Raw genomic sequence first — 72,089 nt, 5'->3', positions numbered from 1 at the left:
TAAACATTAAAGAGTGGCAACAAAATTGCAATCAGTAAGTCAAGATGTTAAACACACAATGCGCAAACTCATTCCCAATGGTCTCTTTCAGCACACTGATCATTTGACATCTGTTGGAATGACATTAAGTTTATATTAAACATAATTAAACAGCTTTGTTAAAAGAAAAAACAAATGTTGGGCAAACAATTTTTCCACAATATGTAACAGTTGAAAATTCTTGTGTAGCTCCAAAGCAAAGATCATTGTTCTTGGACAAGTTTACGGCTGTTGTAATCAGTTCTTTGGGTGAGAGTCTGTTCTGGAAATTAAATTTTGATTTGGTTTTGTTTATTCACAAGCCTGATTAAAGTGGAAGGCCTAGAGATAAAGGCTCTAAAGGGTGAAAAATGTAAGCAGCATTAGCCAAACCTTGGAAGAATGGGGTCTTGACAAGGTTCTTTGTTTCTCTCAAGAATGGGGAGGTGAAGAGGTAGCCGGGTAACAATCCAACGTGAATCTTTTATTTGTACACACAAATGCTAGGGTTTATAGCAGAACACTCTTCAACACACACTCGGTTGAATAATTAGGCACAAATCTCTAATTATAGTCAGCCAGCCCCAGGATCTGTGTCACCTCCTTTTTGGTCTTAGGTCTCGGGCAGGCTGCAAGTACAGCGGTCTTATCAATTACTGCGTATTGTGCATCCACTTGCACACTTGTTGGGGTATTCCGTGAGTCCCGCATGTCTAAATTACTTAAGGACAGCCCTCAGATGTTGCAGGTGCTGCTGCCAATCATTACTGTAAATAATGATGTCATCCAGATAGACAGCAGCGTAAGCGGCGTACGGTCTGAGGATCCTGTCCATGAGCCACTGAAACAAACCGAAAAGAAGGGTGACAAATTAGTGTAACCCAAACAGTGTGGAAAATAAAAAAATTTCACGGAACATGGGAGTTAAGCGTATCTTGCAATATCCTTTTTTAAATCCAGTGTTGAATAAAAGTGAGTCACGCCTAACGCAGTTCATCAATCTAAGGCATCGGGTATGCATCAAACTTAGACACCGCATTGTCTTTTCTATAATACACACAGAATACGCTTCGGAACCAACACCACTTGCCTGGCCTAGTCACTGTGGGATTCTTCTATTACCCCCATATCCAGCATATCTTTTAATTCTTCCCACACCACTTTTTTTGTGTTTGGGTAATCAGTTGGGACAACTATGTACCACTACCCCTGGGGTCATCTCGATATGGTGCTCAATGAAATTCATACGTCAGAGAATTCTCCTTGCAACTTGGCAACCTACGTGACTTGTGACAGTGAGAATTGTTCTCCTCAAGTGACCGGGGTGAAATGATCGGTGGCTTTTAAGTTCACCTCCGGTCCGAGCTCCTCCATCTCCGGAACCACTGTCTCCAAAATCACAGGGACCACCTCTCTCCATGGTTTTAGGAGATTGAGGTGGTAAATCTGATATGCTCCACCTCTATCCGTTAGTTTAACCTCATAATCCATTTCCCCAACTCGCCGTGTGACCTCAAAGGGCCCTTGCCACTTTGCAAGCAATTTAGAGCTCGATGTGGGTCTTCATGCACAAACTTACAAATCATAATTTTTAATGACTTATTAAATAGTTGTTAATAATTTTTAACTAATTAAAAATGCTGGTCAGAATCGATTTAATCCCCAATAATTCATACAGTTAGTGTAGTGTGTTATAAACATTGTGCCTTGATCAGTGAGGATTTCTTTCAGAATTCTATCTGGGAGATTACTCTGAAGAGTGCCTCTGCAACACTATGTGCTAAGATGTTACACAGAGGCACTGCTTCCAGATATCGCATTGCAGATGGTTGGTTCTGCATAGTCCACCAGAACAACACAAAATGATGCCTGCATGTGGTCTGCTCTAATTGCCCGATGAGGTCCATACCAATTAGTTCAAAGGGGGCCTTGATCAATGGAAGGGGATACAATGGCCCTCCTGGGGTGGCCGGTGGATTCACCAGCTGACATTTATGGCATGCCGCACACAATCTGCGAACCTCCCCATGAATGCCCAGCCAATAGAATGCCTGGCCATTGGATGGTTCAGTGTTATTTCCTGCCCTAAGTGACCCGCCATCTTTAGAGCGGAATGCCCTCCAACACATACTCTCGCTGGAAGCTCAGCTTTCTCCCTCCTCTGGCGGTCTGGATCGCCATTTAAACCATCCTCCGCTCTCAATGCAAACACAAAACAGCTATTAGAGGTGATTTCCCACAGGTGCTAGCCCTTACCGTACTCACTCTCTTGGCCTCGCTCTCCACAGACGTTGCTTGGCCACGCCCCCATTACCATTGGGGCCTTTTTTTCTATCTACAATCTGGGGCTGAAACTCTGTTATTTAATTTGCAATCTATCCTACTGACAATTGAAAACTATGTGTAATTTGATTTTATATAAGGATTATAGTTTGACATCACTGATTAACAGGGAGGATATGTTACACTTGCAGGGATTTAGGGCAGCTTCTGTAAAAGTATGTAAATATGACCACAGTGAATGCTACACATCTTGTGGTGCTTGACCAAGCCAACTCTGTGCCTTTCTCTTTAGTCAATTGAGTTTATAATCTCGAGTCTGAATCAGCTTCTTCAAAATCTAATTCACATTATTATCATATCAGCCTACTTATTATGCTTTTTAGTGGAGATACTACTTTGCATGGAAGCCAGTTTCTGCCACAGTTTCAAAAAATATGTATTCTGTAAGTCATAATAATGAGATATTAAATCATTATAATAAGTTTGTATCTCATTATAATGAGACAATTTCTCATGATAATGACTTAGTATTTCATAATTGTGACATAGTATATCAGAATAATGACAGTATCTCATAATAATGAAAAACTTTCTCATAATAATGACTTAGTATCTCAGAATAGTGACTTAGTATTTCAGAGTAATGACTTTTTTCATTATTATGACTTAGTTCCCCTTCTGTCAATCACTCGACGTTGTGTCGAATGTAGTGACACAAGGGTCTTTCTTGAGTGCCTTGCGATCCACCTGTCCCCGAGAACGCCGCCACCTGGTGGGATCGCCCTGTACTCCCCTCCAAGGCCTGTAGGATGACGTTGACGTTAACTTCGAAAGCCTAGCGCACCACCGGACAGGCCGTCTTCGCCCTGCATGCCATGGCTCTCCTGCAGGTCCACCAAACCAAGGCACTCAAAGAACTGCACCTGGGTAGTCCCAACCCCGATGTGCTACAAGAACTGCACTCTGCCACCGACCTCGCTCTCAGAGTCACGAAGGTCACAGCGCGGACACTTGGGCTGGTGATGGCCACCCTTGTGGTCCAGGAACCTCACCTCTGGCTGAACATGGTTGAGCTGCACGACGTTGACAAGGCACGCTTTCTCAACGCCCCCGTCTCCCAGCTCGGCCTCTTCAGCGACACCGTCGTCGACTTCAACCAGCAGTTTTCGGCAGTGAAAAAGCAGATGGAGGCCATTTCTCACATCATGCTGCGGAGACACCCCAGCGCACCCCGCACTCCATCTGCCCGCCGAGGGAGTCCCACTGCGGCCAAACCACAGGCAGCTCCCCCTCAACCCAGGCCCAGCTCTCAGTCCCAGCGTCGAGCGCCTCGCAGGCAGCGTACGGACCCCATCCCCACGACCACTTCCAGGACCTGAGATGGAAGACCCAGGCAGTCAGATGTTCGCTCCGGAGCTGGTACCAAGACCACTCTGTCCCCCGGTGGAGGGCCAGGAGGAAAATCCTTTTTTCCTTATTTTACTTTGCCGCACCCACTTTGGGCTTCGGTACCCAAACTTTCAATAAAAGAGTGATTTTCTCACTCCCTGGGTCACCCAGCCGGTGCGCGCAGTTCTCACGGCACCCCCGCTCCATAATCCTACAGTGCTGGTACCCCGGATGCAGTCACCTCGCCTCCGGACCCGTAACTGCCCAGCCCCGGCAGGCCAGCACAGAGCAAGGTAAGTGCTTTGGGTCTTTTCTCAGCACCAAAGCCTTGGGATGCGCATTTGTCTCCAGATGCTGCTCACCCCCGCCGAGAAGCCCCACCCGGTACATCAAAAACGATCGTCCCACTAGTGCCCATCGCACGGAGTCTGGACGCATGGGTTTTGCTGTCCAACCTGTCGAGCTGGTTGGCCAGGACCATCCGACTCGGCTATGTGATTCAATTCGCCAGGCTCCCGCCTCGTTTCAGCGGTATTCGCTCCACCTCGATCCGCTGCGAGAACACCAGCGCCTTACGAGCAGAGATTACAACCCTGCTACTCAAGGATGCGATAGAGCCCGTCCCTCCAGCCGAGATGAAGAAGGGTTTCTACAGCCCTTACTTAATCGTACCCAAAAAAGCTGGTGGGTTGTGGACAATCTTGGAGTTCTCAACCTGGCTTTACACAAACTCCTGTTCAAAATGCTCATGCAGAAACAGATTCTGACCTGCATTCGGCATCAAGATTGGTTCGCATCGGTAGACCTGAAGGATGCTTACTTCCACATCTCCATCTTGCCTCAACACCGACCCTTCCTATGGTTTGCATTCTATGGCCAGGTGTAACAGTACAAGGTCCTCCCCTTTGGCCTGTCTTCACATCTTCACGAAGGTCGCAGAGGCAGCCCTTGCCCCGCTACTGGAAGTGGGCATCTGCATACTCAACTAGCTCGACCACTGGCTCATCCTAGCTCACTCCCGATAGTTACTATGTGCGTACAGTGACCAGGTGCTCCGGCATCTCAGCCATCTGGGGCTTCTGGAAAAAGAGCAAGCTCGTCCCGGTTCAGAGCATCTCTTGAATTGGCATGGAGTTAGACTCAGTCTCAATGACAGCACGCCTCATGAAACGAGAGCGCAGTCAGTGCTCAGGTGCCTCGCTCACTTCGAGCCCGGCACAGCGGTTCTTCTAAAACAATTCCAGAGGCTCCTGGCACATATGGCATAACTCGGCTGCAGTTGCACCGCTCGGGTTGATACATATGAAACTGCTTCAGCACTGGCTTCAGTATCAAGTCCCGAGATGGGCATGGTGCCACGGCAAGGTCAGGGAGGATGAGGAACAAGTCACCTTAGTTGTTTCTTACTGGCCCACTCGGACTTGGTTCTCAGATTTCATGCTCCTCTCGACAGCACCTCCCTGGCAAATTCCACTGAGGAAGGGATGGGGCACACTGGCATCTGTGCCCAGACCTCTGGAACCTCCACGTCTGGCCACTGGACATGATCAACCAAGCCAGAGATCCCTCTACCAGGCAGCTTTACGCCCTAAAATGGCGCTTGTTCGCAAATTGGTATTCTTCCTGGGCTGAAGACCCACAGTTATGCACAGTTTGATCAGTGCATTCATTCCTTCAAGAGAGGGTGGAGGGGAGGCTGTCCCCCTCCACCTTGAATGTGCACGTAGCCACTATGGCAGCCCACCATGACGCAGTGGACAGCTTAGAGGCACCCAGAGGCTGAACCCTCCCCGGCCAAGCTTGTTCCCCTCCTGGAATCTCTCATTGGTCCTCTCAGGCCTTTAGAGACCCCCTTTCGAGATGACAGTTTGAGAGAGAGAGAATTATGGGAAGCTGCCCTGTATGTGTTTGTGTGTGTGTCTTTTTATTTTATTTAATATTATTTATATTGCTAAGCCGGTTCTCGCCTTGTCCTTTCCCTTTAACCCCCTTACAACCACATATACCAGTTTACATAGACACACTCCTGATTCTCATGCTAGAGCTGGTGTACAGCTGGGAAAACTAAGAAACAATCTCAACTCAGGGTCCAACCGTTTTTCCTCTGACTTAAGAACTGAATGATGATCTAACTGACCACGTAACTACATAACCAGCCCACAAATAAACAAAGCACAAGCAACACTTGTGACAAGGCTGTAGCCAATTAATGAGAAACAAGCAGGTAAAAAATCATAATAAATCAATGTTTTGAAAGTGTATAAAGAGTAATGAACACTTGCTCATGCTGCTTTAAACATTTGAATAAACTCCAGCAACTTTCCTTGCATCCACCTCCCGTTTGCGTATTCTATTCAGAAGTGATCATCCCTATGCCCTTTTCCCTAAAGCATAGTGACTTGCCTCAATCTGGATGGTGGAGTATGAATCTCAGTTGGCTCTGCATCTGAGACCATCAATCCAGGCATCTTATCACATGCATTCACATGGGAAACAAACACTCCACATTACTGCAGAGATGTAGCGCATGTGGAGGCTTCACACTTTCTCCACGCACAACTCAACATGTGCAACACAAGAGCAAGAAACACATTATAGCAACCAAGAGGAGGTTACCCCAATGTGACTCTTCCCACCCTAGCAACTGGCCATTGGTTGCTTAGGAAGCCTGACTGGAGTCACTCAGCCTGTCCTGGATTCGAAGTCTTTACTCTCTGAGCTTAAAGAAAATGTAAAAAAAATTGTAATGATATATGTGTGAAATGATACGGTGTGTGAAAAAAGCTTGGAGGATCATCAGAGACTCCAGCCACCCGAGTCATGGGCTGCTCTCACTGCTTCCATCAGGCAGGCTGCACCAGCCGACTACATGATAGCTTCTTCCCCCAAGCAATCAGACTTTTGAACACTTGATCTCTCACGATCAACAATCAGCACTGCACTTTATTAATCATCATCGTATATCACACAGCTTATATATATATATATATATATATATATATATATATATATATATATATATATATATATATGTATATATATTTTATATACCCTTACCCTTATTTTTTATTTTTATTATATGTGTATTCTATATTGTGTGTATTGTTTACTGTATATTGTGTTGTGTAAGTATGTGTACATTTGTTATGTAAATTGTGTTGTGTAAATATGTTGTTTATTGTAATTGGTACTGCTATGTTATTTGGAACTGTTGCACTTGTGTACACAGTAGTGTGACAATAAAGTGATTTGATTTGATTGATTTGATTATGAAAAATTCTGAGACTCTCAGCCAAGAAACTGCTGAAAAATCACATAAAATGACATTTAGTTTTTTCTCTCTAATATGATTGTTTTGTGTTGATTCAACAAAGCAATCAAAAGTTATAGCATTAAAAAATAATATATCCTATAAAACATAATAATTGTACATACATACTAATAACACAAACAACAAACAAATACAAAAAACAACAATGACTAAAGGTTTGCAGAGCATGCAGACATGATTTTGAGTCATTATTGACTGTTGTGTACTTGGAGCCATCTCCTGGTGACCATATGTAACAGTCACAATCACATGTCTCTTTGCCCAAATATGGATGACTTTTGCACTGATCTGAACCCAGTCTGTTTGGTTTAGTGTTCCATGATGCAAAATCATTTCCAATGATGACATCTGATCCAAGAAAGCTGACATGTTTTCAGGCAGATTGCAAGATGTAATATATCTGTAATATTCATGTCAATTATCTAATGACTTATGCATCCGATTACCTTGTGTGTGGGCTCGTTTGACAGATAACTACCTCCTCTAAGTAATGGTATGTGATATTTATGTTCTGTTTATTTTATTTATTTTTTAAGTTATAAGCAAAATTTTATACACTTAAACACTTTTATATTTTTGTCTTTGAGTTAAACAAATAGGATGGTTGTATTGTACTCTTTGAGAACTTTCCAACAACATATGACACTTGGCTATTTGATGAGTTTGATGTTTTAACTGATTTAAATAATATGTAGAGTGCAACATTTTGCATAAATTATCAAAATGGAACATTCATTTGTCTGCAAATTTCAAAGCAGTTGTTCAGTTTTGGTCATAATGCCTACATGCATTATAAAGCAGAGCTTCAAAGCTTTCAAATGATACCTATTTTTTGTTGGTCAAAACTGAATTTATAAAGATTTTGACAAATGTTTTTGTTCTTGCGGGCCCAATTTAAGAAATTTAAATAGCAGAAGGAGAAAAAAAGGATGATAGATGAGAGAGAGAGAGAGAGAGAGAGAGAGAGAGAGAGAGAGAGAGAGAGAGAGACAGAATGGGAATTTACAGTTAATTTCACAAACTTTATATACAGTTCAAAGTCTACAGTAAGAAACAACAAAATAGACAATTGAACACATGGCAAACAATTTTCTTTCTGTTATATGATTTCTATTCTAACCTATCAGACTGAATAATGTGATTTTAGAACTGTTAGAACCAAATTCAGATGGTTGTGAACGGTAAACAAATGCATCTGCATTGCTGTCAGGTGTAATGTAGTAAAAAAATAGGTCAATGTAAAATGTAAAAGTAAAATATTTTTTTTAATTACATTTGAAAATAAATGCAAAGAAAAAGACACCAATATTGAGAAATTTACATGGCTGGTAATTCTTTTCACTGACAAAAAGGTGTAATGTACAGTATCTGATCTTGTGATAATATAGACTTTTATCTGAGATGTACTAGCTGCAGTCCCACTTGCTGCTCACAGCGGGATTGAAGAAAAAACACAGGTGTCCTAGTACAGCAACCAGAAAACTGTCTGTAAAGATGAGGGAAACAGAGAGGAAAGCAGAATGGGGTGAAGAGTATACGAGGAAAGAGTAGGAAAAATGGAAGAACGTTCAAGTGTGTGCGGGTTTGTAGCAGGACGTGCTGTCTTGTGCCAGCAGACAGATGCTCCCAGACAGAGGAGGAGGAGGATAGACAGAGATGACGGAACGTTCAGTGCAATGAGGAAGGGGCTCCCTTGAGGATCCTCAAGCCAGGGACGTTGAGAATCAGTCAAGCTCTAGTCCTTGGCGTGATGCAGAGCAGTCATAACTCATCCTGCGCGCAGACTCCTACCAACAGTCTGCAAGCCATTCTGGCCCTTCTCGAAGAAAACAACATGAGTTTGTGTGTGTGTTCGGCTATGTTCAAATTGGAAAAGTAGCTTACTAACTGAATACTGCACAGTATGTACAGTCTATTTTTTTAGAAAGTAGTGTGATGCAAAGTTTTTAAACAGTGATATGATAGAATGATGTACAGCAGTGTGTTCTGACCTGTACTTCACAGTTTGGCAAATACTGTAGTAGGTCATCTAGATATTCCAGGCATACAAAAGATTGTCTGGAATATTTATTTAACGTTTGGTGTCCAAGGAGTGGAAGAGGAAGAGAGGAGACACAGGAGTAGAATCCTTTAAATCCTTTAATTATATAAACTGGAGTGGAACAAACACTGGAGTTGAACAAACAAAAGGCCCAACAATAGTAATCGCTGGAGTGGAATAAACACTGGAACAAACACTAAATATATACATCAAAGCTTAGCACAATAGTAACATTTCAAACATTACTTTTCAGACATTACACTTCAAGAAATGACAAAAAACGAACAAAACTAGAGGGTATATATAAACGATTGGCATACAGGTGGGGATAACTATGAAGTGATTAGGGCAGTGGATTCTGGGAAACGTAGCACAGGAGAAAACTTCAAAATAAGAGTCCTTGAACACAGTGGAGACAAACTGTGACTATATATATATATATATATATATATATATATATATATATATATATATATATATATATATATATATATATACTACAGAATATACTACAGAAATAGGATGAGTAGTAGGGTAGGTTATTATTTGGAATGTACTCTTTGTGTCAGTCTATTGTGGTCAACTCTCAGAGACTGAAATTAATAAATGTTCTCTACCAAAATGAACACTAGAGGGCATCTTTCTTCATTAATATAGGAATGATTACATGCATGTCTAGTATTACATTTAAGAATCTGTTGACACTGAGAAATATGTCTTTCTGTGTCAGGATCAACAGCTCAGTCCAATTACTTACTCAATATGTAACTGATCCAGTTATTATCCAGGGCCCAAATCTGGAGAGTCATATGCAATTCAAGGATTACAGATGTATGCAAAACTACTTGACACCTTAAATAATGGTCTTGCAAACTGAAAGAGTAAATTTGTTCTTTTGTATATACATATTAACATCCTGTCATCTCTTCAGAGTGTGAGGGGAGGACTACAGTATGTCCAGCTGTCCATCTTCAATGAGTATTTGTGTTTTTAGATGCCGCTAGATGAGCAGTGCTGCCAAAGATTTTCTGATTGCTGATATATTTTTATTCAAAACTGTATTTTGTGTGTGTATATATATATATATATATATATATATATATATATATATATATATATATATATATATATATATATATATAAAACATGTTTTATATGTTTAAATAGGTGAATTTTAAGACCAGATTTAAAAGTTTGAAGACTATCACTGTTTCAAATATCCAGAGGAAGGGAATTCCATAAGTGAGAGGCAGTAAACTAAAGTCTCTAGACCCCATAGTGTTCAGACGAATACGTGAAGAGTTGACCAGGAAGATAGGGGTATAGATATGAAAACGATCAGAGAGTTATGAAGGAGTATTATTATTTAAGGCATTGTAGGTAAGAAGCAAGATTTTAAAATCATTTCGGTACTTAACAGGAAGCAAATGCAAATGTTGAAGAACAGGTGAAATGTGTTCAATAGTGGGGGTTCTAGAAATGATTGGTGCAGCTGAGGTGTGGACCAGCTGAAGTTTATTGGATTAGGCTCAGTGATAATGCCACAATGCTAAATGTTAAAACTGCATGTTTGTGTGTGTGTGTGTGTGTGTGTGTGTGTGTGTGTGTGTGTGTGTGTGTGTGTGTGTGTGTGTGTGTGTGAGTAGTGTAAGATGTCTTTCTGCTCATGACCTGGTAGATTAAATCAAGCCCACTCTGTGAGCGACAGACCTGCATTAAATCACTATAACATTCGGCACAGGCCTTGCATCAGGGACTTTGTGGCCTTATTCACAAAAGAACTGTGTTCCTTCTCTCTGTATTTTTTCATGTCCTTCGTCCACTGCCTCTCTCTTCCCTAGAAGGATGTAATTGTGGGTGAAGGGAGAGTTTCAGCACTAATGACGTTTCATGGTGTCTGATTCACCTTCTCTGGTGAGTTCCTGTTTACACCACCACAGCTGGACAATGTCCAGGCTGCATATGTGTGTGTGTGTGTGTGTGTGTGTGTGAGCATGTATTTATCACTTTGTGGGGACCAAATGTCCCCATAAGGATAGTAAAACCCGAAATTTTTGACCTTGTGGGGACATTTTGTCGGTCCCCATGAGGAAAACAGCTTATAAATCATACTAAATTATGTTTTTTGAAAAGGTAAAAATGCAGAAAGTTTTCTGTGAGGGTTAGGTTTAGGGGTAGGGTTAGGTTTAGGGGCTAGAATATAAAGTTTGTACAGTATAAAAACCATTATGTCTATGGAAAGTCCCCATAAAACATGGAAACACAACATGTGTGTGTGTGTGTGTGTGTGTGTGTAGGACCGTAGTAAGGAATTATGGGCCCCCTGACTGTATATTGCATATGGGCCTCTTACCTATTCAAAAAATACAGTTTTGAATTTGTCGTGGGGCCTCCTGGACCTTTGGGCCCCTAGAATCATTACCACTTTTCACCCCACTAGCTACGGCCCTGTGTGTGTGTGTGTGTGTGTGTGTGTGTGTGTGTGTGTGTGTGTGTGTGTGTGTGTGTGTGAGATGTGGAGGACATAGTATGAGCACATTTGCTGTTCTCTCAAGGCCAATATATTTAAGCCAGTTAAACTCCATTCCCCTGAGATGGTGAGTTGTTGAGATAAAACTCATCATACTTTCAGACACCAGCATCTTTCCAAAGTTTTACAGCATGCTTAGACACACATAAACAACAGTTTCCGATTTATAATCACTCATCTACACACTATGAAATCAAATTTCTATTGATTCAGTTATCTCCAAGATAAAGAGATAAATACAAGTTAATATCACCTTGATCATATGTGTCATGCTCTATGCTTTATGTTTCACAAAACTGCTGCAGTAAAATTGCTGTTTACATACCAGTACATTAAGAGCTGAAGTTACAAATTAATAAAGTAATTTACTACAATCATTTAGATAGTGTAAAGACATGTCACGTCAGGTGTTTACTAGTAAAATATTTCTCAGTGTTTAACTGATAATTTTTTTCTAAGTTTAATAATGTCTTATTATATAATAGAGCTGTGTAACCTTAGAGTGTCTTTGTCATAATTTGTTAGCTTTTGTCTGCTTCATACTGAGTCAAGCTGATTTTATTTGCTGCAGCGTCCTCTAGTGGTAACACTATCTGCAATATTTACTGTATTTTTCAGTCTATTACACTTACATTTATGCATTTGGCAAAAACTTTTATCCAAAGTAACTTACATTGCATTACTATTATTTCTTTCTTTTTATACATTTTATCATTATATGTGTTCTGTTGAAATCAAATCCATGTCCATAGCATTGCAAGTTCCATGCTTGAGCTACAGGAACAAGTCCTGTGCATATTTATGTCAGTTAGTTTGAGGACAATGACTTCTCGTGTTTTATGCTTTCCACAATGCAACAGCTTGTCTGTTAAAGAAGTGTGTGTCTGAGTGTGCATGTATGTGTTCCCTATGCCACAGTCTGCATTCCAATCATTTGCTCTATTCTCCCAAATGATGTGCACATGCACGTTTGCAGCTGGTTATACAGGATGTTGCTTGGCTGGACACTACCATTTACGATGCTAGAGAAGGGAGACAGGTTTGGGGGCGAATAGTATGCTGAAATACAAACTGCTATTCTTCTGCACAATGAGACAACAACTCAAGAATCTCTGTCTGCTTCTATTTCCTAGAAGCTGTCTGAATCACATCAAAAACATTACACCAACACCACTTTTTTGGCCTTTGTATGCTAATTCTTGGGAATGTTATCAGAAAGCACATGATCAATTTTCATTGCTATGATGATGATGATGCACAGACCTTGTTGTATTGGACCCAGCTTTACATTTTAGGTTCATATGTAACTAAAACTGCCTACTATATCAGAAATATAGCCAAAGGATTACTGTCTAACTTGATCAGCCCAGAAGACTGATACATTCATGCGTTTCTTTGCAAGCAGATTGCTAGTGTAATGCTCTCCTGTCCGATCTTCTAAAGAAACCCACAGACAGATGAATAAAAATGCTGAAGTTTAAATTCTAAGGCCCCTTCTTAAAACTGACCCATTACCTTCTCAAATTTTGGAGTCAATTTCAAACATCTGTTACTGGTGTTTCAACACTGCAATTGACTTTATATATTTGTTGCCTTGTGACTTAAGGAAAGAGGAGGCATTATACTGCATACAGTAGGCTTCAATTTCTATTCATTTTCATCAAGCAAAAATTGTAGAGTTAATGCAGTTTAAAAAGCAGTTAAAAAGTGTCAAATACAATAAATATATTGTGTATTTTGTGTACCAAGTACAAGATGTCATCACCAGTATTGTGTGAAATCTGACAACAACGCAATTACTTTTTTACTGTAATATAATTACTTTTTGTGGTAACACTTTAACTAATGTTAAAGAATGGAACCTTATTGTAATGCATTAGGTATCATGAACAAAAAATTACAAATATATTGTTTACAGCATTTATTAATCTTTGTTAATGTTAGTTATTAAAATGCATTTGTTTATTGTTAGTTCATAGTGCATTAACTAATGTTAAAAACACAACTTTTGTTTTTAAAAATGTATTAGTACAGTATATGTTGAAATAAACATTAACTAAGATTAATGTAATAAATGCTGTAAAAGTATTGTTAGTCTGTGTTAACTAATGTTGTTAACTAATTTTAACGAATGGAACATTATTGTCTTACCCTTTTTTTTAAGTAGTGTAACACATTACATTTAATTCGTATATATTTGCGATTTACAGTATGTATAATTAATTACCCTTGCGTCGATTTTCAATTAACTTTTTTCCCCACTTTTTTCTTAAAAAATGTTCCTAATTTGCAAATTACAGGTATCAAAAGTATAGGATAGATAAAAATATATTTAGCAGTTGCATTTCTCCTAATTTGGCTTTTTCATTTATTTTGAAACAGCATGTTTATGGTATGAAGAGACAGACATTACAAAGAATGGTAAAACATAAACCAGATGGGGTGACATAAAAAAAGAGCATCTCATACATCATCATGTATTCCTAAGGCACTGTTGATTCAACTCAGATTCCCTATAGATATCCAAATCTCAGAGCAAATAACACACATCTGCACAGACTTACGTAAGATACATAGACACTTGCTTTAATTATGTTTCTTTCTGAAAAACAAAAAAAACAACAATCAGTGTTGTTTCTCAACAATGCTGCCTCTAATTGTCAAAGAATGGAGATGAACAGACAGAGCAAATCTCCAGTCTATAAGCTTAAAAAACAGCTATGTACCAAAGGACTCAATTTATTGGACGGTGCCCCCAAAAAACAAACATTTCAGCCAGAGGTCTTTTTTAATTTTTCTATTTGACAGTACTTCTGTAGCCTTAGCAAAAACCCACTGTTTTTTATTCTTTAGTAATAATACATTAAGTGGAAAACAACAGTGGTTCATTGACTATTCTCTTTTTAGAATGATCTGCGGAGGCGCAGTGTAGCTTATTGCAGTAATGAGCATGAACAATGGACATACCAAAAGAAACACAAGAATTTCTGGTCTTTTGATGAGAAAAAGAATCGGTTATATGTAAAGCTTTTCTCTTTTACTTCTTCCTCAGATATTCAGTGGAATGAAAACAAATATTACAGAAACATCCATCGCTGCCCATATCTCCAGTGTGCAAAACTAATCAGCCTTCGCTTCTTGCCCAAGGTCTCTCCATTTCTGATATTCAGCCTCACCAACTAAGGCAACATCAAAGCCTAAGCCTTGCACTCAAAAACAGCATTGGCTTTGTTTTCTATTTCAAATCCATCATTCTTAAAACTTGTTTTCAGAAAGATCAACTCCAAAGCTACATGGGAAGACATCACTACCTCTCTGCCATGAGTAATTGAACTGGCGTGAAAACCTTAAACTCTCTGTTTTGCCATAATTGCGTTGCTAATAACATTCACAAAGAGCAGCACAAAGAATATAACTACAGTGATGATATAACATGCAATACTCAGTTAAAAGAGGTAGACGAAGCCTCTGGCAGAGAAAGTTTGCAGTTTTAAAACTCCCAGAAAACACTTTTAAACAAGGAATGCAATACGATTATTGTTCATTTAATTTTTTGGTGGTAGAATATTTGGGCATTATCATAAAGTGAAAGATCTATAAATAATGAATACTGCTTTTTAAATGAGTCTATTTGATACTGTACATGGCATGTAAGACAAGAATAATTACCTGAGCTTTAATAGTATTCCTCAAAAACAAATTGTTACATCTACTGAATCATTGCTTAAACACACAAGAAAGATGAATGCCCCATTAGGCTGTAAATGTATATAATTTATTAGAATTTCAATTAATGTTGTCTGAAACCTCACTAGTCCACACATTGAGACATTCTGCCACCTTGTGGCTTGTCATCTTCTGCAAAGATTAGCCTTCAGCCTGGATCCATATTAATTTAAATTAGTTTTTCCATCAAACTGAAATTTCAGTTTGATTAAAAAACAAATATAAATGAATATGTATAAAACAGTTTTGACATAGAACATATTGTCTATACTGTATATCTATATCTATATTAATAAACTGCATATACACATACTGTATTCACATCCATTCATTCCAAATGATATAGGCCTAAATATTTCAAAGCTTCTAAATTAAGCTCTATACAGTCATAAGATAGTATTAAACAATATGCCCCCACAAAGCAATATTTAAAATCCAAGGGTTATTCTGTTTTAGAACAGCAGGTACACAAGATCTCTTGTTTGGCAGATTTTGTAAATATGGATCAGTCAAAATCCCAGTAGAATTGTAATAATGAGTGCCCATGCATTGAAATTCTCTAGAATACCCCTTAAGGTCAGATGAGCACAGAAGAGTGACCTCGAATTGATGGGCAAAGCGAGTGAAAAATGTCTTTCATTGCTGTGTTTAGGTGCCAGTGTCTCAGAGCTGTCTGTAAAGCAGGACAGATAAAATGCGGTGTGCTGTCTGCTCTGCCCTGCTTTAAAGACAAATCACCTCTGGTGAAATGATGAACTCTCTAATCCTTTGTATTCATTCTTATGCCCCCAGATTTAAACGGGCGCACTGTCTCTTTTTCTGCCTGTTAACAGGCAGTGGTATAATAATGTAGCTTCCTGTGATGTTTCGACACCATCGCTCCAGGCTCAAGCTTAGTCGGCAGCGTACAGGATCAAGAAAAGAAAAAAGTGAGCCAGTAAAAATTTATAAAAATGGCTCATTGTACCCCAAGGTAGGGAACGCTAACTACTAACGCGAGGCACAAACAGCATAATAAATTATTAGAGATTCTCTGCTCTTGTTCCAGCAGACCAAAATCAAACTTTTAAGCATATGCTTGGCAGGCCATTAAAATAATTATTTCATGATCTGAAAACAGAGGCCTATAATGTTAATTTTGATATTTCATCATATACACTACGTTCTCCAGATTCACATTCCTGTGTTTTATGTTCTCTGCACAAAAATAAGGTGCTCAGCATTTACTCCATTTGTTAAAAAACAATTAAATATATAATGTTATAATTTACTCACTCTCATGTCGTTCCACATCTGAAAGTCACACGTGGTGCCTGTTTAGTTCCACTTTCACATATGAAAGTGAATGTGGAGATTTATATTAAAAAAAGGACTTACATATTGACCTGTTTCTTACCCAATCCTATCATAGCATTTTTGAATATATGGATTTAACCACTGAAGTCTTATGTATTATTTTATGCTGCTTTTATCTGTTTTTTGGACCTTCAGATACCTGGCCACCATTCACTTGAATTGAAAAGGCCAACAGACCTGAGATATTCTTCTAAAAATCTTAGTTTGTGTTCTGCAGAATCAGTAAACAGAATCAAAGTGTTACATGATCTAAGGTATTATATAAGCGATTGAGCTCATGGCAAAAGGTGACTGACGTTCAGTGAGGTTACAGAGGATGTTCAGGGAGAGGACAAATGCATGCGTCATTTTGAATGTTAAAAAGTTGTTAAAATCTTATTGTGTGCAACAATTTAAAAATAATTTTGTAGTAATTGACAGTATGTCACAGATTCTGTTTATATAACTTAAAGGGATAGTTAACCCCAAATGAGAATTCTGTCATCATTCACTCACCCTCATGTCATTCCAAACCTGTATGACTTTCTTTTTTCCTTAAAATTAGATTTTAAAGAAGATTGTTATAGAAACATGAAAGAAGAAATGTTTCAAAGTAAATTATACTTTCAGTATAATTTAGTATTTTCAAAGTAATTTCAGTATTCAGTTCATATCATTGCTCGCTGACAAGTGGGTTGGCTAATATAGACTTTCCAAATGAACAAAACAGGATTCCAGTCACTGACAATGTAATGAAAGAAAGCATTTGGTTTCAATCAAACTCTCTACCATTTAAAGTTTAGATGTGTGATGTGTGGTATTTATACACTGAATTAATAATTAAATACAGAGTACTTATACTGTATTAACTTAATCATCAAAACAACCAACCTACTTTAAAGACACTTTATATTGTCTTCATCTTTGTACATCATGATTCGTAACACAGTTAGTAACATTAAGTTCTGATCCTCAATTATTTGATTGGAAGAGTGCCATTCCAAGAGTAATGCTGATAGGCCACAGTACAATAGCACTGGGATGCTCCACTATTTGAATCACTCTGTGACCATTTCTGGAAACTGCATATTTAGTACTTGGCGACAAATAAGCATCTTTATGTTATGAGTGAGTCATTCAATCATTGACACAACAAATTTGTTAAAAGGTGCAGTCGTTCACCACTAAACAATGGAAGTGAACAACACTGATTTGTTCACATAAAAGATTCATTCAAAAGCAATGATTCGTTCATGAACAAAAGACCACTTGTTCAAAACAGAGTAGTGTGTACTCTGAGAGCAAGTGGAGCAAGTTGTACTTGATGCTTTGGATTTTTTTTTAACTATACTCACAGGCAGAGAAGAACTGCACAAAGCAGCAGGCCAATTTTTTTGTCTGAAACATAAGTTACTGAATAAGATAATTAAATGTTTGTTGAACTGTTATACAGTATAAAAGTAATATCACATTCGCAAGTGTGTTGTTATCAGTACATCTCCGCCTGTGGCTAATATACAGAACAACAGCACTTTTGCTGGTGTGATGTTGGCTGCGTGCCTTGATACCTCAGTGCCCAGTCAATCAATGGCTTCATAGGTAGCGATTTGCATATGAAGGCATCTCGTAGGGATACTGTTTAGACAGCCTTCCAAGGCACCATAACCTCATGTCTAATGATCTTAACACAAATTAAACACATAACCACAAAAATATTTAGGAACTAAAATGCTTATTTTTGCTAGAAATTGAGTTGTACACTGAAAACAATTATAAATGGGACTTTTTTAAACTAATTACTGCTTTCACCCACTCCATCAGATGTTTTTTTTCTTTCAACCAACCAGTGCACCACATGCACATGATTGTGGGATATCAAAGGCAGCAAAGGCTGGATCTATACTGCCTTCAGAAATATGACCAGATGAAGGCTGAGTAGACATAATATTCCACAAATATTGGATTCGGAGATTGGACATGCCTCGTTGCCTTCCTACTGTACCTCCCTATACATTCTCTGAAGGCATCCATTTTCAACTTTTGGATGCAGCCATTGCTTAAAGAGTCACACCCATTTTAAACAACACCTTCTCTATTCCACCAATCCACTATTTGCATAGTTACAAAAGTACAGGAAATATGCTTTAATTAAATAAAGTGAGAACATGGATCACTAGCCAATTTAACACATTTGTAACTGATCAGTTTTTCCACTTTAAGTCTTTTCGCAAATTCCAGGGAGGACAAATGCTCATAATCACTTAAACTGTTGACCACATCGCTATATGTGTGTATGTCCACCCTCCCACCATACTGTTTTTTTTCCCTTTTTCTTCAAACGCAGTGGAACTTCACCTAGAAGAATTCGCCCTCTGTCAGTGGAATAATCCATATCCCAAGCGGGGGATTTACATCATGAGTCAACATCGCCACTCTTTATAAATACATTATGCACAATTTTTACCGTTAAATTACCCGCCCTTACAGTTCCAGTCTCTCTTTTAAGGAATATTATTTCTATTGATCTGAGTGCATAACGTGATTTGTGAACACACAGACCCGACATCCCTCCTGGAGTTATAGTTCAACCTGCAGAATTTTAGGCAAAATGGCGACAATGTAACGGATGGAGGACGAAAAAAGGACTATTAGCAAGTGCCATGACAAACTTGTCCCTTGTAGTAATTTCATACTCCGGTAAGGTAGGTTTAAAGATGACAAATGTCTCATCTCGCCGGATGTGTTTAAGTGTTTTAAGAGCTGAGCGCGCGAATGAAACAATTTAGTCCTTGGATGGGCACGATAGCTTATGATCTGTCAACACTGTGCCAGTCATGAAGGTGCCAACTAAAATCTACGTTGTCATAGGCTATTGCTCTACTGTATAGAATTGCATTGGTAAAAGTTATACGCTCTGTTGCCAGAACGCACCTGTGAGGTTTTTATTTGTTTTTTACCCCGAAACTGAAGCTTTATCTACACTCTTACAAGAGGGATGTCAGAATAGATCCAAAGTGGTGTCAGTCACCTGATGAGACGAACCGTTTTCCCGTGTCAGCGGGGTACATCGCTTTTGAGTTTGTGTCGCGATCTCTAGTCGTGTATTTGACACGTCAAGAAAGCAAACGTGTCTTGAAGGCGCTCAGCGCGCGACCTTGATTGTAGAGAAACCGTAGCATGCTTTTACCTCTCACACATTTGCAAACAAACACCTCCCAAGTCTGCTGCTTTCTCTTGCGGAAACAGTCGATCATGTATTCTTGAAGGGCGCTATAGGCCCTTTGCAAGAATCTTGCATCCAGCTTTGTAATGTTTTCTGTGACTGAACTTTTTATAGGCACACTCTGAATACACAGATTGTGGTGTTATTAAATGAAATAAAATCATTGGTGTGTGGGTGTGACCTTTAAGGATTAGTTCACCAAAAACTTCTAACTTCTCTTTTCATTTTCACACCCTCATGCCATCCCAGATGTGTATGTCTTTCTTTCTTCTGCAAAACATTAAACAAATTAAGATTTTTAGAAGAACATTTCTACTCTGTAGGTCCTCATAATGCAAATGAATGATTACCAACATTTTGAAGCTCCAAAATGACATAAATGCAGCATAAAGTAATCCATAAGACTAGAGATTTAATCTATATCTCCAGAAGTGATCAGGGCTGCATTAATGCACAGCAAAACTGTAAACCCGAGGCCCTGGATATGATAAGTGTGGGAGAGAATCAGATCAATCTGTAAGCACTTATTTACAAAAAACTCTCCTCCCTGCCCAGTAGGTGTCGATATGCATGAAGAATGCAAGTCACCAAAAACAAAAGAAGAAGAATGTGAAAGTGGATATTGATATATAAAAGGACTATATTGATCTGTTCCTCGCCCACACCTATCATATTGCCCCTGATAATATGAGTATAACCACTAGAGTCATATGGATTACTTTTATGCTGCCTTTATGTCAATTTGGAGCTTCCAAATGTTGGTACCCATTCATTTGCATGGTATGGACCAGCACAATTGAAATATACTTCTGAAAATGTTTGTTTTCTGTAGAAGAAAGAAAATCATACACATCTGAGATGGCATGAGGGTGAGCAAATGATGAAAGAATTTACATTTTTGGGCGAACTATCCCTTTAACCTCAATTGGCCCAGCTAACACACAGACTGCCTATTTAATCCATCATTATCATTAATTTGGTGGATTATACAATACAGCTGTGCTCTTCAACTTTTTTCTTGCGGGAGCCAGATTATCCAGATGAAAACTCAACAGGGGCCAAGCTTTTTTCCGTATTTATCATAGCTTACACTTTCATTGTAACATGATAACATAAAAACACTTTTAATAATATGCATTTATTTACATCAAAATCATCTAAGGTATTTCATTAATGTTTTAATTAATATTTTCAATTAATTTTCTGTCTGAAGAACAATTAGGACCTCACACCCTCAACTAACAAATAGGTTTTGATTTACTTTGAAGAATCAAACGGCATAGGGTCGAATGCAGTTTATGAAAACTGAGGAAGAACATTAAGATCGTCTCCAGTTACACATGTAACCTTGGTTCCCTAAGAGGAAGGGAACGAGACATTGCAGTGAAATGCTTTGGGGAATTCCTTTTCCATACTGTATAAGCGAGCACTCAGACACCATTTCTTCTGAATTTTCTTACGAAACTCTGAAGTACGAAGTACAAGTTTTGCAATGTCATGTTCCCTTCACTCAGGGAACCAAGTTTACACATGTAACCGGAGACATTCCCTATCAATTCAGTTCACTCGACATTGCAGTGAAACGCTTTGGGGAACGGAGTCCCATCACACCGCTCTATGTAGCATCATACCCTAAGATGTACCAGGGTATAAACACTTAGAAGAATATGTATAAGAGGTCACGGGCCCATCGGTCGAGGACTTTTTATAATATGTCTTCCAACTGTGTATGAAAATGAATAACCCCACATGGTGAAAACCAGATGGGAAGTTCATCTTAATCTGAGAATATATATGATTCACATAATACACACATACTATTTTAACCCCTTCATAACCAGTGATAGGAAGGGAGGTTTTATTCTATTGGAAGTACTTGTGACTTCTAGTGGGTGTAAATTAGCAGCCTACACAGGCAGCTGCATTCAACTAATAACAGGTAGCCCGGCCGCAATAAGGAGCTCAGGCTCACACTACCATTTTTTTAACACACTGAGAAATGCTTGGTAATGCGTGAGTTTTGTGCGTGTGTTGAGGGGAGCTGCCGTTTATAAGACAGGAGCATTTTGTGCGGAGTGTGGGTTGATTTTTCTCTTGAAATGCCCGGAAGTGCACTACTTGATCGCAAAACGCACGAGTGGGTGTGGAGAATGGACACAGATAGCTGCCGCTTATCAGACAGGAGCTTCTCACTCATCCATGCACAGGTTCGAGCGGGCAATAGACACCAATCACCCGCAGTTATCATGGCAAGTGAGTATGGTTGGAGAGGAAGAAAGAGCTTTTTCAGATTCAGCACGCGACGAGCAGTCGCTACACACGCTATTCAAGCAATGCAAGGAAGCATTGCAATAAAGACTTGTTCCTGGCGAGAATAGCGGGAAAGGGTGAGTAGAAACATAATAGAAAATGCAGGAGCTCTAGATTACTATAAATGCTATACTTCCAGGGAAATTCTACCTGCTGAACCCGCCTCAGTAAGCTCTGTGTGAACCTCAGGGAAGAACAACACTGCTTTCCAAACCATGGTCTTTTGACGGCAGACATGTGCAGGAATCATTCATTCAGATGAGAATTTTTCGGCTCGACGGGAAGTGACCACTGAAGGCCGAGCTCCTCGACCGCGTAGTGATGCGGAGTAACTCGTATCAATGGCCAGTACGTGCTCCTCACATTCGCAGGGGGGAGGGGCTGCAAGATCTTCCCTGGAACATTCTCCCATGTCTGATGCTGTGAGGAGCATTATTAATATCGTCAGACCCTCCGAATACAACGACACCATACTCATTCATAGAGGCCTGGTGTGAAGATCAAGGGGCTCGTGGGGCTTGCGCCGGCGCAAGATCCTCCTTGGGTTCTTCCATCTCTACCTCAAGGCCCCGCAGTGTTTCCTCATGTCTAGGCGACCTTGAGTGTCCAGAAATGTATTATTATTATTATTATTATCATGTGATCTCCCAATACTTAACACAGAAGAAGTGGTCGGGAGGGCGCGGGAGGCGTAATCGCTCCTCAAAATCAGGGCGGCCCTAGAGCGGACCTTCTTGAGTCATGTCTTCACAGTGAGGGCAGTCTGTCCTCATGAGACCTGCTTTGGAGTGGAAGCAGCACAGGCAACGAACGCAGCTCTCATGTTGTTCTGACAGAGCCATGTGTTGCTCACACAGTGCACTTGCGATACAACATCTTTAAAAAGATGCGTACACTCAAGCGTCTCTTTTATAGAGTGTTTCATGTCACTTGGATGGAATATATATTAGTGTTGTCACGATACTAGAATTTCTAACTTCGATACGATACCTTGAAAAATATCGATATTCGATACCATTTTCGATACCACAGAGAAAAAAACTGCCACAATATTAAGAGGGTAGAACTGTCTAGAACATGACAATGAGGTATATTTTACATGAACAAAATGTCCTGAGGTATTGCACTTGTTCAAAAGCCTCTCAGATTGCCATACATTCAAAAACCAATAAAGTGCAAGTAAATAAAAAGTGCAATCTTTTGTATTTCCAAGTCAAATCAAATCCAATCTCAATGTCAACAAAAGATACTTAAACGTCAAGGGGGGCGGAGGGTTGGGGTTGACTAGCTTTCACAAGGTCTCTCGCTCTCTCCCTCTCTGCGTGCACGCTTATGTATGTTGTGTGCGCGCTATCTATGTTATGCGTGCAGTATGTTCTGTCTCGCATGTGCGCTTATAGATTCCGGAGATTTGAACTAAATTGCGGGCATCAGGGAGAAGCTATCAATATACGGGAGACTCCGGAACTTCCGGGAGACTTGGGATGTCTGGCTTCATATCAAAAATATTTCCAGATAGCACTCCTGCTGTGTTCTTTATCAAACAAAACTGGTCGTGAGCGCCGCATGCACTCGCCATCTTTACATTCACTTCACTTTTGCTATTTAACCAGAGCTGAATGAGAGGAGTGCGAGTGTGTGTGGTGTTTGTCAACGCCTTTGGAGAGAAGTGAAAGTGACAGCTCGGCTAGTATCGATGCTTAGGGAAATTAGTATTGGTACCGTTCAGATATTTCAGTATCGATATTTATCGAAATATCAATATTTTTGACAACACTATATATATATATATATATATATATATATATATATAAACAGTTGAAGTCAGAAGTTTACACACACCTTAGCCAAATACATTTAAACTCCGTTTCTCACAATTCCTGACATTTAATTGTAGAAATTGTCCATGTCTTAGGTCAGTTAGGATCACTAATTTATTTTAACACTGTGAAATGTCAGAATAATAGTAGAGAGAATGGTTTATTTCAGCTTTTATTTCTTTCATCACATTCCCAGTGGGTCAGAAGTTTACATACACTTGTAAATATTTTGTAGCATTGTCTTTAAATTGTTTAACTTGCTTCAAATGTTTTGGGTAGCCTTCCACAAGATTCTTACAAGAAGTTGCTGGGATTTTGCCCATTCCTCCAGACAGAACTGGTGTAACTGAGTCAGGTTTGTAGGCCTCCTTGCTCGAATACGCTTTTTCAATTCTGCCCACACATTTTTTATCAGATTGAGGTCAGGGCTTTGTGATGGCCACTCCGATACCTTGACTTTGTTGTTCTTAAGCCATTTTGCCACAACTAATGCTTGGGGTCATTGTCCATTTGTACGACCCATTTGTGACCAAGCTTTAACTTCCTTGCTGATGTCATGAGATGTTGCTTCAATATATTCACAGACATTTCCTTCCTCATGATACCATCTATTTTGTGAAGTGCACCAGTCCCTCCTGAAGCAAACCCAACCCCACAACATGATGGTGCCACCCCCATACTTCACAGTTGGGATGGTGTTCTTCAGCCTACAAGTCTCACCCTTTTTCCTCCAAACGATGGTCATTATGGCCAACCAGTTCAATTTGTGTTTCATCAAACCAGAGGACATTTCCCCAAAAAGTTATGTCTTTGTCCCCATGTGCACTTGCAAACTGTAGTCTGGCTTTTTATGGCGGTTTAGAAGAGGTGGCTTCTTCGTTGCTGAACAGCCGTTCAGGTTCTTAGTAAGTAAGACTTGTATTATTGTGGATATAGATCTACCTGTTTCCTCCAGCATCTTCACAAGGTCCTTTGCTGTTGTTCTGGGATAGATTTGCACTTTTCGCACCAAATTATGTTCATCTCTAGGAGACAGAGTGTAGACATTCCTGAGTGGTATGATGGCATGGTGTTTTTATTGGGCACTGTTGTTTAGATGAACGTGGTACTGCAGGCATTTGGAAATTGCTTCCAACGATGAACCAGACTTTTGGATGTCCACAATTTTTTTTGGAGGTCTTGGCTGATTTCTTTTGATTTTCCTATGATGTCAAGCAAAGAGGCACTGAGTTTGAAGGTAGGCCTTAAAATACATCCACAAATACATTTCTAATTGACTCAAATTAGCCAATTAGCCTATCAGAAACTAATTGACTAATTGCCTAAAGGCTTGACATAAGCTGCTTCCAAGGCACAGTTAACTTAGTGTATGTAAATGTCTGACCCACTGGAATTGTGATATAGTCAATTAAAGTGAAACAATCTGTCTGTAAACAATTGTTGGAAAAATTACACATCATGCACAAAGTAGATGTCCTAAATTACTTGCCAAAACTATAGTTTGCTAATATGAAATCTGTAGAGTGGTAAAAAAAATTGTTTTAATGACTTCAACCTAAGAGTATGTAAACTTCTGACTTCAAATGTATTGTTCTAAGTCTGTAGTTTTGACTGCAGCTAAGCAATTTGCATAAATACCTTACAATTGATTGAAAAAGATGTGATAAAAGGTGCTCACCTAAAATGTGCTGTTTCATGTTTTGGAGATTAGTGTAACTGAACAATGCTTAAAGGAAAGGTTTACCCAAAAATGAAAATACTCACCCTCATCCCAGATATATATATATGACTTTCTTTCTTCTGCTGAACACAAATGAATATTGTAAGAAGAATATTTCAGCTGTGTAGATCATCAATCAATCAACAATGCCAGTGAATAGGTACCAAAATCTTGAAGCTCCAAAAAGACAATAGGCCTTAAGGCAGCATAAAATTAATCCATTTACTCCAGTGGTTAAGTCCATATCTTCAGAAGTTATATAATAAGTGTGGGTGAGAAACAGATAAATATTTAAAAGAATGTTCTGGGTTCAATAACAGATAAGCTCATTTGACAGCATGGCATAATGTTGATTACCACAAAAAAAAATTCTACTCATCCCTCCTTTTCTTTAAAAAAAGCAAATATCAAGGTTACAATAGAAGGGAATGTGGCCAATTTTTGGAGGGTTTAAAACAAGAAATGTGAAACTTATAATTTTGTAAAATCACTTACATTAATTCCTCAGTTAAAACTCATGTATTATTGGAGCTGTAAGGTTTGTTTTTACAGTCGTTTTAGGATTTTAGGTTTTGTTGACATTACATCGTCATGGCAACGAAGTTGTAAAATTGGCTGAAACTTTACACAGAAAGGTTAGTAAGCAATTTTATCACACTAAAATCATGTTAACACACATATTGTTTATGTATTCTGGCTAAACTTTTGAAACAGTAACTTTTAACACAAAAAACTATGGAGTGGTGGTGGTGTAGTGGTCTAAGCACAAAACTGGTAATCTGATTATCAGAAGGACATTGGTTTGAGCCCCACAGCCACCACCATTGTGTCCTTGAGCAAGGCACTTAACTCCAGGTTGCTCCGGGGGGATTGTCCCTGTAATAAGGGCTCTGTAAGTCGCTTTGGATAAAAGCATCTGCCAAATGCATAAATGTAAATGTAAAAACTGGCCCCCATTCACTTCCATTGTAAGTGCCTCAATGTAACCCAGATTTTTGCTTTTTTTTTTAAGAAAAGGAGGGACAAGTCGAAATAAATGTTTGTGATAATCAGCATTATGCCACAAATGCTGTTGATTGAGCTTAACTTGTATTGAACACAGAATATTCTTTAAAGATATTTTTTACAATATATATCCACTTTCACTTTTACATTCTTCTTCTTTTGTTTTTGTCTATTCAAATTCTTAGTTCATATTGCCACCTATTGGGCAGCGAGGAAACTTTATTGTAAAAAAGGTGTTAAATATTGATCTGTTTCTCACCCACACCTGTCATATCACTTCTGAAGATAAAGTTTTAATCACTGGACTCTTATGGATTACTTTTATACTGCCTTTATGTGATTTTTGGAGCTTATACATTTTAGTACTCATTAATTTGCATTGAGATGACCTACAGAGCTGAAATATTCTTCTAAAAATCTTCAGTTGTGTTCAACAGAGGAATGAAACTCATACACATCTGGGGTGACATGAGGCTGAGAAAATGATGAGAGCATTTAAATTTTTGGGTGAACTATTCCTTTAAACACGTGCGCCCCTGTCCAGAACTGGACTACGGATCACTTCTGACGACGCTGATACTGTTGCATGCCTTGCTTTCTGTTGTTAAACTCGCCATTGAGTTTTGCGCAAAGCATGCTCGGATGTAGACTGATGCAATTTTATCATAATCAGTCAGAGAAGGGTAAGATAAAGGTGATTGGCGGGCCGCAATGAATCACTCACTAAATTACATTACATTAAATTAAGAAATGACATCGTACCGGGAGACTCTTAGAAGTTGAGGTATAGGCTACACAAGAAAAACTGTTGACTAAATTATAGAAGCGTGGGTTCCATGTACCAGTAAGTAACCGTCCACTTCAAGCACTGATCATACAGCTGATTGATGCTTTGTTACTACAGACACTGATTAAAATAGGGCAAGGCAACACAAGGACATTATCCTTTTTTTTATTTCTAAATATAGCTGAGTGTAGATGCTTTGGTCATTATCATTGAGGAAAAGCACTATTATAGTCTTATTAAAGTCTTAGTTTCCAGTGTTGGTTGCAATCTGTTTGCAGAGTAATTAGTTACTGTAATCTAAATTACATTTTAAGGGGAAACATGTGTAATGCATTACATTTTAGATAATTTTTTATCAGATTACATTTACTGACTTTAAATTAAGTTAATTACATTTAAGCACATTAGGTTACACATTTCTAAAATATTTTTTATGTAGATTTAAAAAAAAATGTTATGTCCATATATACTAGACATGTAACGATACACAGTTTTCACTTTCCGATACAATACGATGCAAAGCCTCACAATACGTTATGATAAGGTAAAAAAAAAAAAAATAGCCACCACTAATGTTTCACTCAAGTCTTATTTAAGGATTCAACATAAAAGTTTTTTTAAATCATAAATGACGCAACAGTGTCTGACATTGTCAAAAAAAAAGTAGAGCTTTATAATAAAGCAGCTAATTTACACATTGTAATGAGAAAAACTCATATGAACTCACAATTTTCATGTTTTTCTTGAGAAACATTTGTTTGTCTACACTAAATAACTATACAGTCATTTATATCTGTATAGCACTTTTCACTAGTGATGCACCGAAATGAAAATTCTGGGCCGAAACCGAAATTTCAGGATGCACTTGGCCGAAAACCGAAAATTACTTCTTTTTTTAATACCCATTTTAAAATAGTTTAAAATAGTTTTTTTTATATATATATATAATTTTGTTAATATTATACTTTTTAATTAATTTCATGAATTTAATTAATCTGAATTGACTTACACTTTTATTGAAAGTAAAACACCAAAATTGGACAGACACTATATTATAACAATATTAAATATATGATTCTTTATTCAGTTCTTTAACAATCAAATTTAACAGATTTGATTTTTTTTAACAAATAATACGTTCTAGAAAATGTTCTAGAAAACTCGTAATGATATGCAAAAGAGCAGTCAAGTAATTAACTTAGCAGCTCAAGGCTAGCATCTTGCAAATACAAAAAGTTTAAATATTCTACACAGTCATTTTAATGATAACAACAGGCAGAACACAGAACGACAGAGGGACTCTATTCTGTTTATGTAAACGTATTTCCACTTTAAAGGGTAACTAAACCCTAAACCAACTTTTTTTAGTTAATGATCTGTAAGCATGGGGCTTTATTAGTACTGGTCATTGATTCAAGTAATTTTTTTGACATTTGTGTATAAAGTGTTTTAATTCTACAATATATGGTGTAAAAACATCTGAGTGCTGCCCTCTTCAGGTTGAACGGTGGCTACTGCAGTTGAATTTTCCTATTGGCTGTTGCGGTACTTCGTGACGTAAGCAGGTTCCAGCTCACCACGCCAGATTCATGTACATGTTGTCTTGCGACCGTGTGAGGAATAATAATAACATAGAGTCTGACAGCAGCTGTCAATTAATCCGTCACTACGAGTCTCAGGTGCCCCCGCTCAGCCCCGCGACTCGGTTCGTTCCCTCTATCCCCGCCGGGGTCTGCCCACTTTTCCTGCATTTTCAAATATTTCTAGTGGGTGGAGTCAGACTCTGAGCAGGTGTTTAGTTACCCTTTAATATCAAATTATTGTGCAAAACAACAGTGCAAAACAGCAGTAATTGAACTAAAACCAAACTCAACTGTAAACGACAGATGTAGCCTCAAGTGAAGAACAAAGTTTTGCAGGGCTAAACACATTTTAATGTTATTGCTATACACATAGCAAATTGGACTGCTTTCTATTTAAGTAAAAGTGTCAGGTTTCTCTTCAAGACCAAAAGTTGCTCAGCTTTCGGGCAACTCAAGAACATGAAATGCTGCACTGAATAGTCTCTCTCTCTCTGTGCTGGTGCTTGGGCAGATAAATACCTGTGTGCAATCCGCACAAGCAATGGAAGTCGATCGTTGTTCGTGCCCCAGTAGTCAAGAGGATTGTCACATTTGCAATATGAGCGTGAAGCAATCAACTGTGTTCCGCAACTGCTTTCGGGTCCTTGAATAACGTATAACGTGCGAGGAAGGGCACCCGGTGGACTTTCTGGTGCCATCCTATGGAGTTGGTGCCCTACACAGACTGCGTAGAATGCGTATAGTATTTCCACACCGCTGACATCGGCCTTTGCTTGGCAGCGCCGTGATTATGATTAGATCAATCGAGAGTGAAACCTGAGCACTGAGGGGCAGGGAAGCCTATATATCGGCTCATATTTTCTCTTTCGGCCAAAAACAAAAAATGCCATTTTCGGTGGCCGAAATTTCGGTGCATCCCTACTTTTCACAATACACATTGTTTCAAATCAGCTTAATAGAAAATCATGCCTTGCCTTTGTTGTTTTAAATCCCCCAGAGAGTAAGCTAAAGTGACTGTAGCAAGAAAAAAAAACTTTCAGTTATTTAGTGGTGAAAATTTATTTTAAAAATTGAGAGAGCGTAGGCCCTCTAATAAGTCATCGTTAGGGAGAAACTGAGTAGGGCTCTCATGATTATGAAAATTGACAAACAAATAATTGTGATTATGACGATTAATTGTCTGTTTTAGGGCTATGATGATTATTATTTAAAATCGTTTAGAAAAACAAAACTTCTCTGAAGTGTTTTAGATAGTAACATAAAAGTAAAGTCATTAGTAACGTGATTTCTTTTAAAATTTAGTAATCAGTGAGATAATCTGATTACAATTTAATAGAAGTAATTATTCATTTAGAGTGGATTACTTCTTGAGTATCTTAGTCAACAGTGTTAGTTTCTCAGACTTCAGCATATTTTAGTTCTCTAAATTGTCCTTCATTCCCCATGTCTATTAAAATAATCTCCAATAATAGTTTTATTTGTTCTAACCAACTAGAAGAAACTGTCAGTTAATTTGACAGAGTTCATGACAGAGACCTGCCTTCATCCATCATTTACATTTTATCACCCTAATATAAGATAACAGGAGTCTTAACAGAGATTCATGGGAAAAAATCTGTTTAATTAAGATAATTGATGAAGGTCAAGACTTGGAACAGGGCTTAAACACACAACCCCACGCTCACAAACACATAAGCAAATCCTGTGAAGATAGATCTCATAGCATGGCAGAGTAAATGAAATACTCTGAGCCAGTTTCACACAAATTGATTATGTGTCACTCAGCAAGGTCAAATATTTGCACTGAGACGCATTTCTGGATTGTGCAGAATGCTAAAAATTGGTCCCAACTTCCTTGTTTTTTGCTGGTCTCCCAGTTCGTAGTGTTCTAAATGAAGACACAGGGGACTGTTTTAATGGAAGTACACTGGCCTGAATAAGCAAGCCAGCACTACTGCAGGTGGGCAGGACAGATATTTCAGTAAGCTGTTGATCTAGCCAGAACATTGAGACCTGCATAAATGTATTAGAGGAAGAGGCTGATAGAGATAGAGAGAGAGGCCTACTTATTCTGCGCTTTGCACTGACTATTAGCTTCTAACTCCACATCATTTAACCTCCTGCATAACCTCTCATTATAGTCACCAGACTCATCAGTATATTAAAATGTAATGTGCTCGATTATTTCAAATTAGACGTTGACCTGAATGATTGAGGGCCTGTGTTTTAATTAATATTATTGGTAGAGTATTTTAAGGGATTGTTATAGTGGCTTTGCCGTTGCTAGATTCCTTCTTTGTGCATAATTTCATCGAGTGAGTTAATTTATCTGAATTAATGTATTCATGGAAAGATTAAAAAAGAAGTTACAATATATGTCACCTTTTATGGCACTCTGGCTTATGGCAATGGGTTTATGGGATATGGTTAATGCTCACTCTTGTTTTTACACTCCTATGAAATTAGTTTGTCACATTGAACCAAACAGACAGTTGTTTTACTTATTTAGATGTGGCATTTCTAATAAAAATTCACTGTGCGTTCACAATGCAGGTGGGTTTACCAAAAACCACACAGTGCCAGTATTTTGGAGAAGACTGGTAGAATAAATTTTTCAAAAAAATTACAAGATAATTATTACTAACCATTTGTTGTCTTTCATATGTAAAATTAATATTAGGACAGCAAATTGTAATGATGAATTGCAATTTTGGAAATTTTATTCATTTGAGTTTTTTTGAGCGATGTTATACCAACAGAATTAGGATGCAAATGATAAATGTAAGATTTGTGTCTTTGCTAATGTTGCTGGAAAGCTGGAGTGACAGCGCACTAGCTGCCTGTACACAGCACCAGGAGTGTGTGTAATGTTCCAGATATTTGGTGGCATGTCTCAACACCCTGAGCTGAGGCACAGATGTGTGAACTGCTCTGATGCTATAGCTGGGTGTGATCAGCAGTCAAATTAAATCAGAGCTGTCAGTTACACTTGTCAGAGGCATACTTCCCGTCAGTCTGGAAACCTGGCAACCTTCATCTTCCTAAAGCAGCCCCCCAGAAAAAGGCCAAAAAAGTGAATCTGGGTATAATGTTATGTGAGCAAAACTGCCAAACTAATTTTGGGTAATTGGACAATGATCCAACAGAATTGGGATGATAGCGAGAAAAATGTTAACCTGTCTGCGTTCTGCATTCAAAAGATGTCTTTGTCTCTGAAGTTTGTCTTGGGATGTGTTCCAAAATTATTTGAGAGGTGTGATTGTCACCGGTTAGTCTTGTTCCAAGTCAAAAGCATGCCCCTCTCTTAGAGTAATATACACAACTTTGAAATAGATATGGCACGAGGTCCCAGCAGTCAGTTATCCACACCTGGATAAGTAAATGAGAACACTTCCACCCATTAAAGACTTTATGAGGGAAGTTACACATGTGAAATCTTTCAGCTCACCAAATGCTACAAATTGACTGCAGAAGCCTCAGGCTCCATATCTCACGCTGATGACTTCACCGCTAGGGGCCAGGATTTGATCACTAATGGTATGCAGGGCACTAAACTGTGATTACTGCTAAAAAATATGAATGCTTCTTTCTAAAGATTCAGTAACTGCTAAAGCATGTATATATTGTTTTTTAAATAATTCAAATGTCAATAATAGTTTTGTCAATATAAAATTTTGGTAACAATATGATGTCCTCTTTGAACAATTAAAAAATGTGAACATGCATTGAAATGTAGCTTGATTTTTTTTTATGCATGAATATTAATACACTGAACATAATTGAGTGTTAATATCTACTAATTTAATATGGTCCCATATCTAGTTATCACAAGTTTCTTTATTTAAACCTAAATCAGTTTAAATTTGACTCCAGAGAAACAGACTTGTTTGTAAAGCGCCTACAAGAGATTCCAGAATCAATAGGACCATGGCTGTAAGAATGTTCTATTGATGCTGAAGGGTTGCTCTTATTGAGCACCAATTAACCAAAATTAAATCCACTGTTTCTATTGATTGAAAGGGTAAAAGGAAAAGTTTGCCTAAGAATTAACTGTCAAGCCCCCAAAACCCTTTTTTTGCGATATCCTTCAAGGTTGTGGTTCACCGAACTCATTACATTTTTCAATTATTCCTTGAGTTGGATGTGATATTTTAGAGCTTTGAGAAGGGGTTGCAGGGTGATGTGTGATTATAGAGCATTTCTGTCAAGAAGCGATCAATGAATTAAATGTGGTATTAAGAGACTAGATGAGATTGTGTGAATGGTTTACCTGTGCAGCCATTACATATACTGCTATGCTGCTTATTGACATGCTAATAACAGGCAGGTTCTGAAACTCAATTTTGACCTTAAAATTAAAAAGCAATTTTGAACACAAAGCCTCTTATTTTACAGGATAAATATTATGCCTACCCCAATTGGGTAACTTGATCGACATTATATTTTCCCCCCTCGGGTATTGATTTATTCCAAAGTCAGTAATAACTTTTTTCTCAACCTGTTTATTGTTTCTTTATGTATTTCTTTATATATCCTTTTCTTTGTATTTGGTTATAGTAATGGCTGACCCAGGTTAGTTATGAGAGCCATCTGTTGGTCATCAGTGGAAGTGACCAGTAGGAAATACAGGATTTTTGAATAGGCTCCCTCAGCTTCCTGCGCATCATGGCATACAGCCAAATGGGTTCTTAAATTAATAATTAATCACTTGATTAATTATTCTGGATTGCATGCAATCAAGAATTAAAGTAATTATGTGAAAGATGTTCATTATTTTACATTCTATTAATTTTGTTTATCTAAGTGGCACCAGCATTACACTGCAGATTGGACAGATAACATCTGTGGCAGAAAGCTATACGTGGCTGATAGTGAGAATTAAAATCTCAAAGTCAAAGTGCACCTGATATTCACTCCAATTAATGTTTCTCTGGTGAAAGCTAATGTGAGCCGTTAAAAATCCAGTTTAATGACAATTTCCAATATACCTGCTGCATTACCTTTGGCAGCACATTTAAGAAATGCATATGTTTACAGCATGCTATTTCTGTTTGTATGCATTTATTTATATACATTTAGCAGATGATTTATCCAAAATGACTTTGGGTTTGAGGAATAAAACCCATGACCTTGGCATTGCTAGAGCCAGGTCTAGCTACAGTACAGAATCCCTGATGCTATAGAAAACAAAGTTCTGCAGCTCTTAAGTAGTGAGATCACCCGATATATCACTTAATCAAAAGGGACATTTTGTTCTTTTTTGGTTTGGTCAGCTGCATTTTGATCTGTGACTTGTTTTATCCCCCCTGACTGGACTGCTGCATGGCACGTACACCCAGACGGTGCTGGAAGAAAAGTGGCATCAGCACCCTCTTACTAATAAGAGCACATTGATTGGCATAAAGAGGGAGTGCCTCTCCTCTCTTTTGTGTACATTTACTGTTCAACTCTTTAGCTTCCCATCGCCTCCCAGCTAGCATCTTCATTTCAGCCCGCTGAGAGTCTCTTGGGAGGCTATTTACATCTCTCCATGGGGCCTCTATCAGGCTACGGAGCACCCCCCTTCTCCTGCACGTTGCCTCCTCTTTGATATGTTTTGGAGTTGCTCTGATTGAGTGGGGCTCTAGTGTTAATGACTGGTCTGGATGCAGCTCTGCCCACTTATTCAGCTTTTATTGATGCCATTGACAAGCAGCAGGGACTGATGAAAATGTGATGATTTTTTAATATCCTGAGGGAGGCCATTCAAGGGGGAAATGGACTGCAAAGTGCAAGCTTGGTTTTGTGCAGTTAAGAACGGGTAGTTTTTTCATTAGCACGTGTTCTTTTAAATTACCTTTTGGTTAAACAAGGGATCATTGTAAATGTGCTAAAAGAAATGGCATCATTTATAATAGTGTATATCCATCAGTATCAAAAAGTAACTTTTTATTTAGTGATAACTTTCATTTATATTTAGACATTCACAAGGAATTTGTTATATTTGTGTTAACCATATTAAAGCACATAACATGTAATCAATACTTCAGTTAAATCAATTGATTATTAATGAACTTTATAATCAATGTCAAATATGTAAATACTGCATAACACAATGACTCTGCTCAAATAAAAAAATAACTGTCCAGTTCCTTTGTTAGATTATACAGTTCTCTACTGTTCTGCACTGTTAATTGCAAGATTATTTCATGTTTTGGAGTTTTCGGTGGATTTTATTCATGTGACCATAGATATCTGACAGCTAATGGTTACTTTGGTGTCTGCAGAGAGGCACTAAACAAAAGGATATATATAGACCTAGAAAAGAATATTATGATATGTATCAAATGTGCATTGCTTACCCCCATATTTTTAAATATCTGGGTATTTTTGTCACTTTGGTGACATTTGCCCTTTTCCACTTCCCTCATTTTTATTATGTTGCTTATGTTGATGTTGATTGTGCTGCACATTACATTTTAAGAAAAAGTAATACAACTTGTTTTATCCTGAAACCCACGATGCATGACATTGCTCTAAATTTAAGCATATTTATGTCTGCTCGCTTAGACCCGATCCCATCCTCAGCTTGTAGACAAGTGTTGACATTGACTCACTTTCATCTGATTGGTCACGTGTCGTCAGCAAAGCGGCAGTGACAAAGTTAGCTTTTTTCATTCACACTATTTAAGCAAGACAGATGCATTTGAGTCTGCCCTCGATCACAGCAGCAGATACGCGCCTGTGCAGCCCCCCCGTTTTTAAATCAGCTCTCCAGTAATCATCACATTTCACATACAGAAAAATCCATCCTCTTCAACAAGGCAAAAAACACTTTCAACTCATGGCGTAATAGGATGTATTTTTCATTGCATCTCTCTTTCATATTTGCATGAAACAGCACACAACAATCATTGTTTATGTTTCATCAAGAAAAGAGCCGACGCTTCATAAAAATACCAGAATGATGTAACTGCCAGAAAACTTCCGCCCCCTCTCTGTTTAAGTGACAAAGTCTTTGCATCATTCTTTAATGTGAGAGAGTCTACTGGTTAAGGGCCTGTCGACCTGTGCTACTCTGCACCCATTGCCCAGCTCATGATAAGAGAGCCCTCATTAAAACAGAAACCCCAGACCTGCTCAGCTCCCCCACACACACACACACTCTCGCTCTCCTATTTTTAAAAGAGAGAAGTTTTAAACTGACAAAGCCACGGGAAATCCCCATCAGACATCTCTCCTTTAATCCATCTAATTTTGAATGGTATTGTTTAAAGCTTCAAAGTTTATATGGTTTAATCCCCCTCTAACACTACAGGGCAGCAAATGAGGCCATGTCAGCAGCTCTGGCATCACTAATCTACTTCACACAACAGAAAATCCTTCATCTAGATAAGGTTGCATAGGTTTCCTGTGAACTCTCCTTTTGATGTTCCTTACCTGCTATTGAACATGACTTCTGTCTTAACCCAACTGTCACTCACTCCCTGTCCCCTTTTATCATGCCCAGTGACCCCCTCCCCTCCCAAATCCTAAATCTACCATCACGAGGAGCAGCCGTTTCACTCACTCACACTCCCTCTATTTTAGGAAAGAGCTGAGGAGAGCTGTGTGATTGGCAGATGAAGAGGAGAGTTTGAGTTTGTGTTGACATTCTGTTAATTTGGGTTGAGGAAGAATGTGCTCTTTTGTTTTAGAATCCAGAGCCAAATATTTTCTGGTTGAAAACGGTCTGTTTTCAATCTGGGCTAGTAAACGGATCTGTAACGTTGCATCACCTTAGCTGTGAGTGGCTAACCCAGGAAAATGAAACTTTTGCAGTGATGTGGCAACCAAGACTTTAGAGCTGGCAACCTTGGCTTCTGGTTAAGCAGTGGTTTGTTAGACACAGGAGGAGAGATCTCTAAGGTAGCTCTGTGGAGATTGTGTATTAAAGCAGATTTATTTCTGAGCTCTCAATTTCCACTCAGTGTTCAAAAGAAATTGGAATCTTGCCACTCATGTATCTTAGTTTCGTTTCAAAAAGAAGAAGCATGTGTAAGAAAAAGAGTCAAGACTTGGACATTTTTCATAGGCTTGAACGTGTGAGAACAAATATTAATTTCCAGAGCTGAAAGAACAGAATTTCAGAGTGTGTTCTGACAGCTACAAAGTGTATATACAGTGAACACTTGTGTAAACAGGCTACTACATAGGTCAAGCTTAAAATGTTCCATATCTAGCTTTAATAATAGCTTGATATGCTATTAAAAATCATTCATCCAGATTGCATAAAATGTACCCTTTTGAATTTTTCCTGCTTTTTTGTGGACTTAAAGTGGTCTATCTCTATCTTTGTGATGATTAAATTGTGAACTTGTTAGCTGGGACCTAATCCTACCAACCCATTCTCATGGCTAAGTTGTTGTAATAATAGTATGAAATGGAAAATGAAAACTTCGGGTGTGAAACGAGACGAGAGAAGCGTATTATAGGTTATGGACATACACCCACTGAGCACTTTATTAGGAACAATACTAAAACTGGGAAAGGTTTCTCAAAACAGGCTCAATTCTTTATAGTATGGATTCCACAACATGTTGGAAACATTCCTTTGAGATTCTGGTCCATGTTGATATGATCGAATCACGCAATTTGTCAGCTGCATATTTCTGCTGCAAATCTCCCATTCTACCACATCCCAAAACCAGTCATCAGATTCAGATACAGTGACTGGGAAGGCCACTGAAGAATAGTTAGCTTAATGTCATGTTCATGAAACAAGTTTGAGATGACTTTGAGACATGGTGCATTATCATGCTGGAAGTAGCCATTACAAGAGGGTCAATTGTGGCCATGAAGGGATGCACATGGTCAGCAGCAATACTCAAATAGGGTGTGGCATTCAAGTGTTGATTGATTGGTATTAACAGGCCACAAGTGTGCTAAGAAAACATTTTCCACACCATTACACCACAACCACCAGCCTGGACTGTTGACACAAGGCAGGTTGGGTCCATGGATTCATGCTGTTGCAGCCAACCATCTGACCCTACCATCTGTGTGCCTCAGCAGAAATCAAACCAGGCCACGTTTTTCCAGTCTTCAGCCATTCTGAGTAAACTCTAGAGACTGTTTTGTGTGAAAATCTCAGGAGATCAGCAGTTACAGAAATACTCAAACCAGCCCATCTGGCATAACAAATCATGCCATGGTCGAAATCACTGAGATCACATTTTCCCCCATTCTGATGTTTGATGTGAAAATTAACTGAAGCTCCTAACCCATATCTGTATGATTTTATGCATTGCACTTCTGCCACATGATTGGCTGATTAGATAATTGCATTGATATGTAGTTGTACGTGTGTTCCTAATATAGTGCTCAGTGAGTGAACATCAGTAATTTGTATTGCATACATAAATATTGACTGTTTAACCAGATTTGTTCACAGATGTTTCCTTTCTTAAAATAAAGTGTTGTATAGGAGGCAAACTAAAGTTTAATGTATTGTGTATTGTATGGATTTGAAATTGTGTTTGTTGAATGGTTGGTCTCTACAGACTCTTTTGTACCATCTGGCCGAACTGTTCTGGGCCACCCGTGGTGCTGAAAACAGACATACAAGAAATACATCACATCTATACCTTGACACGACATACGTCATTACCTTGATAACGCAAGAGTTTAAGGACCACGTGAGAAGTTTGTTTACTTTGCCCAAGTAGTGCTCTTGACCAGCTACAGAGAAGAAAAAAAAAAGAGAGAGTAATCTTGGCAACTGACAAATGACCAATCGTGAGTCGTGACGTTACTACAGACATTCCACCAGAATAGTTGAGCATGGTTGTCTTACTGTGCTGAGAATTCTGGGCGGAGAACGGTTTTTAAACATGCCGTGCTTAATCGTGCCTTGGTGGAAAAGCTACTGTAACCAATCCCCATAGTGCTCAGAATCGTTTGCCCTGATGGTGGAAAAGAGACTTATGGGAATAAAGCCTTACAATATCTCATGATTTCACCATATTGCACTAATTATTATGAGACTGTTGTCCTAACCCAGTTTGCAAATTTGAATAAAGCCATTTAAAGGAGCACTCAGTATTTTTATTTCTTCTCAAAAACAAGTTTCATTTTTAAAGAAATACATAGTATTTTTTAGAAACATATGTATAAAACCATGACTGAATCATGATAGAATCACATGACATGAAGACTGATTAAAATCAGTGACTTTACAGAAGCTGTTTAAATCTACATGGAGCGGGTCCCCTCATGTGGGCTGCCATGTTGAGATCACCAGTCTAATACTACTCCCTTAATCTCAGTAACCGGCCTGTTGTTGGACACTTTAACTTGTGAATTAAATTAATCATGGCTGACTGTGAATAGTGAATTTGTACAATGGCATTGGTAACTGAAAACTGTATCATTTGAAGGATGCTTCATCCACACTCTTAGGTGTCAGTGTCCAGTCCAGACGACAAACAATCAAAAAATACTGAGTGCACATTTAGGCCAGGCTTTAAAATATTGACACTCCCCAACTACCTGAAATAAACAGCTTATTTTCTTACTTCACTGTGACAGTGTTGGTTAATCACATAGAAATGACAAAACTCATTATTATTTAAAATAGGCCAGTAATATGAATTTCATAAAATTATTCGTTTTCCCACACAAACACTCCCCAAAGCATCTCTTGTTCTGTCAGCTGTGAAATCCAGAGAGATTTTCCTGGACTCAGTGCTCATCCTCAATGTGGCGAGAGAAGAATAGAAAGACAGGCTCTCCTCAGTATCTGTGAGGTGTCAGGTTGAATAGCTACCTGTTTGTTTGCTTACAGCTGTGCTTTGTTAGTCTCACACTTGAGAGGCAGCTTCATAAAATTCACAGTGTGTCAAACAAATCAATAACTCCCATTAAACGAGGAAGATTCTCTGCTGTGTACTTGAGGGGCCACGGCCTCCCATCTTTGTTTAGATTTTTTTTCCTGTGAAGGAGGAAGAGAGTGTAGGTAAGGAAAGTGCAGGTGAAAGTAGGAAAGAGAGAGGAGGAATGGATAAGGTGAAATGGAGCTGGGCATGTTGCCGATTCACATAGATAGCTAACTGCTTTCAATGACTTGTTCCACTTGGTCTGTATAATTTTTTTTTATGGTTGTCCCCTTCAGAGGAAGATTTTGAGGAGTTTTTCTAGTGTTTGGATAAAAAAAAATGTGGTAACCTTTTACAATAAGGCTCTATTCAGTAACATTAGTTATTGCATTAGGTATCATGAACTTACAATATACAGTATTTTTTACAGCATTCTTTAAACTTTGGTAATGTTATGTAATAAAAAATATAATTGTTGTTTGTTGTTATTGTAATTGTTCTTCACTAATGTTAACATGTACAAATTTTGATTTTAAAAATGTATGTTAAAATTAACATTAACCAAGATACATTTCTTCATGTTAACTTGTGTTGCTAACTAATGTTCCACGTCTGTCGCTCACTCGATGTTGTGTCGAATGAAGCGACACTAGCGGTTTTCTTGAAGGCCTCGGTTACCTCTGAACTTGAGAAAATGTCAATGAGAAATTGGCAGACATAATTTGCATGTCCCTCCCATACGGGTATAAAAGGAGGGAATCGTGCATCTGTTTAGTCAGATTTGTTCTTTGGAGCTGAGCGGTTGTGTGTTCAGCAAGCTGGTGTTCCACTACGGTTCCACTCGCCTCTAAGAGCATTGCTGTTGGATCCTACGGAGCATTACCAGCGACTTTCTCCCTTCTCTGCAAGCCAGTGCAGTCCTTGCCCCTGAGCCCTTCGACAACATTTCCTTAAAGATCAGTAGACCTTTAAAAGAGTATATTTCCTCTAAAAGAGTATACACATTGGCGTTGATGTCTTTCCACTTTTGTGTAGTTCCTGGATGCGGCAGATATCTCTCTGCTTCTGATGGTCATAAGAGCTGCCTCACATGCCTCGCAGCATTTTATGAATGTTTCATGTTGTCAGTGCGGGAACATAACCATAGCAACATTGCTGTCGCAGCTTTCTTTCCTCCAAAAGAAATCCACTTCAGCCACCGCACCGCGCCTTCATCCTACGTGATTGGGGCCGGCACGGCTGGCGATGAAGGCGATTTGGGGAGTGCAGCTGGCTCGTTTTCGCCAGGTAAATCCCCACGAATCCCCCCCTCCCCAGCGTGCTCGTTTGCTTCCGTCCGGGTCCGCCGCAAGACCAGCTCGCACCATGGCCAGTCTGATGTCTCCCTCGGACCCCGTGAGCTGGATGATGATTTCGCCGCTGCATCAGAGAGCGTCACAGCACCGTCTGATGCTGATGACTCGACTGGGCTGCCACCTTCGGGTCTGCTTGTCCAGTCTGAACATGACACAAAGATGTCCGCTATGATTGCCCGGGCCACCCTGAGCACGGGGCTGGACTGGAATCCTCCATCTCCCCCTCACCCCTAACGGCTAGACAATTAGTTCCTCGGGTCAGGGCTCCGCTCACAGCCATGCTTCCCCCACCCCCCTGGTTCCTTTCTTCCCGAAGGTGCATGACAAGTTGACGAAGCCGTAGAGGGCACTTTTTACTGCCCGAAAAGGAATTCCTCGCTCCTCCGCTTTCACTACCCTCGACGGTTCGACCCTAACTGCGCTCGGCGACTGACCGCGCCCCCCGGGTCACGAAGGTCACAGCAGTTCCTGTAAAAAAATTCCAGAGGCTCCTGGGGCATATGGCATCCACTGTGGCGGTCGTGCCATCTGGGATTGATGCATATGAGACCGCATCTTCCGCATATGAGACCCCAGACGGGATGCGGAAGATCTAAGTGGCCTACCACCTGCTGTCGTAGACATGATCAACCAAGCCAGAGCCCCCTTATACCAGGCAACTTTACGCCCTGAAGAGACACTTGTTCACGAATTGGTATTTTTCCCGATCTGCAGAGATGCACAGTCAGGTCAGTGCTCTCGTTTGTGCAGGAGAGGCTAGAGGGGAGGCTGTCCCCCTCCACCTTGAAGGATAATGTTGCCACTATATCGGCTCACCACGACGCAGTGGATGGTAAGTCCCTAGAGAAGCACGATCTGATCATCAGGTTCCTTAGAGGCGCCCGGAGGCTGAACCCTCCAGAGACCCCCCTTCGAGCTGCTAGAATCAGTCAAGCTCAGAGCCCTCTCCTTGAAGATGGATCTCCTGATCACGCTCGCTTCCATCAAGAGGGTTGGGGACCTGCAAGCATTCTGTGTCAGCGACACTTGCCTGGAGTTCAGTCCGGCAGACACCAATGTCGTCTTAAGACCTCGACTGAGCTACGTGCCAAAGGTTCCTATGAACCCTTTCAGGGACCAGGTAGTGAACCTGCAAGCACTGCCCCGGGAGGAGGCAGACCCAGCCTTATCATTGCTGTGTCTGGTGCATGCTTTGCGTACCAGACACAGGACCGCACGCAGAGCTCTAGATGTTCTGAGCAGTTCTTTGTCTACTTTGGTGGACAGCGGAAAGGGAACGCTGTCTCCAAACAGAGGCTTTCCCACTGGGTCATCGACGCCATTGCTTTGGCCTATCACACCCAGGCCATGCCCGCCCCTTGCGGGTTCAAGCACACTCAATGAGAAGTGTGGCATCCTCGTGGGCACAGGCCAACGGCACCTCCCTAGCAGACACCTGCAGAGCTGGGCAACACCCAATACCTTAACAAGATTTTACAATCTCAGGGTTGAGTCGGTCTCATCCTGTGTTCTCTCAGGTCCGAGCACATAGACTGGGTGTTCCGCTTGCACATAGTGCCTTTCCCCTCCACTGAAGTGATCACGTGCGCTATTTCGCCCAGGAGAGTCCACTAAACTCGCTAGTCCTTCCTCCCTAGCCCTCTGGTCCGCAAATTCAGCGGAGGAATTCCCCAACCAGACCCACTATGGGTACTAATTAATCTGTATTGGAATAGTTGCTCCACAGGATGGGTCTTCATGGATTAACCCCCCTGTGTGTATTTTCTGAGGTACGGTCCCCCTACCGGCGGACCCGCGTCTCCCTTGGGCTGTCCCCTCTGTCTCCTGGTCGCCGTGTTTGTAGCAACTCCTCTCTCGCAGCAGGTAGGATCTACCACCGCGCCACTTCCGCATGTGGCCTGAAAACCCATGTGATGTATTTTTCCACATTTTACCTCCCCCCAGCCTGGGCAGGTTGTGGTCTCCGCAGGGTCTTTTCCCCCTGAAAGAATAGGAGTTTGAAAGGAATGCCTTGCCCGATGCGTTTTATAGCGTTAAATGGCCCCAGCCGCTTTATCTCTATGCGAGAAACATATAGAGAGAAAAGGCGCGGCCTGCTCCCATGCTATGCACGTCGTTTGTTCCTCCCGTTCGGGTTGCTGGGAACCTAAAAAGTTTATGACGTTTTTTATGGGGCATTGGGTAAGGGTACGTGCAGTCTGATACAGCCTATTGCTTTGGCACGCAACTGCCTTCCCACACCTGCATCAGCAGCTCATGTACACAGTTCAGCGCATGCCGTGATTGAATAGGGAACCCTAGTATCGCTTCATTCGCATTCACACATTCACAACGGCTAGTGAGCGACAGACGGAAAGTCTAGGTTACTGTTGTAACCTCCATCCCTGATGGAGGGTCCATCAGGGAATGGAGGTTACAACAGTAACTTGGATGTTAACTAATGTAACCTTATTTTAAAGTGTTACCATTTTTGTTTCTCAGCCTGCATGCGTTAGATCTAAAGAATACAAATAATTTGCTGAGGAAGAAAGGAAGGTTGGTCCATGCCTTCACCCTACTTTAAGAAGTTATTTTTAAGATTTAGATTAATATGAGTTCTCCCTGCCTGTGAATGTATCTTGTGAATGTATTTATGGTGCTTTGCGTTTGTAGCACACCATATAATTGTACTTTTGGAGCATACACTTTCAACTTTTCAACTTTTTCACTAACATTTGATTCTAGTAGGAGGAACAAAAATTAAAAAGTTTTGATACAAAAGTCTTTTAAAAAGTAGTTTGAATTCTCCTATGATTAATATATTTCAAAGAAAAGTTTACCTTCTGGGATTCCATAATAATGTGTTATGATAATATGCAATTATCACCTCTTATTTTTTCTACAGTAACCTCAAGATGAGGTGCAACTCGAGTGTTAGAACAAGTGCTGATGGAAAGAATTGTGGCTGGGAGAGAAAGAGAGAGAGAGAGAAGTTTCAGTGACATATGCGTGTCGTCTAAGTGTTAAGTGCTCTTTTACTTGTGCAGTTAATTTAGACTGATCACAGGGGGACTTCCTTTGATTCATTATTGTTTGTGAATTCAAACATCTGAGTACATTTAAAGGAGGGAAGAAACCGAGATTGAGCGAGATTGGGAAAAAGAGCTAACCGCTTCAGATTGATCTCTGCGCATAGTGTACATGTATTTAAGATCATAATCCTTGTAAATAGCTTCCAGCAAGGCAAAGGCAGCCTTTTAACATTGACTAAATGAAGTAAATTGAGGCAAATTAATTTTTAAAAGATGCATTGCAGTTGAACCTTGTTTGTTGTGTATGGAACAGATCAGTGTGGAAACTGGCAGCTAATGAGGCCTATAAATTTAAAGCTGAAATCATATTCTCAAGCTTTGCCACCCTGCTGTTTAGGGGTTTGCAGCGAAGTTCGTTTTTAAATGCAGAGCGTCTGTTCTCCCTCCGAAAGCCCCTCACACCCCAACAGATGGAGAGAATATGGAGCTCGGAAGGTTTACCTAGGAGGTGGTAACAGTGAAGCCACTCATTAACACTGAATTTAACACTTCGTTAGCAACGCAGCTTCCTGTTGAGAGCAGCTAGTGCTGAATGTCAAATTCTAAGAGCATACACTGTGGCCTAGCAGGACAACAGCAAGCCTGGGCCCCTTTAACACACCCTTTAAACACACTCCTGTTGTCCCACAGGTTTTCTTGTCATGGGCTGTTGAAAACCATCAAATATAATTAGATCATTTGATGACATCTGAGGTATATTTCACTGGTTATTTGTGAACATGAGCGTTTTGTAATTCTACCTGTGTGTATGAGTCTGTCTCTCTGTGTGTCTGTCTATTTGTGTATGTGTGTGTGTGCAGTGTGCCAATTTGTCAGGTTTGAGGCAACAACAGTCTCGTGCTGGGATGTGCTTTGGCACCATCAGAGAGTGATAAGACAGAATGCTTTGATCTTATTGGTCGCATGCTTTGTTCCCATGGAAATTGGTCAATTTTAGCAGGTGGCTGAGAACTTTAGTGGGAGAAACAGGAAGGTTATATCCCAGAAGTGCTTTCACATAATTAAGCTTCCTCACCAGGACTTCGAGGGCTAACGGTGGGGTGTGTTGTGAAAAGAAGTGGTGACAGTTGGTGTTTCAGACTCATAATGTGTCTAAAGAATTATGGACATCTCCTTTAGGCCACCATTAGTATATGTTTTATTAAAGTGATTCACCAAAAAAAGAAAAAAAAAAAAGAAAGAAAATTCTGTCATCATTTACTCACACCCTCATGTTGATATATGAATTTCTTTCTTCCATGGAATACAAAAGGAGATTTTGTGGAAGAGTTTTGAGTCTCAGTCACTATTCACTTTCATTGCACTTTTTTTCCATCCAATTAAAATGAAATGTGACTAAGGCTATCATTCTGCTTGCCCTCTCCTTCTGTGTTTCATGGAAGAAAGTTTGGATGAGTTAACAATGACAGCATGAACTATCCCTTTAAGAATCTAAAACTGAACATAAGATTATGACCCCATCATATCAAATGTTTTATATAACTAGAATGCTGAAGTGAAACTGCTATCTCTTGTGTCTCTTTTACAGACTGTGTTGTCCCTATTATGGCGACAGTAAAAGAGAGTGCAGAGGGAGACAAAGAGGTAGAACATTCTTCTGATGACTCTCAAGAGCTGACAGCCACATCTCCCAACAACAACAGCAACAACAATAACAGTTTGGATCCACCAGAGCCCCTGCCCTTGGACAGTCACCAAAACCCTTTAAATGGAGTCCAGCCGAACCCATTTGTCTGTGGTAGTATTCCTGCTGCCTCCAGCAAAAACGACTCATTGCCTTCAGGACGACTTGTTAATGGAGCTGCTTCACACTGTACCTCAGAGGAGTCCTGTGTCCACAACAAAGACATGTCCCCTCTGCCCGGGACAGACACCAGCCCGGAGGTGTTACTGCCTCCCAGTGAGCTTCAATCAGACACCCGGCAGAAAGCAGAAGGGTGCGCCCTAAAAGTGCGGCCCACACGGGCCTCATCTGAATCAAACAACAGCAACGGTGAGGCCCCCTTAGATGTTCAGGTGAGGGAAGGCTTGGATAACAAGCCAATCAGCCGAATGTTGGCTAGAAAGGGAACCAAAGCAGGGTGCTTATGGGACTTTGATTCAGAGTTGTCAGAAAGTTCCTCTGATGACTGTGATAGTCTGAACTGGGGCCTGCAGGAGAAGTTCATGCAGTTACTGTTGAAAAGCAGCATAGCAGGTGGTGGGGTAAGAACAAAGGTGGAGATTGAGGGAACTCCACCTGTCGACCAAAGACAAAGGATGCGGAAAACTCAGGCCGTGAAGAGAGCTGCCACAGGAGGACCAGTTTATGATGGCTTTGATTACACATCACAGAATTCTCTAACTGATGAGGACTCGGATTTTGATTCATCCATTAACAAAGAACATGTCTTCAGGAAAGAGCTGGAAAGTTTGAAAGCATATGCTGGCTTGCGCTTGGAGAAATTCTGCAACAAGGCAGCTGCCATGAAGGAGCTAATTCGAAGAGGGAAGGAAGAGAAATGTGATGAAGGCAGCAGCGACATTGAAACAAACACCTACATGGGTGGAAAATTAGCACGGTTAAAGACAGAGACAAAAACAGGCAGTGATCTGTCCTTCTCATGCTCAAAGTGCAATTTTAATTTCAAGGAGAAGATGCATTTGCATAGGCATATGATGTATCATTTAGATAGGAATAATAAGGTGAGACAAGAACGCGTTCCCCGACCCTTTATATGTAGGGAGTGTGGGCGTTCATTCCGAGACCTAACCTCTCTGCAAAAGCACATGATAATCCACCAGGTGCGGAGGGAGAAGCTGATGGAAGAGATTAAAGGTTTCAGTAAGATAGATGTTGAGGGAAGAAGAGCTTGTCTTCATTGTCCCCAGTGCATTTTTGGAACGAAATGCCCTAAAACTTTTGTCCATCATTGTGAAATTAATGAGAAGGTAAAGCACTCTTATAGCTGGGAAGAATGTGATCACATGACTATGAATGAAATGGAGCTAATGGCAAATGAGTGCACAGCTCATAACGAAACATATGCCAAAGCTGGTGACTCTTTTGTATGTCAAATTTGCACATTTAGAAGTAAGAATAACAATGATTTCAGAAAACATGTGGAGCTCATCCATGGACAACCATATTATGAGTTTGACAGAGTAGCAGACCAACCCAAAATCAAGGACTCATTGATGCCAAAGATTCAAAGCACAGAGAAATGGTCTCTTAGGGAGAGTAATGAGCTGCCCTTTAGGCCCAATGGCTCAGCTGACCTTAATGTGAGAAGCAAAGAACTACAAAAAAACTGTGACGGTTTCAGCTCCTCGCTGATCAAATGGAGCCCTGGCAGCACAGCAAACAAACTGTCACCATTCTCACAGAGAAGTGACAAGCCAAGCAAATTATCCCCTCTGCCTACAGAGAAAATAGATGTGACAACAGGTCTCCCGTATGTCGAAGACAATCAAGGATATGAAAGCGCTGTCTCAGAAAAGAGGACAAAATATCTTTCCAGCTTTGACGTGCATCTTACAACGAAAACAGAGATCGTCAGTAAAACAGCCTGTCTGAACCCTGGCACTGAGAGCTGTCCCAAAGATCCTTCAAACAGCGGTACTTTAGCACTGCAAACTTTGAGGCATAAAATACCCTCGAAACGAAAAATGTCAATCCCATATCGCAACACACATGTTGATATTCCTCATGTGAGTTTTCCAAAATGTGAACCTAAATCTCCACAATGGGAATTTATTAAACTACAGGAAGGAAATGACAATGAAGGTGCTCAGGATTTCAGCGACTATGCCAAAGAGTCCTCGGACTGGTCTCATAGCAATACCCCCCGTGATTATTTCAACTGTGGACCGATATCCCCTTTCAAGAACATTATTCCTGACTACACCAATCAGTCCAATATGGACAACAACATAGAGGTGGACAGTGATGAAATATGTGCATTTATAGTGAAGGAGGAGTGTATAGAGAGTACAATCAGCGAGGATATCACTGATCCTGGTGTTTATCACCAAAGTGACTCCTATGAAGAGTATGTGGCCTCCCCTTTGTCCTTTGTGGGCAGGAAGTGCTGTCCCTACTGCCCAGCTGTGTTTGAGTCTGGGGTAGGCTTGTCCAACCACATCAGAGGACACCTACATAGAGTGGGGCTAAGTTATGATGCTCGTCACGTGGTGTCACCTGAGCAGGTGGCATCTCAGGATTGTCGACCTCGCATACGCAGGAAAATCCCTTCAGTGAATCGCAGAATCAGAAAAGGTGATTATTGTTCACCTTTGCATTGTGAAATAGTAATTCATTGTGATTTTAGATAATATCTCACATGCATAACCTATATTTATGGATGTGCAAAAACATTTCTACATGTAACACATTGATTTAAGTATGGTAATTATTTGCTTTCATCATGGCAGATAAGCCAGAGTGTAAAACCGAACACACCTGTCCGCTGTGCCTGGGTTGTTTTGACACTAAGACCGGCCTCTCCAATCATGTGCGAGGTCATCTGAAGCGGATTGGAAAGCCTATTTCGGGTGCTAGCAAGTCACCTCTCTGCATTTTGACAGAACTTCTTCAGGATGAGACGGAGTACAGAAACATTATGAGGGTGCTTGGTGCCAGCCGACACTTCTTCAAACCTTTTGTCTCTCAAAAATTTGCAAACAGTGATGGGCTGTTCCTTACGTCCACCGGGATTCCCATGAAGATCCATCATACCACCGGCACACAAGACGAAGGGCAATGGACTTTGATCAGACCATCACTTGACAAGGAGAGGCAGAAGACTGAGACAGTCCAATCTAGCACTTTAGAGGACCTGTTGGAAAATAGGAAACTGGAGCAGGAATTGGAGGTCTGTGGTCACTCAGAGGAAGCCACGAAACCTTCGGCCATCTCCTCCACTAGTGGCAGTATACCCAGGACACCATCTGGGAAGTTGGATCCTACCTGGAGCCAAGGTCAGGAACCACACACTGTCACCCATTCATGAGTCATTTGCTATTACCTAGCAAACATAAATGAACATGAATATGTACAGGTAAGTTTGTTTTATGTCAGCCTATAAAACGAATTTTTTTTTAGATCAGATAATTTCAATTCATATTTGAAGACATTAGACTCATTGAACCTCTCCAAGAAGAAATGGCACTCAACCATTAATGATGAAACATGTCATGCATAATTATATGTTATCTCACCGACAACTTCAATTTGTGTGAGCGCCGCTTTGAACTGGAGGTGATCAGGTTAATAATTAGACCCCCAGTTTTCAATCTCATTCAAGTTGAACAAGACCAAGTTCAGTGACAGTATTTACCTGGAGTTCCTTAAGGGTTGTACTGTAGAATTATTTAACTTATGACTGAATAATACATTTTTAATTACATTAACAGTACAGTGTTTCTCCCAGGGGAGCTGGATTTGATTAATAATTTGATGAATGCCTTTCTTTCTAATGAAACAGGTAGTACATACATTATATAATTGTATTTTTCTTAAAGGTGAAGTGTGTAATTTGTTTTAAATGTTAAAATAGTTTTCTTATCCCAGTTTAATCTGTGGAGACAACTATACGTAAACCAGTCATTGGTTGATTTCTCTGAAAAGTATAATGTAGCTCTGTGCCACTTTCAACATAGCTCTGTTTCTTTGAGCAGTCCGTTATGTAAACTTTTGGCTCTGCCATTGTCAAGAGTTTGGAGTGTGACCAAATTTTTATTTATATATATATTAGAGCTGTCAATCCATTCAAATTTTTCATCGAATTAATTAGATGGTGTCCTGATTAATTAATCGCGATTAATCACATATACAAATATTTGCTGAGAAAGCCCCTCATATAACAATAATTCAATATATATTTATGAAATTATACATAGTTATTTTTAAATATTTAAAAATGTATATATATAAATAAAAAATTAATTAGATAATTAAAATGCATTACATTCCTGTAGCAGAGTAGTTAATCATTGATAAGGCCATACAAAAAGCAGCTTTTGAATACAATGTATTGTTTACTACCATATTATTGAACATAAGCCAATCATTTGCATACAGTTCACAGAAATCCATTTCACAAGTGAATCTCAATCAGTTCAAGATTTATTATGAGGGTTTGTTTAAGGACCGTCAATGTACACCTGCATCAGACATGCTTGTGTAGCGTCTCGGGTGCGTTGCGTCATAAACATAACATTTTTAGATCACTGCTTCAAGTTAAATATAGTCTAATACTTAGAACACATCTTGAGATTCCTTAAAGTTCGAATTTGCGCTCCATTAAGTGTTTTTAATTAACGCATTAAATCGACAACCCTAATATATACACTCTGTAGCGAATACAAGTAGAGACAGTCACAATGTTGGAGAAAAAACTGCTTTATTAAAATAAAAGCAGGCAACAGTACAAAACAAGGGCAAATCCAGAGAAGAATGGTCAGGGTGAGCGTTAGCGTCGAGAGCCGGGGAATCAGGATATAAGAATGACGAGACTAGTGGGAGCAAAAGACAGGGGAACAAGGGGAGCTGGCAAGCTAAGAGGAAGACAAGAGGAGTTCAAAACTAGATGAGACTAGCAGGGGGCAAAGACACGGGAAACTAAATACAATAACCAACCCCCGTGAAACGGATGTGCAGTGGTATTTATAGGGGAAGGTGCGGGTGTAAACAATGAAAGGTGATGAGACGAGTGCAGGTGAAACGAATAATGGGGTGATTGAGACGAGTGCAGGTGATCATAATGTTTTGGCCATAGGAGCGTGCATGTGAGCCAGAGGAGAGAGACCTGCTAACGAGCAGGAGATCTCGAGGGAGCAAAACGAGCGTGAGAGCTCGAGGGGGGCGGAACGAGCGTGCGAGCTCGAGGGGGCGGAACGAGCGTGCGAGCTTGAGGAGTGAGTGTGTGTGTGACGAAGCGGGGATGGGGCAGAGGAGCGGGGTTCGTGACACACTCACCTAAAGGATTATTAGGAACACCATACTAATACTGTGTTTGACCCCCTTTCGCCTTCAGAACTGCCTTAATTCTACGTGGCATTGATTCAACAAGGTGCTGAAAGCATTCTTTAGAAATGTTGGCCCATATTGATAGGATAGCATCTTGCAGTTGATGGAGATTTGTGGGATGCACATCCAGGGCACGAAGCTCCCGTTCCACCACATCCCAAAGATGCTCTATTGGGTTGAGATCTGGTGACTGTGGGGGCCATTTTAGTACAGTGAACTCATTGTCATGTTCAAGAAACCAATTTGAAATGATTCGAGCTTTGTGACATGGTGCATTATCCTGCTGGAAGTAGCCATCAGAGGATGGGTACATGGTGGCCATAAAGGGATGGACATGGTCAGAAACAATGCTCAGGTAGGCCGTGGCATTTAAACGATGCCCAGTTGGCACTAAGAGGCCTAAAGTGTGCCAAGAAAACATCCCCCACACCATTACACCACCACCACCAGCCTGCACAGTGGTAACAAGGCATGATGGATCCATGTTCTCATTCTGTTTACGCCAAATTCTGACTCTACCATCTGAATGTCTCAACAGAAATCGAGACTCATCAGACCAGGCAACATTTTTCCAGTCTTCAACTGTCCAATTTTGGTGAGCTCTTGCAAATTGTAGCCTCTTTTTCCTATTTGTAGTGGAGATGAGTGGTACCCGGTGGGGTCTTCTGCTGTTGTAGCCCATCCACCTCAAGGTTGTGCGTGTTGTGGCTTCACAAATGCTTTGCTGCATACCTCGGTTGTAACGAGTGGTTATTTCAGGCAAAGTTGCTCTTCTATCAGCTTGAATCAGTCGGCCCATTCTCCTCTGACCTCTAACATCAACAAGGCATTTTCAGCCCACAGGACTGCCGCATACTGGATGTTTTTCCCTTTTCACACCATTCTTTGTAAACCCTAGAAATGGTTGTGCGTGAAAATCCCAGTAACTGAGAAGATTGTGAAATACTCAGACCGGCCCGTCTGGCACCAACAACCATGCCACGCTCAAAATTGCTTAAATCACCTTTCTTTCCCATCCTGACATTCAGTTTGGAGTTCAGGAGATTGTCTTGACCAGGACCACACCCCTAAATGCATTGAAGCAACTGCCATGTGATTGGTTGATTAGATAATTGCATTAATGAGAAATTGAACAGGTGTTCCTAATAATCCTTTAGGTGAGTGTATATATATATATCTTTTATTTTTTTTATTTTTTTATTATTATTTTTTTTTTCAAACAATGCCAGATGGGCAAAGTGTTTGGGTAACGGGTTTGGAAACGTATTTTTGGCAATTCTTTTTGGTGCCACTAATGACCCAGAAATCCCCATTAACTTTTAAGATGACAATGTCTTTTTTGTTTGATTACAGAAGCAAGTTTTGTGATTGTAGATTAATAAGGTTCCTATTTCATTTTGGTATTCTCATCCATTTTGAATGGACACAGAGTCCTTGGAATCACCATTGTGATGTTGAACAGTTTGTATGAAAACACAAATCCTCCATGAGAAGAAGCTTTTGCTTGTTCACTGACAGCTAAGTGTGTGATCTGTCTTGTTTCGGTTGATGTTGAATCAAAGAATATATGAATGACAGACAGGTGAGTTTTCAGATATCTGGGTCACAATCCAGCATTGAACATTCTTTTTTCTTGTATCGTGGTGTTTTTATTAGTCTTTTAAAATAGTTATAGCCCTTTGAAGTGCAAATAATGAAGTAGTTTGTTAAGTGCCATAGCATTGATTTGAGATATTTACAGTAAGCATGGGAAGAGATGATCAATACATTGTAGCATGACTGCACAGCCTTGTTTCACAGACGCTCTCATATGTTTCCACCTTGTTTCTACCACCTTCATTATTTACAGTGCACTTTAAAACACCCAATTTCAGTCATACACGCCGTTTTAAATATGTATGACAGATGTCTCATGCTTAAGACAAAGTTCTCTTCCTGTAACCTTGAAGTTGCCAGTTGATGCCACTGAAAGAGTGATGGAACGCGAGATTCAGAGATTACAGGGAAAAAGTTTGTCACTCATTGAAATATTGTACCAGGTACAAAAAGAATGAATGTCATCAAAAGTGGCTTTGAAATTCAAATGTAAAAAGCATAACGTTCTTTTATGTACCACTGAAAACACATCAGCTGTATTTGCACACCTTTGTTTCATGTCTACCCAAATAAGATCTCTCATTGCATTAATACAAAACATTAATGGTTTTACAGGTTGTCCATTTTGACTGCATATAGAATGATGTGTAATTTGATTTGGTTGTTCAACCAGATTAATTTAATCAGAACTGGTTTTAAGTACTGCTGGAACTTTTTGATTAGAGGCATCTGTAACTATAGCGGGAAGTTTGCACTGTGGCTACTTATATGCGCTTTTTTAGAGCGGAGCAACTGTAAAGAGGTTTCGGGACATTCACATTTTAAATGGTTGAATAATGGACTGAATACTGTTTATTTTTTTTTTATTTTTTTTTTTATTTATTTTTTTTTTACAAGGCATTGTTTATGGAGCAATGTGTAGGCATTTTGAACAAGAGCTCGTCACAAGAGTTTTAGTTGCTGTTTTGTATATGCTATATTTTTCTTTTACCCAGATTGACTGGAATCAGTTTTTATTGATTGCATTATTTTTGTATTTATTGCGTAAGGCAAACCCTGATTATGAATGACATGTTTTATATCACAAAACATGTCTACCATGTGTGATTATCTACAGAGTTCTTCATTGTCAAGAATTATACAACAGCTGAAAATTAGCATAAACTGGACACATTTCTTTGAAATCACAGTGGGAGCAGATGAAGAGTTTCAAATTAGAAAACAAACAAACCATCCAACCACCAAACCTTGTGCTCTACACTCTTTTACAGAGCACATATAACTACATGTCCTCAAAAACAGAGTGCACAACCAATCTTTATGATATGAAAACAGATGGAGTGGGTGGTGATGACACTTAGGGAATCACAGTTTTATTCTTCAAGCTGCTGTGTTCCTTTTCTAAATCACACAGACACACATGCACATGCGCACACACACAGCAGTAATGATGCATTTGCTATTCTTAGCGTGGTCATGAGTGGAGTGCAGTAATGAAAGAAAAAATGCTCCAAGTGAACAGAGGTCAACTAACTGTTATTTAAATTCATTACCTCAAATCTATTTTGTGTATGTGTGATGCAGAGAAATTTGCTGTTAATAAGAAGATCTGCAGTCACTGTAATACAACGTTCCAGAGTGCCGTCAGCCTGTCCAATCATCTTCGAGCGTATGCACGACGGAAGAGGATTGCCTTATTAGAAGGAACAAGTTGGGTCTCATTCCTGCTCACTCTTCACATCTAGTAATCTTCTCACTTATCTTTCCATTAACTGTAATTACATTGTTTGTTTTACAGCATATGATTGTAAACAGAAGAGGCCTAGATCAAGACCTGGGCCAAAAAGCAAGGTGTTTTCATTTTCACTCCCTGCCTCTGAAGTGATCTACAGATTGACCTGCAGGTACTTTACACCACTCCAGAACTTCATTACCACACTCACTCCTAACTCTGCCATGAGCTCTCATTTCTTTCTTTCTTTCTTTCTTTCTTTCTTTCTTTCTTTCTTTCTTTCTTTCTTTCTTTCTTTCTTTCTTTCTCTAGGTTCTGTGATCTGACCTTCCAGGGTCCTCAGTCAGTTCAGGAAGACTGGATCAAGCATTTACAGAGGCATCTTATGCACACGAGTATCCCTGGCATAGGTGCAAGTATGGTGGAGGTGTCAGCTCTATGTAAAGAGCTGTGTGCCCCATCTTCCCCCGAGTGCCTGCTCCTGGATACTCACCTGCCTCTCAGTCTGCCTGAAGTGGTCTCCTAAGCCATGTTTACATACCATCTATGCTCACTGTACATCTGTTCTGCACATGTTCATAAACAAATACATATGTATAATTCTGTATGAACATCTATATGAGAACTGAATAGAATTCATATATATATATGAAAAATTATCTTATATTGCATATTATTAATTTTGCTCCTTTATTTCTTTCCCAATTTTTTGTATCAATCTTTTGTTATCTATTATAGAGGCATGATATTTGCAATATTGATTTAGAATTTGGATATATTTATATCTTGGATGTGCGCAGTCCATCACTGTAGACTGCAGTTTTCAGCTGCTGTAATTTGCAACTCTTAAATCCAGCAACTAGAATTTAAAAACAATCAAAATTGTAGTAGCAGACAATTCAACTAATTATGAATGATCAACTTCAAGGACAGCTACTGTAAGTTTGTATTGCAATGTTTATTTACACTGACAAAAACATGTATAACCTATTTTAAGAGATTATATCAATATAATATATCTACACAAGTAGTGCTTAATTTCTGGTTAAGAGTCCTTATCAACATGTATGCATCTTTTAACACATTGAGAAAAAAATTATATTTGGGTATAAGAGCCCAAAATGTGTTACATGCAATGTCTATTTTTATGCCATCATTAAACAAACGAACTGTGAAATTTATGAATATACCAATGAATATTTTTCAAAGCTTTCTAGTTGTTTAGAAATATAATGGGCAATACTGTCGGGATGAAATACTAATGTCCTAAATTATTTGTATCTATAGAATATCAAACAAATTGAATTGTTCTTTAATGTTGTAAAATGCTAAACCCTATTATTGCTAATATGTGAAATCACACTCAGTTTAAATGTTTGGTTTCTGGAGATTAGAATTTATGATGCTAAAATGTAAGGTATATAACAAAAAGGTATAATAACAATACTATTATCATAACACTTTGGCATGCTTTAGGATACCTAAATGAATCTTTACAATTCTTTATATGGCAATGATTTCTTTCTAATATACAATAGACAGTCTTTAAGATTAGTATTTGATTGTAAATAAGGCTATAGGTACAGACCAATGGAGAGACACAATCTAACTATATATTAGTTGGTGATGACAATGTGTGAACTCATACCGTTCAATTAAGGTGTACGACATGATAATGAGCAGAGCATGCATTAACATTATATTTATGCCTCTGTTAAGTCATAAATAGCCAATTAAAATGTATTTCTGATTTAAACCTTGGTATCTTCTGTTGAAATATTTTTTTTCTTACTTTCTTATTTTTCCTGCACTGCAGCTCTGTCTTTGGACAAGCCACACTGTCCACAATGTCAACTGCTTCTTTGTGTAGACTGGAACAACTCTAATAATATCAGAGAAGGCGGCTTGACCGAGACCTGTTTTCATGTCCATCAGTAAGCATCTGGACAGGGGGGCGACCTCACAGTTTGTCCCGGGCAGGATTTAGACTTGCGATCAAAGCTGTACAAACCAATTGTCATCACGTTTCTCTGGTGGGAATTTGGAGTACATTAATGCCCCTGCTTTGGGAAATAATTGTATCTCTCTGTGACTTCATTAGGCTCCCGTGGCCGAATCAAAATACACTTCACCATGGCTGGAAGCTGCATGGTGGGCAGACAGTGTCCCAAAGGGCCGAATGAATAAAAAACGAGGGATTATAATGAGATTGAGCTAACCATGACCAGGATTGAGTTTTTCCATTATACCATTGGCAGCTTTATGAATGGGATGGATGAGGGGGGAGGTGGGAACATAAAGAAATGTGTAAGATCCACACCAGCCATCTGCCAAAAGGCTGTGCTGCTGACAGACCAAAGCACGCTTATCATTAGGCAGTGAATCAAAGAGGCCTGCTCTCTGGAGATTCCTCCATTAAAACAGTATACAAGTGTCATCCCCTCTCTGTGTGCAAGAAAGCACACATTTTACCCAAATCAAGAGGGATAATGAGAAAACAAGAAAGAAATCTTTCCATTAATCACCAAATGTTATTGGTGAAATCAAACATCCAATATGTATAAGGAAAAGATAGCTTGCTATGTTATTTCATATTAATAGTGTAATCTTAGGTGGTGATTAAAAATGCCCTCTGGCGGAAAAGCACATTCTTAATATTTCATAGGAGCAGTTGTGACAAAGGCAAACTAGGGACTGCAGGAAGGATATGGAAGGTTTATCTCACTTAACATTTATCTCCTGAACAGTCTCAGGTGCACCTGACACAAACACCAAGAAAACTGATGACTGATTGACTGATGGAAACTTTTTTCCTCTTTTCTCCAAAGACTGGCACTTGTCTTGACTTTTTCCCTCCTCTGAAGTAGCAGGAGCGACCCAGAGATCAGGACCAGTGACTGGGCCCTTGCTGTTGTCGACTGTGGCCTTGCTTTTGCTTTCGGTCATTCCTAAAGTGTAAGAGCCCACACTTCCTCTGTGAAAAAGAGAGAAAGGGAGTGTGTGAACAAAAAAATCAATAGCTTTCCATTATCTAGTTGGGCAGTGTCACTGGCCTGTCAATGATCCCGCTACAGTCCCGGCACAAGGGTGAGACGAGCCCCCAGTCAATCGCCACTGACAAGAGGAAAACATGCTGACAGCAACCAGGAACAAGTCAGAACACAGATTTGCACTTCAAGCGCTCGTCCGAGAGGGCGGTGTGAGGGGCCACCAAACGGCGATGGGCCAGGCTTGGGTGGAGGGGGGCATGGGAGATGGGGCTCTGGCCGTGTTTTCACCCCCTTGTCTGAATGTCTCACTCCTCCTCACTAACGCTTTTATCCTTACATCAATTATTTACCTCTGGATACACCAAAGGAAAACCCAGGTGCTCTGATTGTGGCCAAGAGAAATTCATCACCTTGGTAGTCACCACTAGCTCTAGCTTTGTTCTGTTCTGTTCCCCCTCTTTCCTTTTTGCTGCCCTTGCATCTCCAATTCCCTTGCCCCACAAAAAAAAAAAAAAAAAAATACAATACAAATAAAATGATTATAATTATTGTGTGTATACAGTATGTTTGTCACTTAATGTGTACTATTTAAAAATGTTGACAATTCATGTTTTACTGTTATACTCGCTATTACACTAAAGTGTGGAGATTATGTTTTATAGATACAGTAAGGGGTGTTAGTATCAATTGAACCAACTTTAATCAAACCTATACTGCTGACCAACTAAACCTCTTTACATTAAATCAAACCTCTTTACTCCTGCAGAGTAAGAGAGACATCAACCACTCCACAAAACCAGAAAAAAAATCAATACATTTTGACAAGGATGAAACCTGTTTGGGATGCACCATTTTCGTGCTCCAAAAATATGCTTTAGCCCTTGTCACATTGAGTTAGATCTATATGGCTTGTCTGAGGTTCATCACAGTCAACATTTATTGAGTAGCAAATCTGTTCCACACTGTCTCCGTGTTTATATATGTATTTCTTGTTGGACTACCATGATTTTAAACACCGTTTAATCTTGTAACATGGATGTGAAATTGCTACTCGTTTCCAATTACTGTATGTGGAACTAGGTCTTATAACAAAGGTTAATGAGAAATTAGCTCGCCCATTCACTCTAAATTATTTCTAATGGACGGTTTTTCCAAAGGCTTCAAGCTCTCGGGGCATCATCTGACATGCGGTATAGAGCCTATTAATTAATGCGCTTTCCCGCCAATTGTTTTTCAATTAGTCCGACATCCCTTTTCCCTGAATTCCCTTTCCTTGTCTAGTGCGCTAATTCGGTATAGTGGATGACTGCAGGGAATTCAGGTTAATATGTTGACAAGCCCCGAACAATAGCGAGTCATGTCGCTGTGCACGCTCGGCTGGTTCGGTTCAGTTCAGCAGCTGACAGCAGGTCCTAATCATCAACTGCCCTAAAGACACGTCATTACACACAGTTATGACGACATAATTACAGCTGGCTGTTTTAGAATGGTTTCCTTTGAATGGGATGACTGGAGTAGGCTATTTTGTAAATAATAATGATTTAAAATTCGGTGTCAAAAATACATTTTTACATTCTTTGTCGTTTCAATTATAGCCAATGTTATGATTAATTGATTAAAGTGGACTGTTATAATTCAGTCTAAACGTCACATCAGACTAAATATGGATCATAAATTAAACGTTTAGGGCCTATTACTTATGAGTTTACAAACGCCCTTACAATATAACGACCAATTAGATGAGGCACCATAGTATTATTATTAGGCTATTATTATTATGTAGTAGTAGTAGGCCAGTACGCTAGTTTGTAGTAGAAGCTATTATTATTGGACTCTTGGAGCAATGTGGTGCAATTTCAGCCACATGTGTCAGTTCCTTAAACAATAATAATAATAACAATAATAATAGTTGTGTTTTAAAGTGTTGATGGACTCTCTGTAGAATGAATAAATGCCAGAGATAGCAGAGCTTTGTGAATGGTCACTGAGCAGCTGGCGCTTATCCCTCCAGGCTCACCATGACCTGCTTTTCTTACCACACTAAACTGGAGGCTTGACAAGCCACAAAATGAAAGATGTTTTAGTTGGATTCAGGAAGAAATGAAGAATTTGTGCCAAAAGTGACGAGTCAGGCGGGCATCCCGTGCATTACATTTCAGGCGTGAAACATACGGCAGCTTTTTTTTACTAGGCTATCCGTTTAGTCTGATGTTATAATATTGTCTGACAGCACATACAGTAACATTTTTAAAATTTAATAAATACATTTTCCCCTTGCGTTATGTAGAGCAACATATAACATGCGTGTGTCATTTATCTCAGATTAATGAGTAGGCTTGGCCTATTGCTTATCCTACTATGTTACAATAAATTAATTAAAGTCTAGACTACTTAATTCATGGGCTGCTGAGTCTCATTACAGATTTCTCGGTATGTATTGGTTGTAATGTCTCTAATCTCATGATGAGAAAACATGTTATGCATTTCTCACACATTGGGGGAAATAACAGCCGAATCAAAATGCAAGATTTCTCTCTCTTCTGTAATAAAATGCGGCGCCAATTTGGTCTTCCCAGCTCCGTTTTCGAGTGTTAATTGATCGTTTCAGACCAATGAGAATATAGAGGGAATTGGGCCAATCAAATCAGATTGCGCATGCTGTATTTGGCTTGAAGCCTCTGTTTGCAATACTTTTTTTTCTTCAAATGTACATACTGCATTGGTCACGCAGTTCAGGCATTGACCACAAGGAGACGCTGCACGGCAATTGCTATTCCACAGATGCTTTTTTGAACCAACATTAAATGTTTCAAAGGAGTCATCTAACTGCCTTTTATCCTGTCTGACCACTCATAAGCTGTTGTAAAAATACAAAAAAATAAATAATATTAAAGGCCTATTTATTATTTACTTACAATGACAACTGATTTATGCAAGTAACCCGTAACTATTAACAATTAATTATAACAGTTAATTGTTTTGTCAGCATTTGTGATCAGTGGTTGTGATTACCATAAATAAACTTGAATGCTAACAAAACAATTAATCGGTTACGGTTTTTGTTGCATAAATCAGTTGTCACTGTAACAACAGAGGCCATATTCACAATACTTTTTTTAAACTTTATTTTAGATTTAAACAATTTCTCCAGAATGTGTGAAATTGTGTCATGGTAGAGGTTGATTTTAAAATTTTAGTAATTGATTTATTTATTTTTTGTCATGTTTCTGAGCAGCATCATTTGAACGCATTTATCGAGACTAAGAACGTTTAAATATGTTTCTACTTTAGATGTTTTAGATCATGCCTATGGGGGTCTTGCCCTTCTATAACAATCAATAATTAAGCAGTTAAATATCATGTGTATGTTTAGGCTAGAAAGCTCACATGCTGCGCAACTGTCCCTAAAAAGAAGGCATACTGTAGTACATGTAAAATACAGGCTTACCCTATACATTTAATACAGGGTTAAACACAATGTTATTGCGAGATCATATTACATTATTAGCCGATACAAAGACATACAATACAGTGGTGGGTGGGTGTGTAGCCTAAACGCACGCATTGAGTCCTGACTTTTACATTTATGTAATTCCCTCTAACCTTGGAATGGTGCTGTCTAATTTGAGCAAGCCTCGCTTCAGACAGAAAACAAAATAATGTGGTATTTACTGCACTGACATATCTGTTCTTTCGGTGCATTAAAAAAACAAGCAAAAACAAACAAACTAACAAACACAAACTTGTTCACGCGCGCGTCATTCTGCCGCATGTTTATTCCTTTACCATTTAAACGTGGAATATCTTCACCGTAAGCAATGCTTTCTTTTGCCTTTTGCTTTGTTGATATATATCTAATTGCGACCCAACCGTATACCACTGTTGAGAAATGTGTCAGACGACACGTGAATATATAGAGCAAATGACAGAAACAGAGAGGGAATAAGTGACAGTAGAAAGACAAACGCAGCAGTACAAAGGCGCGCAGAGCTTTGAGAGCGCAGTTTGATTTAGCGCACATCTCCCGGGCTGAAGAAAGAAACTAACACGCCCTGTTTAAGAAACAAACATGCAGATTAGATGGGGGTTTGACAGACACTCTTTACTTGCAGATTCCAGGTCCCATTGCACTTACCAACGCAAACAGAGCAGCAAAACCCGTTTGACAAAATGCATCATTGTCTTTTAGAAATAAATGAAAAATAAATACTAAACATGGTCAGATTTTACTTTAGCGTTTATTACAGTGTACTTACATAAGTACCGAGTAATACGAATCAACATGTACACCTACACTTCATAGGCACATTTTTTATTGAACAGCAGCTACTTATTACAATGTTTATATTATTGCTTTTGTAAATGTAAATTATTATAGAAGGCCAATTTTTGATATGTGCACAGACACCTTTGAAAAAACAAAACAAAACATTAATTTGAAAGATATAGGAAACTATTAGGTTCATTATTATTCGATTATAGTTAGAGTCGGGGCAAAAATGCCTCTAGGATACAATGGGCAGACATATGTAACGGCAATGCTTATTCAACTGAAAATATGGTGGTGCATATCTGTGTATGTGTGCCTGGAAAGTGTTGCCCTATTTCACCTGCTGGTGTAGAGGGTGTCATGCAGGTGGTAGGCAATCACTAGCAAACACATTAAATTCTCTAATGTGACATGATGAAAGAGAGATGACATTGTTGTTTTTAATGATTTGCCCTCTCTCCATGGCCGTAAAAGGGTCATGCAGCTGACACTGTGTGTGTAGATATCACAGCTCATCCAGGGAGTTGTCACCTGTTATGTGTCTGTCACCTCCAGGCTCAAATGCTTCCACAACCTGAGCTGTGATCATTGCTCAGTCCTGCCGAAGTTCAGCAAAATTTGTTGTATTCAAAACACATTTGAATAATATACTATATCATCCAATAAGGCCATATGGTTCTAATCTTTAATACAATTATATTAAAGTAAAATATGTTATTGTGTAAGATCAAAACCCCAATCTGCATTATAAAATAATTTTCATCACATTGTTCTTGTTACAGTGTAATAAAAAATGTAAGTACTTAGCAATGCTAATGAACAACGTATATTTTAAAAGCCATACTTTTTATTACACGTCATTATTGTCAAGTTTAAAAAAAAAACATGGTAACAATTTACATTAATGTTCCCTTTTTTACAGATTTATACATTCATTATTTATAAGTAATTTACAAATACATTATAACATAATGCATCATTGATATGCTGTTAGTACAATATGAGTAAAATGGGGGGTATTCATAAAGTACTTTGCAAATAGTGAGCAATTTAACTTCATTGTTATAAATGTATAGACTAATAAAGCCTGATAACCATTAAACATAATGTTGGCTACAACGCCTTAATACATTCGTCATAGGTCTACATTACATTAAGGTGCATTTTATTGGTTATTAATGTTGAATAAGTGTTATTAAGCATTTATTACATATGAAAAATAGCAAACTTTTTTCCAGGTATTGCATGACATTTGACTTATACATGTTGTTATAATGGCATAGCAATGGATTAGAGTATAATGCGTTTTTAAATGACTTATTAGTCATTAATGAACTGCTTAATAAACCCGCAATAAAGGGAACATTAATCTAAAGTGTTAACAACATTATTATGTAGCACATATACTTTTACATTCTCAAATGTGATTGAATAAAAAAAAACTATAATAATACTTTGTTTGTTGCACTGGGACATTTCCTTTCACATTGAACTATATTATGGGGTTGATGGACATAAAAACTGTAGTTTGTCACATTTATAATTGGAGTCAGTCCGCCACAACAATACTGAGACTTTAAATTAGAAGCTGCTGTTATACTTGTTCATGAGCCATGTTGAATTGACTGTTAAGTATTCTGCCCACTCCCAGACGCTGCCCAAGTTTGTTCTAATCACTAGATCAACAACTCAATCTACGGGAGAACAAATAATGGAGATGAAATGAACAAATGATTAGCATACTGTGAAAAGTACAATACGTTTCTTATTTAGCATTTAGATAACTGTCTGTCCCAAGGAGCAAAGCTTCAAAGTTGAACCCAGTTTAGGCAAGGGGAATTAATTCTCTCTCCTTCATGCTTCATTGAATCTCTCATTACCAAACTTTGTCTGTATTGATGTTAGATTTGATTGAAGATTAGAGCATTTAGCAAATCTTGCTGTTGCGCATGTATCAGGTTTTTCAAGCGCCCACTGGTCAATACCCTCACTTTTATCCTGTGTCTGCTTCATTTAAACTTCATCAACTCCATCAATGAACTGGAACAGAGAAACGTCCCTGCGGTACAATGCTGTTCTTTTGTTAGATAATTCTTCACTATCTCTCTCTTTCTCTCTCTCTCTCTCTCTCTCTCTCTCTCTCTCTCTCTCAACCACTAAACCACACTATGATGAATTATTTCAATCAATATGATAATGAATATTGGGTTGAGCTTTCAGTTTGTCTGGCTTAAGATTGTATATGACAACAATGATACTCTATATGTGCATGTCAAACTCTTCTTGCAAATCCCATCCCACTTTTTCACAGCACTATATTTCCACTGACAATGAAAATTGTTCATATAATAGAAAATGATCTATTCTAAGATGGGAGATGTATTTCCCATTAAGGAAGAATCACAGTTTCCTGTTATGTTTTCAATCTGTATTCCGCACAACTTGCGATAAATTATGAGAAATGCAAATATGTAAGACATCTAGTAAACCATAGTGTGAAATTGATCAATCAAGGACAGGTTGCCAAATATACAGTGTTATTTGTCTTCTGTTGTGCATACCTGGTTGTTTGGACTTTTTTTGCCTCAATAAAGTGAGACATGAAGCAGTGCATCATATTTATACAGCTACCCAAAGAGCCATTTCTGAAGTATGTGCAGGGAAAATGTACGTCCACATCTGTTGCCATACTAATGAATGTTCTAACATCTCAGTCCATCGAATGGTAATCATATCTTTAATGATCAAGTGGCAAGTGATATACACCTCTCCATAAAGTCCCTCAGTTTCACATTTCAGCTGGAAAGGCTGTCCGTATGTCACACAGCACACAGCAGTTTCTTTCCCATTTGTTCTGGTTGTAAATGCAGCAAATTAGTCTCTTGTTGGTGGAGTTCAGAGCAATATAACACAGGACCACAGCACCCCAGAGACATTCTAAAGAGTGGCATACTCTCCATTTTTATTGTAAACAATGTTATTACTACATTACACTTCTAATAAGTTGTTTTATCCATCCTAAAACATTAGATTTTTGGACATAACTAACTATGCACTTATTTAATTTATATTGGGGATTAGACTTGATATTGCCTCAAATCTCTAGGTATCACATTATCATATTCACCATTTTAATTTTGATTTCTCGCCAAATTGCGGCACAACAGCAAACATTGAAACATAACTTTTAATTAAGGTGGGCTTAAGAAAATGAAGTCCAGTTTAATGGATGAGTTATAACATCAGCCATAGTCATGTTCATCAGGAAATATTGGGTCATGCTGCGAGTTGATTTCAAATGGCCATGTTAAGAGTGGAAGGGCAGAGGAAAGCAATGGATGAACACAATGGATTTAAAATGAGTGAAATTTGCACTTTACCTCTCTGCCAGTAAGTGGAGTAAATAAAACCTGACCCAACAGGAGCATGAGTTTTGAGGTCACCACTGAGTTGAAACAGTTGAACTAGTAAAGCATTATCACCCCGGGAACATGTTTCAATACAATACAATGTGATACAAAACTGAGTCTGTTTCTCACTGACCTCTGACCTTGAGAATGATAGATGTTATCATTTTCTGCAAGAAACAGTAGGAAACAAAATCGTAACAATTTATTTATTGATTGGAAAACCATTTTAATCTGGTAAATTGTTGATGGTACTTTACAGCTCTCTAATAGTGTTTTCTTCACCTTCAGAGCGAGAGTCCCTGGATGTTTGCGTACACGGAGAGGTTTTATATTCAAAACCTGTCCCGGAAAGACATCTCATTATTCCTGTCTGAAAGTATTGGCACACAGAGAGAAGTGTGATTATTGGTGATAACTGTATAAGCATTACGCTTATCTTATCCATTGGTCTCAGTGTGAGCTCTCACCCAGAGTGGTATAAACAAATGGGTAAAATATGAACATGCAGGAGGTGTAGATTCTACATTTTCCAAAAACAGAACGCATTCACTTTCTCTTAATAGAATATGCAAAAAATCACTAGAAACGGACAATGACTGATATGCTTGCATACAAATTCTTTTACTCTAGCTTTTTGCAGAAAGTGTGATTTGCAGTTAGTGTAAATACGGTTTAATATCAAGACAGTCTCGAGACCAAAACTTCACCATACCGACTTTTTTACAGACATCATCAAAATGTCATTGTCATGCTGTTTTCATTTCCGATGATTCCGGCAGGCTTGGCAATCTTCTGATGTATTGTGCGTATTTAATCGAAGTTTAGCTACATTACACAATCATATTAATATTTTAGGTCCCCTAACTCAACCCCATCCCTGAACCTAACCACTAATATAATAAGAATATGACCGACTAACAATATATAGACATAAAAAGCAGATACAATTACAGTAACAAAACCTACCAAATGACTCATGCTGAAGTTAAAGTATTCTGAAACCATACGATAGCTCCATATGAGGAACTGGGTGAAACTGAAAAGATTTTAATCGCTGAAAAATTTCCTCTCTGTATAAATACATCCCAACATTAGATATTCGCAATCGGTCACATGACATGCAAGAGCCAATAGGTGTTCAACTTCATGCAGCGCTGCACAGACCATTCAGCACCGAACTTGAAGAAGTGCATATCGGTTAGAAATTATGTCTGATTCAGACGGCGCCACCGCAGCGTCAATGTGACATATGCCATCAAAGTACCACGAGAGTGATTCGAGGCCAGCTGCCTGGCTCAGCCGATGCGCTGATGATGATACATTTTATTAGTGATTGGCCAGACTCACCTATCACAACAGTGACGTGTGTTTCATGGGTTGCGTTCACAACTGCTCACTACACATACTACTCATACTACTTTTGCTATGTCACTTTATGGCAGAAATAATAAGAGTAGGATAGTGATATGCCATTTTCTAAGGTGTTAAAACAATTCAAAGTTATTAAATAATGACTCAAATATTAGTATTAAAAAATATATGCTTACTTTTTTCTTGTACACACAAAAGGCACTGAATTAAGCAGCACCTAACCTTTTTAAATGAATAAAGTTTATGGTTATTATATATAAAATTCAAACCTCTGTCTATCTGAATTCCACTTCATCTGTAATAAAGAAAACATTTTCCATGACTGATGTAGGTTCAGCACCCGGATGCATCCAAGGCAAGGCGCAGTTGAAGTCGAACACACCTATTGGTATTTGAGTGATGAGTTAAATATATGGCATCAAGTGACATTTCAGTAGTGCAGGCAAAAAGTCCCCTAGTGACATTTGGTCATGAGAGTGAGTAGTTCATATGTCACTAAACTAAAAACCTTTTCATTGTACCCCTTTCATATGCAGTGTTAGGCTACAAATAGCAAATCTATTAGTTTAATTAAATTCTCAGTAGCAAAGTGGTATTAGTGTAACTATTTATTAAATTATGCAGTTTTTCAGTAGTAAAGCTATTTTATCGATTATTTAGTGGGGTAGCTTTGACAAACGCTACAACATTACATTTGTCAGCAATCAAGTTGTGTTTCCCTTATTTTCTGTTTGTTGTTTAGAAAAAGAAGTTGCGATGCCAGATGAATCATTCTTTTAAATAAGTTATTTTCAATTAATCTGTGAACAGGTTAGCAAAACAGTCTTAGTGAATTCACTAAACAGTTGCACTACTGTTGCACATTCTATTTCAGCATGTTAAAGAAATAATTTAGGTGTCTGGATCACAGTAATTTGTGATGTTCTACAGTACCCATAGAGTCATGGTGGTATGCTTTATTCTCCACTATATAGCACTAATAATCAGCCAGCAAGATCGGAATTACATGTGCAAATAGACTTCAGTAGAAATTCTGTGACAGCATTTGCGCCATTGCCTGATCTGCATAATTCCTAAGTGAATCAGGTGTTTAACCAGTGCAGACAGTATGTGCAAATAACCAGCGCTTTAACGGGGTGCAATTAATTCTTAGTAAAATATGGCAACAGGATACTGGTGAATGCAGAGAACACAAAACGGCCAATGAAGTTCATATTTATATATAATCCATTTAAAACCAAACCTGCAAATTCACCCCTTTGTTTATAAAGAAGTTCTTGTTTATAAAGAAGTTTCTGCATGTGCAGCTTTTGAAAGACTCTGTACTGCAGGTAAAACAAATTTCAACCAAAAGAGTATCAAAACACTGTAGAAGCACCAAAAAGTAACATGGCATTAGCCCCAGATAGCACACGTACATCTCTATTATCTTAGTGTCTGTATAAGAGCGTTTCATCTGGAAAGCATCCCATTCTAATTAACGTCAGATCAACTTCTTAAAAAGCAATTTACATACTTTTTATATCATAAACGTCTCAAAGACATCTGCTGAATGTTTTTCTTTTTTACATTTGAAAGACGTATTGCAGATGAAAAAAATATGTGTTCCAGATGTATACACACACATCAAATAGACATCTGGGTGATGCATGTGTGCTTTCTGACATTTTTAATAGTTAAGTCCAGGTTTAGATGTCGTTTGTGTAGAGTTATCAGGTACTGTAGGTCTTTTTTAAAATGGGAAACTAGTGAGGTCTAGGTTGGTCCTCACAATTATAGCCAAACCTCAAACATCTTGACAAGCTCCTCTTGAACCCTTGCTTAGAATTCTATTTAAAACAAAACATGATTTGGCAGATTTTTAACCAGTCAGAACCACCTAAAATGCCCTCACTAGTTGATTTTCCAGATTTCATATATGCCCTGTCAAGTTTATTCTGTTTTGTTCTTGTTTTCATGTCTTTTATTTTGAAAATCTTGTTCTTGTTCTTGTTGTCATGCCATGTGATTTCCTGTTCCCTCATGTGTCATGTGTTTCTCCTGTATGTGTCTTGTTTTCATTGGGGGCAGTGGTGGCTCAGTGGTTGAGGCTCAGGGTTACTGACCAGAAGGTCGGGGGTTCAAGCCCCAGCACCACCAAGATGTCACTGTTGGGCCCTTGAGCAAGGCACTTAACTCCAGGTTGCTTCGGGGGGATTGTCCCTGTAATAAGTGCACTGTAAGTCGCTTTGGATAAAAGCGTCTGCCAAATGCATAAATGTAAATGTAAATGGTCCATTGTTTGATTACTTTGTTATCAGTTTATAGTTCTGTCTGTTCATTGGTTGTCATGTTTGTGTATTTAATCCCTCATTTTTCCATTGTCTCTTGTGAGGTATTTTAAATGTAACTTAGTTGTTTTGTTCTAGTCGAGCCAAGTCAAGTTTTAATCATCATCAATCAAGTCATGTTTTGTTTATGTTAAGTCTATAGTCAAGTCAAGTCGTTCTTGTTTATGTTTTATTTTATTCACGTTTATAGTAAGGGTTTCTGGTTATCACAATTTATTATAAACTGCACTTGGTTTCATCACTTCACCATCATCTCTTCGTCTGCCTGTTTTCAGCATTGTTACATGCCATCACAAATATAGCTAAACCTGTACAAATACAGAAACTGGCAATATATTTTCTATTCTACTTCCTAGATAGCACACATACACACCTCTGAGATGTCTATTTTTGAATCTTTTCATCTGGAAAGCATCACAATTTAATTAACATCTGCTAAACATCTTAAAAAGATCAGATTTATAAGCATTCTATATAAAAAAAAGTCTTAAAGACATCTGCTGAATGTCTTATTGACATAAGTATTGTATTGCCATATGACTTATAGACGTATTGCAGATGAGCAGACTATGTTAAAAATACTTCTTACATGTAAACACACACATATCAAATAGACATCTGGGTGATGTATGTGTGCTATCAGGGTTTTTTATGGACATGTCTTGTGTTTTCTAATAAACAGGTTGCTTTATGAAAATATATGAAGTAGCTTAAATGTAACAAGATGTTTTTCCATGTATCTTGTGGTGTAACTTGCTTCATTTCTCTAAAGGGTTGTTTTTAGCGTAGCATTTTGTCTGTAGCAGTTAGTAGATTAGATAGCATCATTTTTTTTTTTCATATCTGCCACATGTTTGTACTGTAGCTAAATCTAAATATTTTTGTGTGGTGGTAAATAAGTAAAATATGAGTGGTGTATGAAGTGCTATTGTGAAGTAAATAGGCTGTATCAACTTAGATGGCCTCTGTAATTTTAATTTATATAATCAACATATTAAAAGTATATCAAAGACTGTCAAATATCAATGTATGTTTGTTTAGGTGAGCAATGTACAAGAGTGATAGAATGACAAAGTGTTTGCCATTTGAGCATGTAGTGTGAGCACCAGCAAGTAGAACTGGATTGGATAAAGCACTCACTTTATTCTCTTTACCTCTCCCTTCTTGGTCTCAGTCAGTCTGGAAACAGCTGTCATGTTTGACTGACATGCTAACATACACTCGACATGGCCAGACTCTCTTGTGTGAAAGCCCTGTTCTCTTCCTCAGCCTAGCCAGATCTGAGACACATGTCAAAAGAAAGCTTTTTTTCATCTCTCTGTTTAAACTCATAACACACTTCCAAAGAGTGAGACAGATGCTTCACATCTCGCATTTTTCCTTTAATCACGCTCAATGTCTGCCATTCCTTACAGCTGCTTTCATGCTGTGACTGGTCAAAGATACGTGAATGAGATGTTTCAAAGTGTTAAACAAATTTAACAGCCATTCTTATATGAAAGAAGACACAAAGGTAGCTGTTTAGAGCAGTCATCAATACAAACCACAAAGAATACAATGAGGGGACAAACACCTCACTTCACAAAAGAAAACATGTTTATTAATCCCAGCTATCCATTGTCGAGCTTTGCATCTTCAACGACAGGGCATGGTAATGATTAATGACAGCTGTAACTTTCTATCGCCATCGAGTGCTTGATGAGATGCCGCTATTGATGTGAGACACTGTGAACACCTGAAAGGATCTCACAGGAAAAGACATATTCTTTTTCCAACATATCTGTTAAAGTCGGGAGTATTACAAAACAATGATCTCTTTTAATGAACACACAATGTTTTTGATCGACTCTTATACACCACCTAAAGTTTTAAATGTTTATTTATGGATTGTTTGCTGCGATCAGCTAATGTCACTCAATCTACACCACACTATCGTTCAGGTAGAACTATTCGTTTGACCACTAAAGATAGCTTCACTAATGATCTTCCAGAATTGTCTCACATACTCAGTAAACCAATTTGATGCAAAAACTGAAAATGTAAATACAGTCTTCTCTAGCACTCTTGATAGTGTTGCCCCCCTTCAATAAAAGAAAATTAAAGAAAAAAGTTCAAAAACACGGTACAATGTTCACACTCATGGTCTCATGAGAGCAGCTCAGAAAATAGAGCAAAAGTGGAAGAATACAAAATTAGAGATATTTCATGGTGCATGAAAGAATAGTGTCTGTAGTTACAGACAGGTACTAAAAGCTACCTGGTAAGCATATTATAGCAAACTAATAGAAAATAACAACACCAATCCTAGGTGTTTATTCAGTACTGTGGCTAAACTGGTTCGGAATAATGCATAGACTGAACCAGATATTCCATTGCAGCACAATAGTAATGACTTCATTAATTTATTTACTGATAAAATATAAATTTTCAGTTGTTGATAATTTTGAATTACGCAATCAACTGTCACTGCACCTCAGAAAACAAAATCATACATTTTCTTGTGAGCAACTTCAATCCTTCGCTGTCATAGTTCACGAAGAGATAACAAAACGTATAAGAAAATAAAAAGACAGTATTGACAGATTCAATACCAACTAATCTCTTAAAAGAGGTATTCCCTGCAATCTTAGAACATCTTCTTAATATTATTAACTCCTCACTATCCTTAGGACATGTCCCAAGAAACTTTAAAATGGCAGTTATCAAACTGCTTATTAAGAAGCCACAGCTTGATCTGTGGGGAATTGGCTATTTATATTTATATTTCAAATCTCCCATTTATGTAGAAAATGCTATAAAATTAGTGTCATCCGAACTATGTTAATTTCTACAGAAAAATGGTATATATGAACAATTTCAGTCAGGATATTTGTAGAACAGCATTTTTCCACATCAGAAATATTGCTAAGATACGACACATACTTGCTGATGCTGAAAAATTAATTCATGTGTTATTGACCTCAAGACTAGATTATTGTAAGGCATTACTGGGAGGATGTACTGCAAGTTTAATAAATAC

The 72,089-nt window shown here is 38.9% G+C and overlaps 1 protein-coding gene across 2 annotated transcripts; it reads left to right on the top strand.

Moving 5' to 3' along the window:
- Positions 1-19,265: 19,265 nt before the first annotated feature.
- Positions 19,266-56,435, top strand: znf644b (zinc finger protein 644b). Of its 2 annotated transcripts, none has more exons than XM_052131037.1 (6): positions 19,266-19,355; positions 45,891-48,620; positions 48,776-49,321; positions 54,552-54,677; positions 54,766-54,871; positions 55,012-56,435. In XM_052131037.1, the coding sequence occupies exons 2-6, from the start codon at positions 45,908-45,910 to the stop codon at positions 55,223-55,225; spliced, it is 3,705 nt and encodes a 1,234-aa protein (XP_051986997.1). In that variant the 5' UTR covers positions 19,266-19,355; positions 45,891-45,907; the 3' UTR covers positions 55,226-56,435. The 2 variants fall into 2 exon arrangements, with proteins under 2 accessions (XP_051986997.1, XP_051986996.1); XM_052131036.1 differs by having other exon boundaries at positions 19,272-19,350.
- Positions 56,436-72,089: the final 15,654 nt, after the last annotated feature.

Source organism: Xyrauchen texanus, chromosome 7 (assembly GCF_025860055.1).
Source record: "Xyrauchen texanus isolate HMW12.3.18 chromosome 7, RBS_HiC_50CHRs, whole genome shotgun sequence".
NCBI lineage: Eukaryota > Metazoa > Chordata > Actinopteri > Cypriniformes > Catostomidae > Xyrauchen > Xyrauchen texanus.
This window is presented reverse-complemented; position numbering and strand designations above follow the sequence as displayed.

What these genes read in the sequence shown, in the direction of transcription:
- znf644b (XM_052131036.1), top strand. Translation starts at nt 19,314, where the DNA reads ATGACAAACTTGTCCCTTGTAGTAATTTCATACTCCG. An exon ending in TGTAGTAATTTCATACTCCG is followed by an intron (nt 19,351 to 45,890) that starts GTAAGGTAGGTT and finishes TCTCTTTTACAG; the next exon opens with ACTGTGTTGTCCCTATTATG. An exon ending in GAATCGCAGAATCAGAAAAG is followed by an intron (nt 48,621 to 48,775) that starts GTGATTATTGTT and finishes TCATCATGGCAG; the next exon opens with ATAAGCCAGAGTGTAAAACC.